Source organism: Barbus barbus (genome assembly GCF_936440315.1).
Source record: "Barbus barbus genome assembly, chromosome: 43".
In the NCBI taxonomy this organism is placed as follows: domain Eukaryota; kingdom Metazoa; phylum Chordata; class Actinopteri; order Cypriniformes; family Cyprinidae; genus Barbus; species Barbus barbus.
The window spans coordinates 23,812,264-23,884,352 of NC_136721.1; the positions used below are offsets into that span (position 1 = coordinate 23,812,264).

Below are 72,089 nucleotides of genomic sequence, written 5' to 3' on the forward strand. Positions count from 1 at the left end.
TTTCCCGCTGAGGTCATCTGAGAGGTCACACAGGCCCTGATTCCCACACCGACGGCAGCTCATCACAATGAAACGATGGAAAAGAGCAAGCATGAGAGAGGAACAGCCACCGTGTGCCCAGCGAACATTATCAGCCAACTCTTTGAAGTTCAACCAAGAAGTCAGAAAGGAAGTCAGCCTTTGGTGATGGTGATAGCCTTAACTCCTGCCTATCCAGTGTAGTATCTATAGAGCACTGAGTCATACACACACTCGCAGGGCACAAGAAAAAATGGAAAGTGTACTTGAAAAAAAACTGAGGTACAAAAAGTCAACAAATATATTTAGAGTAATGTGTGTGTATTTTTGTCAGTCATTTAATATGCATAAAAATTGTAGGCTATATTTCACTTTATATTAAATTATATTATAGTGCAAAAGATTCTTTAAAAATCTTCTTCTGTGTACCATAGCAGAAAGAAAGCCATACGGCTTGTGAACATTATGAGGGTAAATAAATGATGAAATAATGATTTTTGGGTGATGTAAAGCTTTAAGAACTACAGCTTTTTAGATTTTAATCCACTACCAATAAAATATGATCCAGCAATACTGCAAAACAAATGAATTTAAGCTACTTTTCACAATCGGATTTAAATGTTTCCACACCCTTAAGTGCTCACAAATCAGTCCATTTTACAATGCTTTTGTAAAATGTCAAAGGGAAGTGTCATTGTATCTTGGTAAAATCAGGGATAATTTATTTCTTTGTTCTGTAATTTATATGTCTGTTTTTTGTGTTTTCAAACACAACCTCACTACTGAGAAAACAATAATTACACTATTTTTTAGAGTGAAAATGTGGATTCAAAGAAGTGAGGTGGCAAAGCCTTTATATTTATCTTTGCCATGTATGTTGCATATGAGCAAAAGGAAATTGGTTGCAAAGGTCTCCATTTGAGACCACAAATTACAAGCCTGCCTCTCAAAGAAACCAGAGCTCAAAACAAAAACGCAGGACAGTGGTCTCTTTTGAACATTAAAACCTGTTAAAATAAAACTGGCAGCTGCACAGAAGGTCTGAAAAACCATAGCGGTTAAAAAGAGACACAGGAAACCCCCTGTGAGAGGTGTTCCTCCTAAACTCACCAGCTCGGGAACAGGAAGCTATTTTAAAGATTCGCACCGAATGAGATCCTAAATGATCCATAAATCCCAGCCATCCAAGAGGTAGATGAGTTAGAGAAATGTAGCATTCCATCACTTGCTCAGCAATGGATCCTCTGCAGTGAATGGGTGCCATCAGAATGAGAGTCCAAACAGCTGATAAAAACACCAGAATAATCCACAAGTAATCCACACCACTCCAGCCCATCGTTGTGAAGCCAAAAGCTGTGTGTTTGTAAGAAACAAATCCATCATTTAAACTTTAAACGGTCGCTTCTGGTCAAAATATGAATCCATAATATTGCTTTCAGAAAAAGTCATCTGGTTTGAATCAGGAGAGAAATCTGCACAGATCAAGCACCGTTTACAAGCCAAAACAGTCCAAAACAGCTCTAAACAAACATGTGGGTGGATTTTGATGTGAGAGACACTGAAGGAAGCGTTATTAGTGACGTGACAAATGGCCACGTATAGTGGCCCATACTCGGAATTCGTGCTCTGCATTTAACCCATCCAAAGTGCGCACACGCACGCACATACACACACACGGAGCAGTGGGCAGCCATTTATGCTGCGGCGCCCGGGGAGCAGTTGGGGGTTCGGTGCCTTGCTCAAGGGCACCTCAGTCGTGGTATTGAGGGTGGAGAGAGCGCTGGACATTCACTCCCCCCACCTACAATCCCTGCCGGCCCGAGACTCGAACCCACAACCTTTGGATTACGAGTCCGACTCTCTAACCATTAGGCCATGACTAATGTATTAAAGAATCATATTTTAGCCGGAAACAATGGTTTGAAGTTAAAAATGTGTTACTGATAGATTTGTTTCTAGCAAACATGCAGCTTTTCTCTTTACAAGATGTTAACTGATGGACTGGAGTGGTGTGGATTATTGTGATGTTTTTATCAGCTGTTTGGACTCTAATTCTGACGGCACCCATTCACTGCAGATGATCCATTGCTGAGCAAATGATGGAATGCTACATTTCTCCAAATCTGATGAAGAAACAAACTCATCTACATATTGGATGACCTGAGGGTGAGGAAATGTTAGCAAATTTTCATAACTATTCTGAATGTCATTAACTAAAATGTTATTTTTCATTAACTGTCAAATAAATATATCCAGTAGATGATCTACTGACAATGTAATTAAAAATGCATTTCCCTTCTCTTGTATTCATGTCAGTTTCAGAAGTTTCTGAAAAACAGCACAGGTCATCTGTGCTGAAGTGCTGCACAAGCTTTTCTCAAAACTAATTTCACTTCTTTGAATCACTTTTGTGGTTTAATGTAAGCAAATTCAAGCACTAGCAAATCTAAACTCTGGGGCATTGATGATTCAGTTTCCTGAGTGCATTAAAACGTCACTGGTCATTGCAAAAGGTCAGGACTGACATACATCTAGACGTTTATCATGCATTTCTGTTACAACTGTCTAAAAGTTTGTCACCATGAATTGCGCACATGTCCTCCGTTTCTGAAGGCTTGAGAATCTGAAGAAGACAACTGTTTTTCAACAGTACACTTTGTCTTCATTTTCAACACTAGATCTTTATCATTGCAAACTTAACAAATTTTTAAATGTAATGCAATGACATTCAAGCATTTTAAAATGTGCCGTAAGTGTTTGAAATACACACTGGCACACTGGGTAACAAGAATTCAGGCCGTTCACATGTATATATTTGCAGGTGAGGTTATCTAAAGAGGTCATCACGCCCTCCGCTCCTCTGGAGGGAGTTTTAGAGGCAGAACCGTGAACCCCAAACCTCTACAGTGAACTGTAAAAGCCGCACACTTGACCCTGATCAAACACTGAACACACAAACTGAAAGAGCAAAGTCTCTTCCAGGACCTCATTGTGGGAAATTCCAGCATGAAATAGTGCACTGTTATAATATTTCTCTCAAGTGAGTAAATAATTGAGGTTCTACTCACCAACCGCCTCTCAAAACAGGAAACACACACTTGTTTACAGGTTCATTCATTTTCCACTGACGTTTTCCTTAATGCAAGACAACAATAGTACAAGTGTTTGTTTTTTTTATCATTGAGATGCTAGTATTTTGAATCAGTTTTTATTTTTATGGTTTGCTTTTATTTTCATTTTAGTTTTTGTCCTTTTTATTATTTTTTTTAAAACCTGTCTATGTAGTTTGTTTTTTCACTTTTAGATTTAGTTTAGTACATCAAGTTAAACTAAATGACAATTAATTTGTTTCTTCATCAGAACAGATTTGGAGAAATGTAGCATTCCATCACTTGCTCAGCAATGGATGCTCTGCAGTGAATGGGTGCCGTCAGAATGAGAGTCCAAACAGCTGATAAAAACATCACAGTAATCCACACCACTCCTGTCCATCAGTTAATGTCTTGAGAAGCCAAAAGCTGCGTGTTTGTCAGAAACAAATCCATAATTAAAAGTTTTTCCTTCAAACCATTAATTCATAAAATACCAATCCTCTATCCATAATAACGCTTCCTCTAGTGAAAAAGTCGTCTCATCTGAATCAGGAGAGAAATCTGCACAAATCAAGCACTGTTTACAAGTCAAAACAGTTCTACACACATATGGGGGTGAATTTTGATTTGAGAGGACAACAGGAGATGGACTTTTTCACTGGAGGAAGCGTTATTATGGACTAGGGGTGGTGATGGCGCAGTGGATAAGACACATGCCTTTGGTGTGAGAGACCTGGGTTCGAATCCACTGTGAGACACCAATGTGTCCCTGAGCATGACACTTAACCCCCTAGTTGCTCCAGAGGCGTGCGACCTCTGACATATATAGCAGTTGTAAGTCGCTTTGGATAAAAGCGTTGAATAAATGTAAATGTAAATGTAGAAGCAATGGTTCAAAGTTAAAACATCTTGATGATGGATTTGTTTCTTACAAACACACAGCTTTTGGCTTCACAATAATTAACTGATGGACTGGAGTGATGTGGATAATTGTGATGCTTTTATTGGCTGTTTAGACTTGAAGAAATAAACTCATCTATATCTCGAATGACCTGCAGGTGAGCAAACTGTCAGCAAATTTTTATTTTGGCAAAACTATTTCTTTAACAAGCACATAGAGGTTTTGTTTAAATGGTGCTATCAAAAAAAAATCGATCAGCCTCTCCTTCCTGACTGTGGTAAAGCAATCTGATACCATCATCTTCAAGCTCTGGTGATGTCTGAAGAACCGGCCCATGTTCCTCTCACAGATATAATCTGACCTGGTTGCCGGGCTGACAGTGATGTCTGCTCCAAACGGCCGGTGATGAAGGGTTAGATGTGACTTCCGTCTCTCCGTGGAGCTCTGTAATGACAGCGTTGAGGCTCTCGCAGGGTTGTGTTTTTACCGTCACTGTCGCTGGGTTCAAAACAAAAGCTCGGACGACAACCTACATTCATTACAACGTCTCCGTTTCCCAGCGTTTCATTAGCCAAATGAAAGCCGAAAAGGCTAAACACTTATTTATTAAGCTTCACTGATTAACTTTAAATTACTACTATTGAACAGAGAAACGATGAGTAGCATGTTGAATTAAACATGACATTTTGAAGCAGAAGACTGGAATAGTCTTCATTTTATTCATAACTTCTTTTTTTTACAGTGTACAGTTTAAAATGAATCCTTACAAATAGCCCAATATCTAACCTTTTTTTTTAAGGATACTTCACTAAAAATGACAATTCTGTCCTATTTACTCACCTTCATGTCATTCCAAACATGCAAGACTTATTTTTTCTTCTGTGAAAAAATGTGTCAGTGTTTTATTGTCCATTTTATTTCATTTGTGTTCTGCAGAAGAAAGTAAGTCAGGTTTGGAATGATATGAAATTTCATTTTTGGGGCGAACTGTCCCTTTAAGGGTTCCAAATAAGAAGCGGGTATTAAAAAACATTGATTGTAAGGGTGTAGTTTTTTTTAGAAAAACATCCAAGAAGTTATAATGTACCTATTCCACTAGCATTCCCATACATCCCAGAGAAAGTTGCATGGCTGTCAGTGTCCCTAGATGTCTATGTCGCTTTATGGAAACTATGTGGTCTATATAAGGACAAGCACAATCTTGGTTAAGTGGCCTGAAAGATTAAAAAACAACCACTTGCAAAAACATCACTATAATATGGATTTTTGTTTTATGTTGTGCTTTAAAAGAAGTACAATATTTGGTAAGAATGCACAAGTTCTTTCCAATGGCTTTCCAATATTGTAGTTAGAGCATCTACCAGTAGGGGCTAACTGATGCATGCTAACCACACTAACTATGAACCCCTAAATGCTCAATACTAGTATGTGAAAGAATCCAGAAAGCAAAAATCAGATGTAATACAAAGAACCATATTGCAACTCTATAAAGAAGATCGCTCTATATGAACAACATGCACCGATGAATCACGCACACACTTGTGAAAAATAGCGTGCTTAACTGTATTCACTGTGCACTTGTAGTGTACTTCAAATCTTGAGTGCATTTTCAATAAGCTATACTTGTAGAGAATATTATATTAGTAAAAATAGAATAGTTTCTAAACACACTTTAGTACACCTTTAAAAAGTGCACTTTTGAATCATGTAAAATTAAGCATTTTACTTTAATGTACATTTTAAATGATTGTTTTACTTGATGTTAACTGTACTGTTGTGCGAATCTACTGTATATATTATATAGTACCGTGTAGATAAATTTTAAATGCACTAAATAACTGGCCAAAACAGCACTCTTAAGGTTAACTAACTGCATTTCATATAAATTTAAACTATAATGCATTTTCATTAAACTGCAAATAACATGCAATTAAGTGTCAGTAAACATTACATTCAGTATATTCCTTTAAAATATATTATTTCCATAATAAGCACTCTTTTTAAAAGCATGCTAAAGTTCTTTTTCAGAAGTGCAATAAACCAGAAACGCATTAAACAGGGCCAATTCTGACTTTAGGAGTACAAGAGAAACAGCACTAGTTGTGATGACATGAGTGTAGTTTTATATTGGTTCATGGCCTGTGCGTTCCTGAGTGACCGCAGATAAACAAGCTCATGCCATTGGTCATTATTGGCTTAGTAACAATAGAGACAGAGACTGAGAGAGAGCCAGCCGGAGACAGAAAGAGAAATGAAATGATATTGGTGGTCCCAGAGCACACAGTTTGCCTTTGGGCAGAGCAGACATGCCCTCAAACCCGAGCTGATTAGAGACTGTCACCGCAGCAGGACACACTAAACACACCTCTCTCTTCATCACTTACAACACACACCGTCGCCGGCTCACAATCACGCCGAGAAACACTGTGCAGGATTTCATGATTATAAACACAATGGGCCTCGTTCACGGAAGACGTATAGAATGAATTTCCAGCAAATCATTCAGAAATCCTTTCATATGCAGATCGCCGTAGTGAATTAAATGCAACGTTTATACAAGAATGATTTTATGCATGTACGATTTACATAGAAATTAAATCATTTTGGTTTTTTTTATGTCTATAGGAAAATAAAGAATTTAAAACATTCATATAAAATTCTTGAATATACTCTTAATACTGTTGCTAAGACACTGTTTAAGTGTCAAATTTGTCTCATATGTGTCTCCTGTCAGTCTTTAGGAAATAAAACAACACTCAAAAGACTCACTAGTTGTCGTCCAGTAAGACTAGAGCGTTTATATTGAGATCTCTGACTAGTGATTTCAGACTTTGATTCAAAATTACATTAAAACATTTATTTACAATCAAAAAGCTATTTAATGTTCTTGAAAATACTTACATGTGTATTTGTAATGCCACAGTTAATGTTATTGCTCCGATGTTGCTCACAAATCATAACTGACTTCTCATGTGTGCATCAACTTCATCTCAGATGCTTCTCCTAAAACTCCTTCAGAGTAATGCAAAGAAAAACAGACACAATAGTTGTCATACAGTAAGAGTATAGACATAAAATTAAGAATTTAATGAGAAATTATTGAATTCGAGACCTCTGACATTTGATGGCAATATTTGGAAAAATTACATTCAAACATTAATGTAATATTTTTGAAAATACGTACGTTTATTAATAATGCTTTAGGTAATGTTATTGCTCAGATTTTGCTCTTTTGTAGCTCACAACACGTCTACTTCATTTCAGATGTTCTTCTCCTAAAACTTCTTCAGAAATGTAAAACAAAAACAGACGTAAATGATCCAATATTTGTCATACAGTAAGAGTATAGAGATATAACATGGATAATTTAATGAGAAAGGTTTGACTTCATATTTAAATCCCTGACTCCTGATTGAACACTTGATTGAAAAATTCCTTTAATGTTCTTAATAATACTTACATGTGTATTTATAATGTCTCAGGTAACATTAATGGTGGGATGTTGCTCTTTTGTTGTTTACAAGACTTCTCATTTATACTTCATCTCCAATGCTTCACCTAAAAAAACAGACACAAATGAGTCAATAGTTGTCAAAGAGAAAGAGAAAGAGATGTAAAATGGAGAATCTGATGAGAAAACTTCAGAAGGGTTCATATTGACATTTCTTTGACTTTTGATTGCAAATGCTTCATTTAAATATCACCTTCATCTCAGACGATGAGTCTCCTTCAGAGACATAAAACCAAAATAGACACAAATGAGTCAAAAGTTGTCATAAAATATAAAAATATATAGAAACTCTAGAGGACACATATATGTGATTATGTGGGTAATCAGTTATTTCAGGAGAAACATCTCAGGAGCAGGAGACATCTGCTAAAAAACTAGAAGAAACAACTGAGATGTTACAAAGATCTGACTGTTCTTTCTTGCAGGTGTGTTTTGTGAATGATAGAGCAGTATCAGTGCGTGAGGATAGTCAGATGCATTAGCTGCTCATTACTGACTGAAGACCATCAGGCATCTCACCTCCACAAGCTAATCAGAGAGGATCTCAGGCCTCAGGTTTCATGCATATGTGCGGCTCAATTCACATGATGTTTTATCCGAGAGATGCATGCAAATGATACCCTAAATACACAGGGGTCATAAACATCCTACTCCTCTCTCTCTCTCACACACACACACACACACACACACACACACACACACACACCAAAACAATATCCCCTCAATATATTTAAAGTATAGAAATTGAAGGAGAAATCTGTAGTAGAAGTAGTTTGGAGTCAGGAGGATGGTTTGAAAAGAAATCTCTTCTGCTCACCAAAGCTGCATTTATTTGACCGAAAATACAGTAAAAATTGTGAAATATTATTACAATTTCAAATAAATGTTTTCTATTTGAATATATGTTAAAATGTAATTTATTCCTGTGATCAAAGCTGAATTTTCACGTGATCCGTCAGAAATCATTCTGATATGCTGATTTGCTGCTCAAGAAACATTTCTGAATATTATCAATGTTGAAAACATTTGTGCTGCCCGATATTTTTGTGGAAACCATGGTCCATTTTATTTTTCAGGATTTTTTGATGAATAGAAAGTTCAAAAGAACAGCGTTTATTTGAAATAGAAATATTTTGTAACATTGTCTTTTCTGTCACATTTAAACAAGCTAATGCATCCTTGCTGAATAAAAACACAAATTTCTCTTCCTTTTTATTAATATTTTGAACTAATGCTTAGTTTTATATATTTTATATTTATAGTTTTAGTAATTTTGTTGTGTTTTTTATTCTTTTTTTTTACATGTCTCTATAGTTTTTGTTTTTTTTTTACTTATTTTTATTTCAGTTTAAATTTGATTTATTTTAGTACATCAAGTTAAACTAAATATAAATAAGAAAGTTGCTGAGATAAAATAAGTTTGAGTTTTTTATCATTTGTTTTATTGCAATTAATGGTTATTTTATTTCAGGTAACAAAATAAGGTTTTGATTTAATGGTTCTAATTAACCCTGCTCTGGATATGATACAGGCAGCTTTCAGGTGATGTTATAAATGTCATATTTACCAGTGTGAAAAATGCTGAATTCTTAACAATACACGAGTTGGATATTGCATGTCCAGAGGAAAGCTGGAGCAAAGCAAGTCTTCAGTCAATACTGTGAACGTCCATGTTGTAAAGTTTCCATTTCAGTGCTGTACGGCAATAATATAGATGCCAAAACCTCTCAGGGTGCAACTGAAGGCAGCAACATTTTCACGAGATCTGGAAAACCTGGGAAAGAGAGTAAGAGAAAGAGAATTAGACTCAAAATAATTCATTTCAATCAATACAGGAAAGCTGCGAGCAAACATGAGGGACAGGAGAGGTAGAGAGTGAGGTGTGAGGGCATCAGTGGGTGGATGTGTGCTGGTCAACAGCCGTTACACTAATCAAACACTCACTAACGCTCTATTAAAAACACTAATCGACATCAGAAAACCCACAGCTCACCCAAGATCTCAGCAGAAGTGTGAAAACACTTCATCCAGCCAATATATCAACAGATGAATCCAAACATCTGAACTTCATTTGGACAACTTCAAAGGCGATGTTCTCAATATTTTGATTGTTTTGCACCCTCAGATTCCAGATTTTCAAACAGTTGTATCTCAGCCAAATATTGTCCTATCCTAACAAACCTACAACAGTTTATTTATTCAGCTTTTACATATATATATATATATATATATATATATATATATATAATACAAATTATATATAATAATAAAAAAATATATATTATATGATATACATATTAATATTAAATACCTAACATTTGATTTTTTTTTAAAGTCGTGACGTATTGTCAAGTATGGTGACCCATACTCGAAATTGGTGCTCTGCGTTTAACCCATCCAAGTGCACACACACAGCAGTGAGTAGTGAACAAATGCACACACACACACACACACACACACACCGTGAACACACACCCGAGCAGTGGGCAGCCATTCTGCAGCGCCCAGGGAGCAATTGGGGGTTCGGTGCCTTGCTCAAGGGCACCTCAGTCGTGGTATTGAGGGTGGAGAGAGCGCTGGACATTCACTCCCCCCACCTACAATCCCTGCCGGCCGGGGACTCGAACCCACAACCTTTCGATTACGAGTCCAATTCTCTAACCATTAGGCCCCTGATTTAAAGGTAATAAAATGTTTTGTCTCCTACAGGATCTCCACTGAAGTTAAAAGTCTACTAGCACTGTCACAGTCAGAGGGACAGACGGACCGGCCGTGTGTATTGTGTATTGTGTGAGTGAGCGCTCCTCGGATGTGGCTGTGCATGGGGCGGCTGCTGTGGGAGGGTCCAGTTGTGTGTGTTGTATATTTAAGTGAATCGTGCCGTGGGTTGGCGTGTTGTGGGAGGGTCTGATGGAGTAGCCCATCTGCAGCGCTGAATTGTAGGTTGCGTCTGAGCGCGGGGACTCGAACTAAGATAAATAATGAGAGTGAAGCCGACTGAAATAGCCTCCCCCGTCGCCTCTGCGGTTCCGTCCTGCTCAGAGCCCATCCAGGCCCGACTGCCTCTGCCTCCTCCTCTCTGGTTAGCATCCTGGCTAAATTTGCTCGCTGTGCTCCTGTAATTAAGCGTGTGTGTGTGTGTGTGTGCCAGAGTCTCTGATACACGCTGGCAGCTGGCTTCACTTCACTACTTGTTTCTTCCCCTCAGGAGATTCACATCCGTCACGTCTGATCACTGACGAGGTGCTGCTTTACAGCATGTGGTTTCATGTGTGTGTGTGTGTTCGCCAGCTAAATCATTTGTTTTACAATTAACTGTTTTGTCATTCAGACAGACAGGCAGACATCTGTACAATATGTACAATCGCACAAAGATGTTTGAAAATCTAGGGAACTTCCCAAATGAAATAGATCATGTGAGATTTGGAGTTCCTGTAGTACGTATGTGCATAATAATTATATATTAATGAGCAAAATGAGCTGTAAAATAGTTTTAGATAAAGTATAACATCACATCACTGCACAAAAGTATTTTTTTTATTATATTTATACACTTAATTTATTTTTATATTGAATTTAATTTATTTGTGCTATTTATATGCATATTTTATTATACTCGATTTATTTATAATACTTATTTTACATGCATATTTTTACTCTATATATTTTATTTATGCTATTTATTTTACATGGATATTTTTACTCTATATATTTTATTTATGCTATTTATTTTATATGCATATTTGTTTAAACTCTTTATTTATGCTGTTTATTTTATATGCATATTTGTTTACACTCTTTATTTATATTTTTATATTCATATTTGTTTATACTATTTATTTATACTGCTTATTTTACATGCATATTTATAGTCTTTCTACATTATATTTATTTATGCTGTTTATACTCTTTATTTATAATACTTATTTTTCTTGCAAATTTGTACTCTTTTTATATTATACTTAATTTTATTTATGCTATTTATTTTATATGTAGATTTATTTATTTAATGTACTTATTTTATATGCATATTATACTCTATATTATATTTGTTTATACTCTTTATTTATTTATGCTATTTATTTTACATGCATATTTATTTATACAAGATTAATCAAAACAAAACCAAAATCACACAAAGGCTTTTATTTAATTAAATAAATATATGCCCTTCTTGTTTTAGCATTAAGAAGGGCACTGTGTTCATTTGCACCCGAGCATCTCATGACCGTGTGAAGTTCATGAAATTGTGAACCTATACAAACAAGAAAAAAATAAATAAATTGCAATTTCATCAGAAGAAAACCGCAATTCAATTTTTTCCCCAAATCACGAAACCCCTGGTTTATAATCATTACAATTATATTACTGTATATAAACGAACAGAAGTCTATGGTTGTCCTGTCAGATAGCTAAGTAAATGTGTGTGTGTGGGCGGCTTTTAAAGATGCACTAAGAGAGAGAGAGAGAGAGAGAGAGAGAGAGAGAGGAGTGAGTGAGTGAGTGATTGATTGATTGAGTGAGTGAGTGAGTGAGTGAGTGAGTGAGTGAGTGAGTGAGTGAGCGAGCGAGCGATCACCACTCCCCTCCGTCCGCCCTGGAGAGGGGCAAATCATAGCAACCACCCAAACTCCAGCGGCCTGCTCACACTTCTGATTCATGCATTACATAAGGTAACATAACACAAACACACACACACAGTCACCCATGACACAGAGATCAGACGTGCATCTACAGACCTCCACTAATGCTCCTCATCTGAAGATCACAGAGGACGACGTTCTGTCACCTGTTTGAGCTTCACAGGACACAAAGATCAGCCGTTCTTCAGTGGTCCTTGGGTTCAGCACAGAAACCTCTTGTGGTTGTAAAGCCCCTATGAAGAAAAGTCATTTAAAATGATCTCATGAAATGGTACTTTTCCATCCTGCTACTTGTTATTGCTAGTCAGCGCTATAAATTAAAGGGGTCTTTCGACAAAAAATAACCTTTACCATCATTTACTCACCCTCATATCGACGTATTTCTCAACACTCTTATGACTCATGTTTCTTTTTCTCTGTGAAACAAAAAGGAAGACATTTTGAATAATGTTTTTTCACATATTTTGTCAGTCAATGATTTTAAGCTCAAAAAAGGACATACTGTTTCTTTAAAGGAAGGGACATTCTCAGACAGCATTTCATTAGACAAAAAACTGCTTATTTCCTTGTAAACAAGATGAGTCACAAATAATTTGAGTCCATTTTCCTGGGAGACAATGATTGTACTCTTTAAACGCATTTATCTGAACTTTTACTACACTTGAATTAGGATTATCAGACATAAATTAAAACTCCAATTTTGACCTAAGAGATTACAAAATATATGTATACATAATACATGTATTGTTTGTATGGTGTGGTGTATATTATCTCTTAAAGGGACAGGCTGCCAAAATAGTCTGCATTTATTTACTTGCCATCATGTTATTCCAATCCTGTAAGACTTCCTTTCTTCAATTGAACATAAAAGCAGATATTTTAAGAAATGTCTCAATGTTTTTTCTTGTCCATACAATGGAAGTCAGTGGGTTCCAATATTGTTTGGATCCCATCAAAATATCTTCTTTTGTGAGTAAATAAAGACAGAACTTTCATTTTTGGATGGACTGGCTATCTGTAGTCAGACGCACATTTAAAACTGCAATCTAATCTAATTTCAGTCACTTATATGTGTTTCATAAACACATAATTCTTTCTGGATTACAATCCGCCAAAAAGATCAATTGAATTATTCTAGCTGCTGTGAGAAAAGGCTATAAACGATCCTAATATGTTTTACAGACGTGGCGTAATGACGCGGCAGCATGCTTGAATTTCCAGCGAATTCCTACCAGTACCAATTAGAAAACATTATTATAAGCTTACTGTTGTTTATCAGGCTAAGGTAAGGACATAGTTTTGGATATTGGCTGGTTATGTACTTGCTCAAAAATTTATTTTTTGGATCATTTTAACCAAAAAAAGTTACAGCCTGCAGCTTTAAATTTCCATTTAGGTATTTACCATACCTAAGTGTATATTATCTCTTAAAGGGACAGGTTACCCAAATATTCTCTCATTATATACTCATCATCATATCATTCCAAACCTGCATGAATTTCTTTCTTCAGATGAACATTAAAAAAAAATCCCTGTCGTTCTTCAAAATATCTTCGTTTGTGAGTAAATAAAGACTTTTCATTTATAAGTGGACTATCGCTTTAAATTTCAGCACAGTATTCAAAGCATGCATTGCACAGATGCTATTTGTCAGGAGGACAATGACTGTACGTTTTAAATGCATTTATCTCAACTTTTAGTTCACTTGAATTAGGATTATCAGACTTGAACTAAAACTCCACATTTGGCCTAATAGGGCCGTTAAAAGCTAAAAACGTTATTGTGATCAAAATATATTCTTTTGTAAGTAAATAAAGACAGATATTTCATTGTTGGACAGACTATCTCTTTAAATTTTCAGCACAGTATTCACAATACACATGCACGGATGGTATTTTTAATACCTTTGCTTTGAAAGCAGCAGACTATAATATGCTGAGAAAACTTGTAAACCGGAGGAGAAATGTGGATTATGAACATGCAATTTCCCTCCAGACACACACACACACACACACACACGGGGTCTCCCGTCACACTGTGACCCGATCGTTCATTGTGCTTCTGCAGGACGGCGGTCAGTTAAACGAGCGCTGCCAACGGCGAGGCCAGTGAACAGCCACCCCACCTCGCACCACACTGAAACAGGCTATTTTAGCATCTCACCGCCAAAAACAGCCTTACCCATCATCCCTCAGTGAGCAGACACGCCCTCCCGGCCCGCCAGGGTTCTGATAGCTAGCCGGAGTGATTACTAGTTTAAATTCCTCTGAACAGCATGTGGTCACTGGTGGAAGACGGCTCGCCCACAGTCCGCTCGCTGACCGTCTGATGCTGAACCGGACCGCACCTGCCACAATCTCTGCATCCAATCGACTCAACCTGCAGGAGTCAGATGCTCAGCTTTACTCAGCTCAGCTGTTTGTTAGTTTACTTGTATTTTCCAATTCTATACTTGCTTTTATTCCTTCACTACTACGGTTATGCCACGCTTGCACATAATCACGGCCTATCTGTTTGTATTGCTTGGCTTAACAAGGAAAAAAAAGCTGAGAAAATCATTTTTTTTAAAAGACACTACAGGTGAATAGGGTAAAATTAATATAATTAATAAATAGATATCACCATGCTTTCCAAAGTGATTAAGCACACCATTGTTTATTGCGTATTGCACGATTTATGAAATGTTTAAATATGCAAAGAAGGCATTATCTAATTAAATATGGACTAATATATCTGAAAAAAAATCTGAACAATGGACAAAGCCATTTTTAATGTACATATATAATATTTTTGGAAAAATAATATAGCATATATTTTTTATTTTATTTGTATTTGAATTAATAGTTTTATTAATAGTTTGAATAATGTTTTATTCTATACACACACACATACACACACACACACAAAACAGTAAATAATATGTTCAAACTAATTAATTATGCAGTAATTGACATACATTTTCCAGAACCAAAATCTGAACTTTGAATAAAGCCAGGTTCAAAATTCATTGAAATTCAGTATGTTTCATGTTGTTCACATCTGATAGTTTTTACTGAGGGGATTTTGGATTTCTCTTTTTATCACTCCATAAATCAGAAAATACTGTCAACAGACTGCATTTTCAGATCCATTTCAAGAGTAAAAAGTGAATATAAACCAGGCAAATGATTTATGAACAAACCCCTCCATAAGTGCTGTTAAAGTCTAAAGACACAAATAGATAAAGTGTAATAAACACTTAAATGTGTATTCTGGTTTCTTTTTACTAGTCTGAAAGAAGTCATGTTATGGAAGCAAAACAGCCCAAAAATCTCAAAACTGGTCAGTGATGATAAATCAAAACTCCTCCTCTGTATGACGAGAGGATGCTGTTATGGATGAACTCCAGAGTCAGTCTGGGTAAAAACAGTCTGAACTTCCTGCTGAACAGACCACATCAAGAGGAGAAGGGTATAAAGAAGATGGTAACCTTTATAAAACGACATCACATATCCTGTCGCATAAATAACAGAAGCTCAGATGCTTGTCGAAATGACAGGAGGAAATGGTTTTATGTTCACTGCAGGAATAAAAACTCTTTGCATTCGACTGTGTTTTGCAGAATCAGGTGTGGATTTGATTCCAGCGAGTGGCACCAATATGAACACCAAATACAAGTAAAAAAACAGGATTGGGAAGTAAATAGATATAGCATCTACTACAGAACAGATCAGTCACGACTCGCACATCTTCTAACAACATTTCCTCAATTAATTTTTCTTTCTTCATGTGGCAGCCTTTCCAAAACTGTTTATTTGTGGCAAACTGTTGTTTGCCAGAAGTTTGAGGCTCTTCATCAGGAAGGCCGAAGTTGCGGCAGTGACAATGAACAGCAAACCCATGATGCCAACAGATAGTTACTTGCTTTTCATTATTCATTTCAAATATTTCAATCTATGTTTTGAAAGGGGGGATAATAAAACTTTTAAGTCAAGTTGATGCAAATAAAAACTTAAATTAACCAAAACCTTCTTCAATACCTGCCACATTTTTCATTTATACACAATAACACTCCAGCAAAACAAGTGCTGCAAGTGAGATTAACACAAAAACCCGTGCAGTTTATCACTGTTATGTGCATTATGTGCAGTTTTTCTCGTATATGTGATATGTAAGATGAAAAAGAAAAGTTTTTGGTTATTTTGACAAAAATGTTTAAAAAAAAATTACAATCTGGTCAAAATATATATTTAAAATTATATATAATTTACTAAATATTTTTTTATTAATAAATATAATATAAATAAATGTAATTTAATATAAAAAATAGATTAATAATATTATATAATAATACACAGACAGACACACATATACAGTCCCCTCCATAAGTAATGGAACAGTAAAGTCAAAATTGCTCTGTTGGCTGTGGAGTCAAGACATTTACAAATATGATTAAAAGATGAATATGAGACAAAACTACAGAATGCTCCAATACTTATGGAGGGGACTGTATATATATAACATAACATATATAACCGAAAAAACTAATATATATATATATAAATATATATGTATTTAAAAAACAATCATTCCAACCCCAAACTCACCAGTTTCCATGAAAATATTGGGCAGCACAACTGTTTTCAGCATTGATAATAATCAGAAATGTTTCTTGAGCAGCAAATCAGCATATTAGAATGATTTCTGAAGGATCATGGGACACTGAGGACTTTAATTTAAAACAATCTGATCAAAATATACATTTCAGGGCCTGCAACAAATACTTTTGCCCTGTAAGTCTCACCCACCAGTGGGAGGTGTGGCAAAAATGTGATTTTTGTACTGTACCCAAACACACGAGTAAGAACAGCAGCAGCTCCAGCGGGCAGGTTTAGACATGAGAGAGTGTGAGATCACAGTGAGGGGGTTTAGCTCAGTACAGCTCTACTAGACCAGACCCACCCACCCCGAGAGAGAGAGAGAGAGAGAGAGAGAGAGAGAGAGAGAGAGAGAGATGGGACAGGAGGTAGAATGGAGAGGAGAGGGCCGTGTGTGTGTGTGTGTTTGTGTGTGAAAGTGTGTAGGAGAGGCTAAGAAAAACATTCCGACCTGGCAGCAATATCACGGGAGAGGGTGAGCGAGAGAGAGAGAGGATTGGAGGAGGGTGAGGTAATCTATGAGTGTGTGGTTGGATTACATTCCTTGCCTTGTCCTCTCATGCAGTGGGTTGTGGGACCAGAAAGAGAGAGGGAGAGAGGGATAGCTGGTGTGAACCAGTCGGATCACTCTAGGGGTGTAGTCGGCACTGACAACCACTAACAGTACAGTCTATTCCTCTAGTGTACACACATTTCTCTGTTACTAGCACTATTTGTTAAATGATGTATGGATGTATATTGCACAAAACATTACGAAAGAATATAAATGCATAATAATTACATTATAATACACTATATTATTGTATTTTATATATATATATAGTATATTATTATTATTAATAAAAAGAGTATTTTAAAATATGTTGTTGTTATTAATTACAAAATTTTCATATACATTTCAAAATCATATGGAATGTTTTGAAAAAACTTTAAATGATAATGCATATAAATATATATATGTGTGTGTGTGTGTGTGTGTGAATATATACACAAACATACTTACTGCACATACACATATATATACAGTATATATATATATATATATATATATATATACACACACATCTATATATTTACACATGTATATTCACACACAAGTGTATATAAGTGTATACACACACACACGCACAGTATGTACACAGTATGTATGTGTGTGCACATGCTTTCATAGCCGTATTTAACACCATTTTATAGATTAAAACCACAATACATACATTTTATCATACGTTTTAACCTTGGGAGAATACAAATCCATCACATCTGCATATTTAGTTGTACATTTCCACCAACAACTTTGCTGTTATAAATGTATAGCATGCTTGTGATTGATTTCTACTGTGTATCATTTCCAATCATCCGTAATTTTGTCATATTATACAAAAATAATGAAATACTTTATTAGTAAGTAGTATTAAAATAATGTGTTTCCACCACATAATGGGTTCAAACCCAATACATCATTCAAGATGTGGTTGAAAAGATGAGCTTAGTTCATACAAGTATAAAAATGAGTTTCAAGTAAGTCTACAGGGTCAAAAGGACCCAAAGTTGAAGAAACACCCTTGTGTGTGTTATTAGGAGGAAGATGTTTGTTACTGCTCAGGGAAACACACACACACACACACACACAGGCACTGCAGGAAAGGAAGTGGTTGATTTTTTTGCAGTTTCAGCTAAAGAGTGAGTCCTCATTTATGGGTTTGTCTCATCTCAAACAACCAGTGATCACAAAACAGAAAGAGAAAGAGGCAGAAAAAAATAGATGGAGCCATTCATCTTTCTGAAAAACAATAATCAATGAAAGATTCAGACGATGCGCAAAAATCAAATTTACACCTAATCCTACATCTAATGACATGAATAGTATTTTTGGCAATTGTTTACATTGAGATGAAGACTCTTGTCATATTAATGGTCTAGAACTGGAAATCGAGCATTTCTACAATGGCATCATGGTTCTGTGTGATTCTGCATCCACACTGATGTGTGTCAGACCACAGTTTCATCAGACAACAAAACAAATAAATGCAACAGCTTGATTCTATGCTTCTGATGATCCAATAGGAGATGTTGATGTGAATGTGGGCGGCCAGGCATTAACATATTCATGACGAGTTGCGGAAGTTCACAACGAGTCATTTTAGTATCTTTGTTTTAATGAAGCTTTGAGTTCTGAAAGATACAGTATGTTTTCATTGTCAAAAATCAAACTTTCATCTCAAAAGATCAAGAAAGATTTGAATCCTCGTCATATGAGTCCTTTAAGAGAAAAAAAAAAAAAAAAAAAAAAACACTTTCATTTTGGTCTTATTTTGGCAATCATGTAGCCTATGGAAGCTGGTTTCCACCATGGCATAAAAAAAATAATAAAGGTAATTGTTTTCATCTCACAATTCAAACAATTACCTTTTTTATTTTTTTATACCATGGCAGGAAAAAAAGTCAGCATTGACTTTTACAGGGCAAAAGTATTCTGAGGGTAAAAGTTTGAACTGCAAGATATAAACTCAAAATTGCGAGAAAAAATGCAGAATTGTGAGATAAAAAGCATTTAACGTTTTGCAATTAACGTTTTCATTTTTTGGCAGAAACAAAGAAGCAGAATTGCGAGATGTGCAGTCTAAATGCGAAAAACAAAAGAATTCTGAGAAAAAAGTTGCAATTGTCAGAAAAAAGTCAGAATTGTAAATTCGAGTTAGAATTCAGGCTTTTTTAGTCGGAGTTTATCTCACAGTTTTAAGATTTCTGAGATAAAGTCACAAATACTTTTTTTATTCCGCAGCGGAAATGGGCTTCCATAATCATGTGACATCCATTGATCACACTTTTTTTTGAGACCGATAGGAAATGCACCACATACTCATCAGATCATGACATCGCATGATTAATGATACGTCGCCGAATTAAAGTCCTCCTCCAGGTATCAAAGTGCTCAAGAGTGATTTGAGCCGGGTAAACACGAATTAATCTTGATCTTTAAATGATGCCGTTTGCACAGCGTGAATGACACAGTAATGCGTTTAGCGCCACACGCTTGATGCAATGTGTAATTATGTGTGTGGTGCACACCTGCATTCACAAACGCCTTACTCATGAGCCTCAGAAACATGCCCGCTCCCTTCTTTAGGTGGGTATTAATGGAGCTCCAACCCCTCCCTGACTTTAATACATTAAGAGTGCAGACATTGAATGCTGGGAACGCAGCCATGAGAAGAATCAACACATATTTACACATCACACCCATATACACATCTTCCACAGGGGCTGTAATCAATATATGCACAATAAATATGCAGCCTACTTAACCAGATGAGTATTCACTTACAAATAAGTACTGTGGTATTAATCTTTACCTTTCCAATATAATAATCACACAGCACCATGCTATAAATAATAAAACAGTAAGAGCATTAAATATAAATATTGAATATTGAAATATATTAATTATAAATTCAAAATCATTTATGTTTACTGTATTGACAAACAAACTAGCAGTAAATAAAAAGTAAAAAAAAAAAAAAAATTAAATAAAATTTCTGGACATGTCTGCTTGGCTTGTGTGAAGTCTTAATTAATATTTACAAAACTATTTATTATTATTATTATTTATTTTTTAATATTTCTAAATATTATATTTATATCAATATATTGTTATATAACTATCCTCACTAACTACATATGAAATTCACTAAATTTTCAGACTGTATGATATATAACTCCCCCACATGTGTTTCTCTGATTTAAGCACAATAAAATTCATGTATAATTCATCTGCAACGCCATTAGCATAAAGTGTGGCGAATACAGTGTGTATTTTCTGCATTTATTTAGAATGTAAATGTGTAAAATGTGGTCAGGCAACTTACAAATAGGGTGAATTCAGGTAAATTGGGCCTCTTTTTGCCACTGAAATAACTGAGAAGAAAAATGGCCCAGTTATCCTGAATTAAACCTACATTCGTATCAGGGTTTATTCCAGTCACAAATATCATTTAATCTGAAAAAATAACATGATTACATTGGATTGCACAACCAAAAGTCATTTCTTGGTGTCAGATCATGTCCAAACCGATTTTTACATTAACATTTTATATTCAAAATAATAATAATAAAAAAAAAAAAAATGCTGTATCAAAACTGCTACCATCACTTGACTAACAATATGTAGGGGCTATATTACATGTAATTATAATATACTCACATATCGATGGAACCTTCCTTTAAGGTGACTGCAACTTTTTATCTCACAATTCTGACTTAATTTCTTGCAATTCTGAGTACATATATCTCACAATAAACGCGAGATATAAACTCAGAACTGTGTGACATAAACATGCAATTCACGCAAAAAAAAAAGGTCAGAACTGTGAAATAAAAAGTTGCAATTAATGTTTTATAAAAAATGGGGGTCTGAAGTCTGAGATTATATCTCGCAATTTATATCCCACAATTCTGACTTTTTCTTCTCAAAATTGCGAGTTTACCTCTCAATTCTGAGAAAAAAATGTAATTAATTGTACTGAATTTAATAAACTTGGAACTGCAAGAAAAAAGCAATTTCAGAGAAAAATTCAAGAAAATAATTGGAGAAAAAAAGGTCTCAACTGTGAGATAAAAAAAAACTTTTTTTCCTTTGCAATTACAATTTTCTCAGGATTATGAGAAAAAAAGTCCAAATTGTGAGATAAAAAGTTGATATATATATTTTTAATCCCATGACAACAACAGGCTTCCATACAAACGAACCATATTTTTAATTAATAAAACTTTAAATCTGTTCTCTTATCTTAAAGAAAAATCCAGTAAAATTCATTACATTTGTTAAAAACCTTCAACAACACAGAACACTTTCCGAATCAATGCAGAAAACATATCTGACTATGTGTGTGTGCATTTATTCTGAATGTAAACGTGCTGATGATCATGTTGCTATCAGTGTATGACAGGCTGCCAGGGTCTGCAGGTAAACCGGGAGTGTGTGTGTGTGTGTGTGTGTGTGTGTGTGTGTGTTTCTCTCCTCCCATAGCGAGGTGCATGTCAGGTGGACACGTGCGGCTGACTGCCAATATACTTTTGGTTTGGAGGGAGGGCTGGGTGGGTGTGAACTTTTGTTTAGTGTCTCTCTCGCTCTCTCTCTTTCTCTCTCCCTGATTCACGACACACCTTCTGTGCAAAACACAACTCCTCTGCTTATCTCTCTCCCCCCTCTCTCTCTCTCGTCTGTGTTCACTTTCACATGTTTGAGTCGGAGGATAGCAGTCTGTTTCCTGACACGCAGAGACTTCTCTCCAAGACGCAACTCCGCCAGCAACACCTAAAGGTCAGCAAACCACTACTGTCTCTCCCTCTCTCTCTCTCTCTCTCTCTTTCAGTAAGTTTGTTTCTATCGCTGCCTGTCTGACTGCTCCATCACTGTCTGTGGTGAAATGTAAAGGGTTGGCATTTGATGACATTTGTTCACTCGTCTTGTCACTTCTCAGAGTGCATGTAAAGTGCACTAGATAGCGTGGGACCCCCCCACCCTCTCGTTCTCACCGTCGCTTTAATTAGAAAGTCTAATACAGTAAAATGAGCTGACAGGTCAGGGACAGGGGTCTGCTGCTATCGCAGCATCACTCAGTGCTTTAGACCAATCGGGCTTTGGCGAATCCCACCACAAACATTTGCGATTATGCCATTATAGCAACTACACACAAAATGTGTGAGAACAAAAATAAAACGGAAAGGTTAAGTTTAAATAAGTCAAAAAATTTCGAGAGTTTCAAATTTAATGTTTAAAACTTCCATATATAAGCATATAAGTCAATAAATAAGTAAAAAAAATCACAACTACAAAAGTAGTAAAAAATGTATGGTATTAACACAGTACTGTTTCGTAAAGGGACATATTATTGCATATTTATAAGGGAAAATATAAACATACATCAAAAACTGACTATGGCACATTTAACAAAGTCTGTAATTAACTTTCAAGTCAGTTTCTGACATTTTCAAACTGTAACGATGCCTATATATATGTGTGTGTGTGTGTGTGTGTGTGTGTGTGTGTGTGTATATATAAATATATATATATAAGTTACAGTAACTATAAAAAGCTTTATATCAATATAAAAAAAGAATCAATAAATATACGAATCAATATAAATTCAAAATTATTTCTGTTTACTAAATAGAAAATAAATAAATAAATACATAAATGTTCCTGTTTGACCTGCAAATTAATTTAAATATAATAATCTATTATTTACATTATATAATAAATATAATGTTTACATATTTTAATGGTGCAATTATCTTTAGTATTTTCTACCTAAAATCAATCAATTTTAGGCAACTGGTTTACATTTGACCATAATATGATTCAGAAACATTATTTGTGATGCTTTATGGCATATTAGAATGACTTGCACTGTTTCAGAAATGAAAAGGTTCTTCAGAAAATCTGATACATTTCAGATGAATTCCAAAAATTCTAATTTAAAGTGAACGTGAAAAAAATATCGATTTTTTTTTTACTGCTTTGAAGCCTGATCAGCATGTTTTCACTATCTGCTGTGACTTTTATTTTGCGTGAATTTCACATTCGGTGAGACTATGAGCAGCGCCGGTCATGTCTAAGACAGAATACAGGAAACATCATTCATCTGCTCTCTTTGTGAACATAAGCCGAGACTCTATCACTTCAGCTAAACGCAGATTGAATCCGAGGGCTTAAAGACTGAAATATTCAAGCATGTGCATTCAGTGCACTCGGGTAAACTGTGTGAATACAGTATAGACTTCTCATTAAAACAACACAGAGGGAGAGCTTTGTTCGGTGTGGTCAGGGACACAGTATATCAGGTGAATGGGCAGATGACCGCCGGTCTCAATTATTCATTGATTTTAATTGTGGCTGTGACGGGTACCAGATTTCCTTTCAATGCCAAGCAGCTGCTTTCAGATCCATCACAGTGTGTTGGAGCAGCACTGATTAACCCCACGCCAACAGCCCGTGATTACATAAAAACTCCTGCGTCCAAAACTCACCGTCACTCTTACACACTCGACAGAGCGAGAGAGCGGGAAGGAGCGGAGTGCAGAGCGAGGGAATGAGGTTATGCCGGGATACGCACCACGCCTTTGTCTGTCGAGTCACTAGGACAAGGTTTATCAAAGTTGAACCTGATCCGAAGAGATCTTTTGTTACACGCCGGATACTTTTACACTGGCGTGTTCTCAAACACTGGAGAGTGCGCTGTGCTCCATGCGCTCTCACCACGGGAGGGTGTGGGAACGAGGGAACCAGAACAATGATCTGGATCTCAGAGTGGTTCTAGATCACTGCTGGGTACGTTACCGTATGTCCTGCACACACACACACACACACACACACACACACAGAGACTCCTCCTACAGACACACACACACACACACACACACACAGCTCAGAACAACATTTAGTGTTTAAATTACCCATTTCCATAACAGTTGAACACTTAAAAGGTCAACATTCACACACAGTGATGAGAAGGTATGTACACTACTGTTCAAAGAGTACGAGTTTTTTATGTTCATGTTCTCTGCTCACTGAGGCTGCATTTATTCAATTAAAAATATGGTAAAATCAGCAATATCTGGAAATAGTTTAAGTCTTTAAAACAACCGTTTTCTATTTGAATACATTTTAAAATGTGTGATCAAATCTGTATTTCCAGCATCATTACTCCAGTCTTCAGTGTCACATGATCCTTCAGAAATCATTCTAATATACTGATTTCTGCTCAAGAAACATAATGTTTTTGCTTAATATTTTTGTTTAAACTTTTTTCAGGATTCTTTGATAAATAGAAAATTCATCATTAAAACATTACTAATTACTTTACTGACACTTTTGATAAATTTAATGAATCCTTGCTGAATAAAATATAATTTATAATATGTAAGACGATAGAAATAGAGACTCTTTTCATCTTTAGCAGTTAATATTTTCATAAAGTAATCTTTTGATTATTTTATTATTATATACAAAAGTTATTTGGACCCAAAGAAAACAAGTACTAATACTGATCAGAATGGTCAAGTAAAGAGAAAAACTGTTCAAAAGAAACTGAATGACTATGTGAGGTAAAAAAAAAAAAAGAAATACAAAAACATTTATCTGGCTTGCAAGATATCAGAACTAAAATGTCAAAAAGAACAAATAATTGTATTTTTTTTAAAATCTAGATTATTAATGAATCATGACCTAACAATTCCCTTCTTCTTTTGATATGCATTTCATATTTCACATTTAATTGTAGCTCTCTGGAGTGCCTGATCATGACATTCTGCAGTCAAATATGTTCTCACACGATGCTAGACTGTATAATTTATCGCTGACCCAGGCAATTGATGTCCTACATATATGTGCTAGTTTCATTATTGCAAAAAAAAGAGCCCCAAAAGTGTGATTATTTAATCATATCTATGCACCATCTCTATCGGTGCTAGTTTCGTTATCACAAAATAACCCCCTCCGGCAGATATAAACCCTCACATCCGGGTCTGGGTTAATTTTGTGATAATGACCAGCTGATTACCACTCACAAAAGAGAAGTATTTTAGTTCTGATAGACAAATCAGTTAATTTAATTCAGTCAGTGAGAGAAAAACAAATGTGTGGTTTGTTACTAAATAATTTCACTTTCAGAAGTATAACTTGGAGACACGCATACCCAGCCTCTTCTATATAATGTGTGCATGTACGTGTGTTAATAAGCAGCGAAGCAACCTAATAAGAAGCGTTTGACCAGTTCACAACCCAAAGAGAAAATTAGGGGATTCACATCCGCTCACACAACATGTTTCTGATGACACAGCTGCCCGACACACTCAAACAGAGAATCAAATACTGCCTGTCTATATGTCATTTTCCTTCCTCTCTCTTCATCTTCAAAAAAGCCTGTGAGGTGATTTGGGTAAAGCTCAGCTTTCAAAGCGTGACTAATGACCTGACCTCACCTTTAACACTCATTCTGACAAGAAAAAACAGCTATTAACACCTCACATCTGATGAATTCTACAGTTAACAATGGATATTCACAGCCACCCGCCAAATTACCAGATGCTGATGTCATAGCATGCTAATTTTAATAGCAATTCAGCAGGTCACATGGTCATGTCATTTCTAAAGTCCATCACTATGGTCATGGCAAGTGAGCCGAGCCGCTATTTATAAACTCTGAGCTCTGCGATTATATGAAGTTTCTTTAAGAATTCAACAGGTGTTTTTCTTTAGCTGCTCCTACACATCACATGACTAATCGCCCACCACAAACAGGAAATTAACCACAAATTTGGGTCAAAGGCTTCAGAAAGGAGAAAACGTTTTATGCTCATACAGCGACTCCATACAGCTCATCCGTTCCATATAAACAAAACTGATGATCGGTTCGTCAGAATCATAATCTGAACTACAATTACTGTTTAACTAAACTTTACTGTTCTATCACAAGACTTTACTTTACAAAACATAACCAGACGTATTTAATCTTCTATCATTAGACCGTTAAAATGATTCTTTACTGTAACCATTTTGACTACATCCAAGTTTTATTAGACTTACTAGAACTATACTTTACTTTATCACTAGACTACTATACTAGATCTATAACCAAACCTAATAAGACTACACTATACTATATAATAACTAGAATAATCTATAATAGACCGCACTATAATCAAACTTTATTAGATTTAATATTTACAGTTTTATAGACTAAACTAGAACTATTCTATAACCAAACCTGATTAGACTTTACTATAATCAGTTTGATATCTAGACAAAACTATAACTAGACTATACCATAACCAAGTTTATTAGACTATTACTAACGTTTATTGTCCTATCACTATACTACACTATAACCAAATGTTATCATACTTTACAAACTGTTCTATATCTAGACTAATCAATAACTAATTATACTATAATCAATGTTATTAGACATTATTGAACTGTACTGTTCTAGAACTAGACTGTACTTTATTATAACCAAGCTTGATTAGACGGCGAGTGACTTGATTAGACTTACCAATAACTAGACCAATAACTATCAAACTTTATTAGATTATGACTAAACATTACTAGATTATACAAGAACCATACTGTGCTGTCTAGACTTACTATAACCAAATTTACTGCTCTATCACTAGATTAGACTGCTATATAGCTATATTATACTTTGACCAAATTGGATTATACTTCAAGTTAATATACAACTGTGCTATAACTACTTCCATAACTACATTACACCATCCTATACTCAAACTTTATTCGATTCTATTATACTAAACTTTACTTTACTATACTAAATTGAACTTTAGTATAACTATGCAACTCTTTATTTTAGATGGTAGCACTCTATTTTACAGTCCTGTTCCGCATGTGCATACTATGTACTTGATATAGTAATAACTAGGTACTAACCATCAACCTAATCCTAAACCTAACCCATATAGTTAGCATATATTATCCAGTACTTTCTTACAGTATAGGTAAGTGCACAACACTATAAAGTGCAACCTTTTATACTTTATCATACTATACAATACTATATTCTTCATACGCTTCACACGCTCTAACAAAACGTTACTGTTCTATAGTTAGACTACACACCTAAGCATTACTATCCTGTACTGTCAAGTCTATCCTAAACTATAGCTACACTTTACTATGACTGTACATCTTTGTACAGTAACATAGTTTATTTTCTTTTATCTGATGCGTCTTTCTTTTCATTTAAGCCTGATCTGATGTGATTTCATCTGAATGCTTTGGGCCTGCGTGTGCGTGTGTGTTTGAGTGATTTCCTCTGGTCTTCTATGAAAAGTGAGAGCAGCTTATTGGGGAGCATCTAAACTCCTGTAGGTGTTTCCTGTGTGAGAAGAGTCACTGTAACCCGTGGCAACTCCCAGACTCTCCTCCTCTCTCTGTTGTTCTGGGTAAATTACAGAAACACACACACACACATTTGACATGAGCACATACACAGTATTGAGGACGATGCACCACAACATACGTTTACGTAGAGAGACCGAGCTCAGCTCAGTCAACCACACACACACACACACACACACACACACAGACAGAAGGAAAGCGGGCCGTTTTGTAATGTTGCTGTAAGATTTTGGTTTTGAAACTGGGTCCACCCACTGGTGTGAGAAAAGAGGAGAGGCACAGAGGAAGGGTGTAGGGAGAGAAAGACAGAGAGAGAGAAATGAGTGTGTGGGCTATCACTCACTCACTCTCTCAGTTTAAAATAAGGACACATTGATCCACCCACCCAAACATCACACACACACACACACACACACACACTCAGACTGGAGCAGATACCTCAGCAGAAGAGTTTAGGTATCACAGCGGCCTGATGGACTGACAGTGTGGTTGTAATGTGTGACAGCAGGAAGTGCACATGATTGAGGAATCATCTCAGAGTTTGCTAGCTGCTGGTTACAGTGTTGTGTCTGGATATTGTTCACGAAAAATGACGTCCAATGGCTGATACGATAGCTTTAGAGAAGTTACACAGCTAATAGACAATGACAAACGTTAATATTAAATATATTAAAATTAAATAAGCACATTTTACACAATATTTATTCCAAAACAGAAGGAAATGTCTTGGCCTGATGGATAGCACACAGGCTGAGCAACCCAAATTAGTTCCAGCTTGGGCAATTTTTCAATACTATTCCCCATTTTTGACAATTTCTGTCTTATTTAATTCTGTCTGTCACCATCAATCAAATTAAATTTATTAATGCATGTATAAATGATAAAATATTAAAATTATATATGTGTATATATATATATATATATATATATACACACACACACACACATTTATTTTTACAAACAAATAGATAATTCTATAAATTTATAATTTATAGAATTATCAATTTATAGAATTATATTTATAGCTTTTATAAATATAAAAAAAAAATTAAAACTGTTAAAAAAAAAAAAGTTAAATAACTGTCCTGTTAAATATATTAATTGTCCTGTTATTCGACCGGTAAGAACATTAATCAGACAACATTTTGATATTTTTACATTTTATGATTTGGTAATCATAAAAATCATAAAATGTAATGGTACAGTTAATGGTACTTTGGTAACAGTTTTCCTCCTTAAGTCTGTTCCAAAATCCCCTACATTGCTATCTTTTTAGTTAAAAAAACAAAAATGTATATAACTACATATAACATGGTTCTGTGAGTCGGACAGAAAGCTAAATATTCAGTGCCGTCATCAATATAGACTTCTATGAACCATGTGTGAGAACACGTCTATGATATGCGCTTGCATTTTTTGCATGAAGTGACATATGTGCATACAGTGTGTGACTGATCACTATGAAAGCTTGTGTGTGTGTGTGTGTGTGCGTGTGTGTGTGTGAGTGCACTTTGACAGACATCTGTCTCCTGTGCCCTGCAGCCTGGTTGGTTTTAATTAGGTAGAGCCAGAGGGCCCGAGGGCAGACAGGGGCTAGTCATAATCACTCACACACACACACACACAGGCCAGCCTCCCCCTCACAATCCTCCACAAAAAATGGCCTTTCAGAAGGAGCATCTCAAAAAACACAAAACACACACACTCATACACACTCCATCTGTCTCAAACACAAGTGTGAGATGTGTGTTTTACATGCATGATTAGTTTGATTAATGACATGTACATTTCGGTCAATTTGAGTGCTTAACTGCCTTCAATACCTGTATTCACACATGAACGCCAGCACAATGCCATAACAATGAGTCCGTTGAAGGTGTCCGTTGAAGGTGTGTCAATTACTGAATCACTGTGGAAGTTAATTGGTTTCAATGATAATAATTTGTCAGACAGCAGAGCATGGGTTTGATTTCCAGGGAATGCGTGAAGTAATAAAATGTTTACCTTGAATGCAATGGATAAATGCATCTGCTGAACTGCACAAATGTACATTTTAATTGTACAATTGCATTTTGAGAGGTTTGCAGAATGAAACTACATTTCCCATCATGCTCTGAGGAATGATAAAGTGTGTCTGTTTTATACTAATTATGTAATTATGACTTGTAAATAATTTAATTTTGAACTGTGTAAACTTTTAAACATCAACTGAACTATTGTACATTACTTGTGCTTCTTTTTGTTGCACTAGCACAAAAAAAATCACAAATCTTGTTTGAGATGAAAAAGAGCAAGATATTGTATTTTCTTAAAAAATATTAACAAAATAGTTCAACTTTTGAATATGTATATGTTGAATATGCACATTGTGCTTCCTTTTGAAGCACAAAAATGTCAAATCTTTGAGATTTGAATTAGAAAAATAAAATAGCATGCTTATTTTATTTTAATTATGTAATTAATATTCTTAAATATGAACAAAATAGTTCAACTTTTAAATATGCAAGCTTTAAACATGTGTACATCCCACAATTCTCTCTTTAAGCTGCTGCTAAATCACTAACAAATCACACAAATAAAAATAAGGTGGCATTTTAACACATTGGTGTTTTTTTTGGGACTTTGATCGGCATGAAATGTAAAAAAAAAGTTGAAGTCATTATCGATATGCAGTCTACACACAGACTCACCGAATCAAAATCATAGACAAAGCACCTTTTTCAAAAATGTCCACTATATATATGTGTGTGTGTGTGTGTGTGTGTAGAAGATAGCAGATAACACAGATGAAACTGTCCAAAAGACACAACACTTCCAGTAAAAACAGGAGTTGGAGTGTGGAGGGGTTCACTGATGACCTTGTTGCATATTTTGTGCTCTCTATGTGTGTGTGTCGTCCTTGGACGACTGTTTCCCACCCTAGTTGGTGGGTTTGTCTGTAAGTGGGCAGAGATGACTAATTTTTCCCACAAGCCCACACCCTGGAGCACCAAAGCCCCCACTCCCAGAATACATCTGTGCACGGCATCCCACACTGCAGATCCTAAGGCTAAGAAAAGGGAATGTATGCATCGATTTGATCACAGTATCAAGAGTTCAAAGGAATTCAAGTTTTTGGTGCTTGACTATGCTAAACGCTATGGAGTTGTGAGTGTTGCTATGCAGTTGATAGGATGTTTGTGTAGCTGCAAGGTGAAATATCTCTTAATCATTTATTTAGTACAAAGCACGTCTCTCCTCAACAATCATTGATGTCTGGAGCACAAACGCTGCAGCACTTTGTGATAGAGCTTTGAATTCATCTGTACATCTATGAGCAACAGTGCTAGAGATGCTTGATTTGGTAAACTAGAAAGAAAGAAAGAAAGAAAGAAAGAAAGAAAGAAAGAAAGAAAGAAAGAAATTATCTTACCTGAAATGAGACATCACAAGGTCACCAAATACAAAAGAAAATATCAGTCGAGGCTCTGAATGTGTCTCGTCTTCATCTGGATGCTGCTGTAAAATAAATACATAAATAAATCATTCTTAATGCATTTTAAGTGCAACAGATTTCTGCGGACAACAACTTAACAACTTAAACTTATTTTAGCAAACTAAAACTGAAAAAAAAAAACTAATGAAAACTTTATAGACACAAATAAAAATGACAAAAACTACAATTAAATGGAACCAGAAGATAAAAATAAAAACAAAATATGAATAACTTGTCAACTCAATTATATTAAAATATAAAACACAAAAAACAAAAACATAAAATAACAAAATGTTTGTAAAAATAATCATTAAAAATAATAAAAAATATTATATTATCAAAATTACAAATATACTAAATCATTTTTAATTTGTAGTTTTTTTAGAAAATGATCAGTTTACTACTGTTTTAGAGATCCCACATACCAAAACACCTCAACACATCAACAACTTTATTAGTCCAAAGCTAAAAATGGTTCTCTAACCCTAAATCCGACTGTGTCATATTTGATATGCGAGTTTCTAAACGATCAAAACTTCTACAATCTACCCCATTCTTTCTGTTGTCTGTCGTTTTGACTTTTTTTTCTCAAGTAAAAGCTCTTTCCTTCACGTGTTTCACGTGTCTTTTTGCTTTCAAATCTTTACTGATTTTTATCAAGTAAACATAAGAATAACTTTAATATTGTTAGTAACACTTACAGGTCAAAAGTTGATTATTCATACATCATTTTCAGACAAATCAGCTTCAAATGCAACGAATATGATCATCAGGCTTTTGAATATCTATTTGTTCATCTTTCAATCAGCATTGGATTGCATTGTATTATATGTTTTGATCATTTAAATCTCATCTTACTAAGACATATTATTGGAGATATAGAGCATCTCATTCATTTACATCACAATTAGAATTTCAGCACTTTTTGGCCAATTTGCATATTTTTGCTTGAGTCTGTGCTCCATATTCTCACTATATCAGACTATATGAGCCATAAAAGCCTTATGTTTCAAATACGATACTCAACATAAAACACACGTGCAAACTTTTGTCCGAAGGTTCATTAAAGTGTTCCATTTTAACAAATGAGATTTTTTGGACATATTTCAGGCTTTATAGGATTAAAAGAAGGTTCTTACCTGAAGCACTGAAGAACATTTATTAAGAATATTTCGGTTTGGTCTGAAAACACTTAAAGTGTGTCTAATACAGGAATACATGCAGAATCACCTGTCTGAGGTTTCTATGACAACTAACTGAGAATACCTACAAATAATGTTGCATGTGTGTGTTTTTAACTTAATAATAGACACGCGTCTAGCTAATTCTCCATCTTTTAAATCGAAATCACATTTTACCCAGAATCCCACAGTAAAACGCTGGGGTTGGTATTAAATAACTGTGCTGGTTGAAAAGCAGGTCATGATGAATCTGTCATAAATTACATAACTAGGTGGATTCTTGATGTCATTTAGGAAATCCTGTCCATGTTAAAGCGTCAAGTCATGATTTAAAGAGACAGACACGGAGGAAAAATGTCACAGTGCCAAAAAACTCAAACGAGGCATGCGAGAGACTGTAATAGTTTTATGGATTCTGAAACAATAGAGTTGAAGGAAACACACTCCCTCTCTCTTTTTTCACATAAAGACGAACTGTATTTGTGAAAAGGTACCGTGGTCTGCCATTTCTGAGAGTAAAATCTCTCTGTCTGCTTACAGACATGCAGACAACATTTGTAGTGAATTGATTGGCTGAATGAACTTTTTGATTTCGATTGTGGCATAATTTGAAAAATCTTTGATTATTAACATCGTTTGGAATTTATAGTTCATTTTTGAGCAGACGCAAGTAGCAAATCAGACGCATTTACTGTTATTATTCAAATAAAATGGTCTCGTTTCAAGAAATCTACAAATATAAACTAAATGAAACATGTTGAGAAGTGAGTGTATTATAGGATACAGTAAACATAAGATAGTAAACATTCATTAGTAGGATAAATGCATGACAAATGCCAACTTTTGTGTCAAAAACTACAGCACTGTCAAATCACACCAATCACCAAAAAAATTTAAATTAATTATATACTGCTTTCTTTTAATTGCATCTTTCTGGTTCTTTTTAAAAGTATAAAAATTATTTGTTTTACCTAGACATAATTACTGTTATAATTGTGCTTTAATTTTTAGCTTTCATGACTTTCAATACAATTTTTATTTATATTTTAATATAATATATAAATTACTATAATGTTATACATATATATATATATATATATATTACAATATTTAAATTATAGTCAGGATAATATTTTACCCCCCAGTCACTGGAAATTGAAGCGTCTCAAATGGGAAAAAAAAAGAAAAAGTCCAAATTTACCTGTATTCACCCAATAAATTGTTTGTGGCTTTCTATATATAGCAGGTGCATTAAACACAAATATAGCATGTAGAAAACCACATTAAACAATAATCTTTCCCTTTTACCGCATTAAATGGCATGTATAAAAAAGTGTGAGTCAGATGAACAAATGTACTCGTCACACAACTGAGTATAAGTTTACATGTTAACTAACTGATTAGCCGTCAACCTCTGGTTTCAGTTTCAACGAAGGGAAATTGAACAGCCCTTTCAGGAACACACTGTCTGAGCTGCAATATGGGTCAAACCGCACGTATAAAACAACCAACTTCTAATTAACTAGAAAGTTATAACGGCTCCATTCTGGCATTATATAACATATCGTTTAATTAAACTTACACACATGCAAAATATAAGCAGCAAATCTGCACTGTGTGCCACATAGGAAACCATTCAAAAGAGTATATACTGCATAGTACTCTTACTCAAGCATATATGCTTTTGCACTGCAGTGTTATTTTAGTATCATTGATGTACTATTACAGCTTTTGTTAAGATTTTAGCTTTATATTTTCTGTTTTAATTTTAGTGAAAGTTTCAGTAATTTTGTGGCGTTTTTGTCATTTATCATTTTGTTTTTAATGTCTTTTTAAATATGTTTTCAATATTAGTTGCGACTGTTTTTGTTACTTTAGTGTCTACATATATGATATGATCTATTATATGATCAGAATGCCACATGCATACATGAATATAAAATAAGTTATTGTATTTTTTGTAAAAATTCAGTTTAAGATTAATTAACTGAATTAAATGCATTAAAATTACGTGAACATGCTTTTTTTATGTGTACCATGTACTTTTTGTCATGTAGTATTCAGTAATAATTTTCAATATATACATTATTTACATTTTCTAGATATTAAAATATATATTTTTTTTTGAAGTTCTAAAAAGATTATTAGAGCACATTTGACAAGAAAACACTACTTCAGTCTTTCTACTTCAATATTTCATGTTTAATTTCAAGAGTTTCTTGCAGTTGCTGTGTAGTTCATTGTGAAACTGACTGGTTTCTACAGTAAATTCTGAACTTCAGGGCTTCCACCTTGTTCCTTCGTCTAATTCATCTTCTGAAGTCACAGCACACGCATATATAGAACTGGTACTTTTCTCTCTCTTCCTTCATTTGTGCCCAAGTTTGAGTTGCAAATCCTTCACGAATAAAACTAAAAATTCATTTTGTCTGACCCCAAATCAGAGGGTTTGTGCACCATGGGCTTTATTACATACTGAGCTTAAACTGTGTTGTGGAGGAGGATGGGTATTATTATCCTGAGCTTCCCACCCAGCTATAAAAACTACATCGCTGCTCTAGAGTAGATCCACCTCCTCTCTCTCTCTCTCTCTCTCTCTCCTCCTTCCTGTCAGCGTCCACACAAACCTCTCCGTCTGTCCGCGTGTGCCGTTGTTTGGGGCTTGTAGTTGGATGCTCAGCTGTGTCTTTTGTGAATGGAGAGGAGACGCTGGGGCAGACGGGATGGACAGACGTCTTTGCGTCCCTCAGAGACGGAGATGAGACAGGCTCGGATCTGAAACGACACTTAGACCTGGAATAAATCACACGTACAGTAACACACACCTGAGGATCTGGACGGGTGAGTGCGTTACAGCCCAGTTCACCTGTTTTCAAGAGTTGTGCATGCGGGAAAGTGTGCGTTTGAGTGGGAATACGCAGGACGTTTGCGTCCGAGGTCTGTTTATGTTTGTTTGTGTGCATCTCAGGTATAGAGCAGCAAGTCTGTGGGCAGCAATTTGATGACTCACGTAATTATTTGGGCCATTCTTTAGATATCGTCTCCTGAAAATGAGCGTGTGGAGTTTTGGCCCGCTGTAAACGCAAAGTAACACAAACAAGTAATGACACAACAAATCGACAATTACACCAGACGCCGCTGGCTCTGATGTGTGTGAAAGCAAAGTGTTATCGAAAGAGTTTCTAAAAAACAATTCGACGCTCACACTCTGCAAGAAAGTGGCAATTCATTTTTTGAGAGGTTGCTCTCATGACCTTTTTAATGCGGCCCACTGATCTAAAGAGGCGATTGACCCACATAGTCACACATAGTCATCTTCACAAACAATTTTCATAATACCATTACATATATCATCACATTTTTATGTTTTATGATATATATATATATATATATATATATATATACAATTTTATTCTATTAAATAAAAAATAGAATAAAATTGTATATATATATATATATATATATATATACAATTTTATTCTATTTTTTATTTAATATAGTGTTATTTATAAATTATGATTTATGAAAAGTGTAAATCGATTATGATCATTTTTGGGTTGGAAGTTAAAAAAAATCCACATTGACGTCACATCGCAAAAATCAGATACGTATCAGATTTATTTCCAAACAAATGTGGCCCATATCAGATATGAAAATGTCAGACTGTGATTTTTATTATCAAAAACAGATCTGTGTCACAACTGTGATGGGAACCTCACCTTTATCTAAATCCACCAAAAACACAAAAGCAATTCATTAGAATTGTTCATTTTTAGAAAGTCATTATATTACCCTTATGTTTTTAAAAGTTTTAAAGGGTGTCATAAGGTGACAGGTGAATGTGTGTGTGTGTGTGTGTGTGTGTGTGTGAAAAGGGCTGAATGCAGATTAAAAAAATTACTGTTTGTAGCAGCTGAAGTGCGTGATGCAGGTGTCTGTAGAGTCTTGCTTCATATATTTACCAAACAGATGAATTACAGCAGACGTAACACAACAGCTGTGTGTAATCCTAACGAGACTCTTTAAGTGTCATTTATGTTCGTTCTGATCTGTCGCTGGGTTAATCAGACTATGGGTAAAATGCAGCTCAGAACTCGGGCCAAGACACGAGGCCAAACCTACACGCCACACTTTATTATGTTTTCTTTAACTTTGTTGAACAAGGTCCTGGTTTAAGTCTGTGGTCTGTCCTCAATTTATATTAGAGTACTTGACAACTAACTTGAACATAAAGTTTTTTTTCTTCTCTGAAATCATAAATATACATACAGACACATAGATAAATGCATATAGAATAAATGTAAAATAGATATAAAAGATAGTAAAAACACAAAAATAGATAAAGAATATGTAAAATATATTTTACATAATAAAAAATAAGGTTTTATGGCATTATAATAAAATAATATATCATTATAATTATAAATATAATATATAATAAATAATATCAAATCAATACTAAGATAGATGATGGATAGATATAAAATATATATTATATAAATACAAAATAATATTTTATGATATGATATTATAATAAAATAATATATAATTATAATTATATATTATATTATAATTATAAATATAATATATAATATAAAATCAATACTACGATTGATGATGGTTAGATATAAAATATATATAATATATTTTATATAAATACAAAATAACATTTTATGATATGATATTATAATAAAATAATAATAGAAAATTAAATATTAAATATTTCTATTATATATATATATAATAGAATTAGAAAAGTGAATATATAAATTGTTGCATATATCTATGTATACATTTTATTTCTGTGTGGGGTTTTTTCGTAAATGTTTTTTGTTTTATGTATATATATATTGTTCAAATATTTCATTTACAAAAAAAACCTAAATAAATCAGAAAAATTTAATTGTTAAAACTATTAACATGACAAAATGCTTGCTGTGTCACTTCAGCTACCAGTTAACAAATCAACTAAATTTATAATATTTCAAAACTTGTTACAGTTTAATGCAAGTGTTTAAACCTGATGCCAGAACCTCAAACTTTATAAATCAAGACTGTCAAAACAACACGTGTATGTCTGAAAAATTCTAAACTGAAACGGAAATCACATTCACAGTAACTAAAACCACCATTAAACCGTTTGCTGTGTGTTATATGCAAATCAGGCCTTCAGCTGTTCACATGCAGAGCGTTTATCATCTACAGCCCCGAGAAGAACCGTATTCAAATCCGCAGCCTCCTATTGGCTGATGGCTCGAGCGCACGGGCAGGAGGCACTTCTGTCTGTAAACAGGGCTGTGAGTCTCAGCGAAGCGCTAATAGACTAAAACCTACAGGTGCCCCTGCAGGTGAGGCCCCTAAATGATCTCCCTCAGGACCCACGAACCCACGGCTGGATTTAGCCAATTTAGCAGCAGTCTGAGTCGCCGTGAGTCTAAGCAGCGTGACACGTGCTCGCTCCTGTCTGAGACTCCAGCCCTGCCTCCCTGAAGAGGCCATGATGAAATATCTCTCACAAATGTGAACTGTTTTAACTTTTTGGAGAAGATGTTGTAACTTTACCCTATCAAGAGTTGGTCATCTTTGCATCACAAAGTCAGACAAGGCATCCGGTGTGCACCACATGCATGCATTTAACCTGCAAAACACAGAGTCAGTGCGCTCTGACTTCACGTTAACGAACAATCACTATTAATTGTCGAGACTTAAAGTCTTTGTCCCACTTAAGACGATCATCAAAGCTTGCGTGTGTACGCATTTAGTTCAAACATCAAACACAGGTGTGTTATTTTGAATGATCAAAGGACTGAGGGGGTAGTTTGGGTTTTTACTCACAGCGTCATTTAAGTTTTAAGTTATGACACATTATGATTGATGTTGAACTCTGAATTAGTAATGCAAAGAAGAAAATAGGAAAAAAAGCGTATTATTCATGGCACTTAAATAACACCGCATGCATTCATATCTGAAAGCTGCTCAATTCAGTGCGATTCGCAAATAGGTTCAACTGATTCATTTAAATCAATCGAGTTGAGTAATTTTGTGAATCAAAACGTGTCAATTTTTGCATGCCGGCAATGAAGACGACGCAATATCAAAGCAACACATTTAGCTGACTTCTTGTTGTCTGTTGCAGTGCTGCTCCTGAATAGCGGAAACACTGATACGCACGCACACATCTTTTTCAAATGCGTCTCTGTGCTGAAATGAGTGTGTGGCACTTTTCGGGGCTAAAGGGGGTATTTTCTTCACCCCTTTACACAAACTGTAGACACCAGAACAAACGCTAAGCATCATTTTCAGATCCTCAGATTATCTCTAAACATCCTTTACAATCAAACATGACATTTGATACGGCCGACAATAAGCTGGCATGAAGCAAAATGCAGCTGATAAGCATCTGAAAATGCAAATTTTCTTATTAAGCAACTTTTATTAATTTTATCAATTATTTTCATGAAATGCTTTACTTTTATATAGAATTTAATGTCCTTAAAATAATAATTGGTTTATTTCAAATTGTTTAGAGAATTTTCAGGACATTTACTGAACAAAATAAAATGAGAATAATTTTTATTTAAAAAAAAAAAAAATGTAAACTAAATTTAACAGGTGTTCTTAGGCTACATGAATCTGTGCTTGTAAAAAAATCTGGATTTGATTCTTCATGTCATTAACAGTCAAACTAATCGGATTTACGGAAACAATAATGAATGTCTGACTGCCAAAATTCAGCAGCACGTCAACATTACGATTAAATATTTCTCAATGGAAAATGACGTCTTACTATCAATACAAACAACAAGCAGACCACAAAAACAACCTAATACACATCTGCAGAAAAATCTACTGCACTCCAACTGATTATCAAATCACTTCACATAGAAAAGTGCAAACACGGACATTCCGTCTAGCGATGGACAAACTGAGCTGTGGCCCAGCCGAAGATACCCATCTGAAGCATTACTGCTTTACTAGCAGAGCCACATCAACAGTTTAGACAGGATTTCAGATAGCATCTATCACTGAGGTGTGTGTGAGTCAGTTTTTGCCTATATACTGGGAACAACAGCTTAATAATTTCAATGAAAAATTGAATAAAAGTTGCACAGCAAAAACTGATCTAAAAATTCTTAAATCAAGATACATTTACTTGACTTTAGATATTAAGTCGCTTCCAAAATTATCAAAATTAAGTATGTTTTTGCTTGAAACAAGAAATTCTTGTTCTAAGAATGTTAAGTCTTGTTCAAAAAAAAAAAAAGTTTATGCTTAATTCAAAGGGAAAACAATATTTTTTTAAAGATATTTGTACTGGAAAATAAGACAAAAAATGCTTCAGATATTAACTCTTGTTTTCTGAAAAATCATTCAAATTAAGAGATTTTATGCTTAAAACAAGAACACATATCTGTCAATGAGATCATAAAAGTACACTTACTTCAAAGGAAAACAAGATTATTTTTCTGACCTAATTAATAGATATTTTTCTGGTATTAAGAATGAACTTCATTTAGATTTTTTTTAACAAGACTTATTATCTTAAGTCATTTTGCTTCTCAAGTAAATTAAATCTTGATTTTTTTTATATTTTCAATGGAAAAGAAGACAAAAAAATAAGGTCTGAAGGAATTATTCAGTGTTAAGCGAGCGTGGAGGGGCCAGTGGGCCCTCAAACACACACACACTGTAATTATGGGAGCGAGTGAGGAGGTGTGGGGGCCGGCCGGAGAAACGCATGCGCTCCCAGGGTGGGTGGGAGACCTCACTGTGTCTCTCTTCCTTCTTTTTCACTCCCTCCCTAATGTTGTTTTTAGCTCTGAAAGCCTATTTAACTTGGCTGGATTTTCCAGGGTGGGGCACCGCTTTTTTTTTTTTTTTTTTAGTTTTGCCCAACCTGTCAGGGAAATTCTGGGGACATGAGATCTCATCCTTCCCTCTTCAAGTTCAAGTTCAAGTTCAAGTTTATTTGTATAGCGCTTTTTGCGATACAAATCGTTGCAAAGCAGCTCTACAGGAAATTAAGTTTCCACAATATATTTATATATTGCAGAACCTTAATATATTTAACGTATGGCAAAATTTGGTAATTCTGTATGTTGTCTGAGCATTGGCATCCTCTGAGGGGTTGGCATTATCTTTTCTCAGGTGTTCGGTCATCTCAGATCATTTAAGGGTTGGATACAGACTGAAGCTTCTGTCATTCCTAGTTTCCATGGGATGTTAATCCCGTGGCAGAAACAGAGAAACAAATAGAGACATAATTAGTGTAGCTGCTGTTCCATCTAAGCAAAAATGATTTGTTCAACCCAAGCTAAAGAATAATAATAATGTACATTTGATCAGATATAACTGCAGTACAAGATTATAAGATGCATTATGTGAATGCTTGGCTAAAGAGATGTGTCTTTAATCTAGATTTAAACAGAGAGAGTGTGTCTGAACACCGAACGTTATCAGGAAGGCTATTCCAGAGTTTGGGAGCCAAATGTGAAAAAGCTCTACCTCCTTTAGTGGACTTTGCCATCCTAGGTACTACCAAAAGTCCAGAGTTTTGCGACCTTAGAGAGCGGGTTGGATTGTAGCGTGGTAGAAGACAAGTTAGGTACGCAGGAGCTAAACCATTTAGTGCCTTATAGGCAAGTAATAATATTTTGTAAATGATACAGAACTGAATAGGTAGCCAGTGCAGAGACTGTAAAATTGGGGAAATATGATCATATATTCTTGACCTGGTAAGAACTCTAGCCGCTGCATTTTGGACTATCTGTAGCTTGTTTATTGAAGATGCAGGACAACCAGCTAGCAGTGCATTACAATAGTCCAGTCTAGAGGTCATGAATGCATGAACTAGCTTTTCTGCATCAGAAACAGGAAGCATGTTTCGAAGCTTAGCAATGTTTCTAAGATGGAAGAATGCTGTTTTTGTAACATGGGAAATATGGTTTCCAAAGGACAAGTTGCTGTCTAATATAACACCCAGATTTTTGACTTTAGAGGACGTGACAGTGCATCCGTCTAGTTGCTAATTTTTAATCCAAGAGATTTTGTGTACTGTTTTTTGGTCCAATAAGTAATATCTCTGTCTTATCTGAATTTAATAGGAGGAAATTATTGGTCATCCAATCTTTTACATTTTTTACACAATATATTAGCTTAGATGGTTTAGAAGTTTCATCTGGTCTTGTTGAGATATATAGTTGAGTATCATCAGCATAACAATGAAAACTAATCCCGTATTTTCTAATAATATTACCAAGGGGCAACATGTATATTGAAAATAGCAGAGGACCTAGGACAGATCCTTGTGGTACTCCATACTTTACTGGTGATAATTGAGATGACTCCCCATTTAAATGAACAAAGTGGTAGCGATCGGTCAGGTAGGATCTAAACCATCTTAAAGCCTGCCCTTGAATACCAGTATAGTTTTGTAGTCGATCTATAAGTATGTCATGGTCTATAGTGTCGAACGCAGCACTAAGATCAAGTAATACTAGCAATGAGATTTTCTTGGTCTGAAGCAAGAAGCAAGTCATTTGTAGTTTTAACAAGTGCAGTTTCTGTACTATGGTGAGGCCTGAAACCTGACTGAAATTCTTCATAGAGATCATTTTTTTGCAAGAAGGAGCACAATTGAGCAGACACAACTTTTTCTAAAATTTTAGACATAAACGGAAGATTTGAAATGGGTCTGTATTTTGCCAGTTCATTAGAATCTAGTTGTGGTTTCTTAATAAGAGGCTTAATAACCGACAGCTTGAATGGTTTTGGGACATGACCTAAAGATAACGATGAGTTAATAATATTGAGAAGCGGTTCTTCTGCTACAGGTAACAACTCTTTCAGTAATTTAGTGGGTACAGGATCTAATAAACACGTTGTTGGTTTAGATGCACTAATAAGTTTATTTAGCTCTTCATGTCCTATAGTTGTAAAGCACTGCAGTTTTTCTTTGGATGTGATGAATGAAGCTGAAATACTAGACGCAGTAGAATCTACATTTGTTATTGTATTTCTGATGTTATCTATTTTATCAGTAAAGAAATTCATGAAGTCATTACTATTAAACTGTGAGTTTTACTATTAAACTCTTCCTCTGTCTTTCTCTTTTTTTTCAAAGTTTGCAATTAAATTGAAGTGTTTGTGTTGTTTATACACATTAAAAAAGAATAAAATATCACACATACCAGTGTTTAGTATTATTGAGATACTATTATAGTTTTTTGTAGTATTACAACATTTTGAATCTGAATTTTTTTTCTTATATTTTGTGATCATCTTAATTTTAGTTAAACGTGTATGTTTTTGTCATTTTTATTAGTTTTCGATTTTCTCTCTCTATAGTTTTATACATGCCTATTTAGTTTTATTAATAATATAATACATTTTCTGCTACTTCTGTGTAATATAATCTTTAAAAACTCTTTATCTCTCTCTATATTATTTTTTATTCATTTTTGTTTTAGTTATTTTAATACAAGTTATTCTAATTTAAAATGAGAAATGTTGCTTTAGCAACTAGCTGAAATAATTTTTTTTTTTAAATATTCTATTTAATTTCAAAGAAAGTTTTCTAATGGTTTTTAATATTAGTCTCAGTTTTAATTAACTATAATAACCCTGTGTATATACAATATCTTACTATTCCAAGTTTCCATTTCCAATCTCATGTTGGTTCATTCAGGGCAAATGTAATCCATTATTTCTGTTGCATCAATATATATATATTTTATAAGTGTCACATTGTTTGATAAACAAGGTTCTTAATTTAAAAGATACGTTCCTTGTTAGTGGACTATATGTTCAAGCTGTAATTATAGCAACCGTCTCCTAGCAACAGTGGAAGGGACATTCAAATGTTGATTGGTAAGCGCTGAGCTCAATATTATAGAGAATAAAGACAGAAAATGGACAAGAAGTAAAACCCGAAAACAGCAGTAGCTCATTTACTTTGGCGCACAGGCCGTTTTTGGACCACTGAACGGCAGTCAACAGCTCCGGTGGCGGCGGGACGTATGAAAGCATCTATCCACATGCCTGCAGTGACCACGGGGACGAGACACACTGAGATTAAACTCTATTCATAGCCATGAATGAAGGACAAAGCTGCCAAAACGCCTCTTAAAAAGTCACTGTAAACATTTCAGGGAATCCGCAGGTACAATTCAGGCTCCATTCATGTAGGCCTGTAGTTTAAGAGCATCTGAACGGAGATCTGCAAAATACAGCTTTTCCAATCCTTTATTATTTTTGGACAGTGTTCTGTAGAAGTACACTTCTAAACTAGACTTCAGTAAATTATAACAATAAGAAAAAAAAAGGATTTGTCAATGTCAATTAAAGTAGCTGCAATTAAACCGCATCGGCCTCTCATGAAACACGAGTAAATCTGGGGGCGATGGGTGACGTTTACTCATGCCCTGACACTTTTTTCCCGTGGAAAGCAGAAACTAGAGCCTGACCCCTTTTGTCTTCCTGTGCTGTGCTTTTCTCTGAACGTGACAAAGATAAGTGTCAGCTTTTCTCACAATGTAAACCATCAGATTTAATTCGCTATCTTTTGAGGCCTTCACGACAAAATAGCCTCTGCTATCAATGTATATGGTGTGAAAAGCAGAAGCCAGTGGAGCTGTTGTTTGATCGCAATCAGAGAGAACCAGAAACACAAGTTTGCTCCTCAGACGCTCGACGGGAGCTAATTAATTATCTGATTGTGCGACGCGTCCTCTTTAACCGCAAAGTGCACAGAGTAACACACTTTTGCAGAAACGAGCATCTTTAACTCAAATCTCACTTTCAGTCAATTATTGTGGGGCTGGCCAAAAAAATTTTTTTTCCATATCTTTTGCTTTCAATAGTTATCATGATATTCATTTTAATGGGAAAGGAAATGCATTCCACATGTCTGTTAGAGATTGAAAGTGAATGAATATACCATGTGTTTGTTTAGAAGGAAACTTCATAGAGTAAAATCAATCCTTTATACTGTGTTTTCTATTTTATTTTTTTCTGGATTCTGTGTTTTATGATTTCATATAAATTATTATCAAAAATGTTTCTAATTAGATTCAATTACTCAGTCTTTTAACATGCAATCAAATGAAAATATAATTAAACATCATAGAGTAAAATCGTTTTTATTTTTTCAGTTTTCCGTATTTTTATGTTTTATGATTTATTACAAAGGTATAATCAAAAATGGTGTCTAATGGAATGAATTCAATCTATTTTTTAACATGCAATCAAATGAAAATATAATTAATTTAAAACAAACTTTTTTTAACTTTTGAAAAAAAAATTTTTTTTTCAACTTTTAAAAATATCTTGGTTGCATGATATCCCTTAAATAATAATAATAATAATTGGAGAAGTACACTGTAAAAAAATATTTTTCAGAGTTGTAAATAAAACATTATTGAAGTATGTTTTACAAAAACATACTATTTCAGTTTTTCTATTTCAAAATTTCACGTTCATCGTTGTAATTATTTGTGAAATGCACTAGCAAGTGAAACTTGTTTTAAACAATTTTTTTCAGTATACATTTTACAATAGTAATACATTTAAACTTATTTATTCAGCGTTCAGATGATGTATGTATCTCATTTTCAAAAAATTGACCCTTATCTCTGGTTTTGTGGTCCATGGTCACAAATATCTATTTATGGCCCAGCCTTATTTTAATGCATGACAGCTCTGACCGATTTCACTTTTTTTTTACCTGCACACAGATTCCTCGGAGAGGATGGCGCACACAGATGAGGACCTGATTGGAATCCCCTTCCCGAACCACAGCAATGATGTCCTGTGCAGTCTTAATGAGCAGCGGCGGGCTGGCCTGCTTTGCGACGTCATCTTAGTGGTCCGGGACCAGGAGTATCACACCCATCGCTCCGTCCTGGCCGCCTGCAGCCAGTACTTCAAAAAACTCTTCACGGTGGCCACCGGCTCCAGCCAGGACTCCAACACGCACGCCATCTACGAGCTGGACTTCGTGGCACCGGAATCGCTGACGGCAATTCTGGAGTTCGCGTACACGTCAACGCTGACGGTCACGGCATCCAATGTCAAGGAGATCCTGAGCACTGCCAGGCTCCTGGAGATTCCCTGCATTATAAACGTGTGTCTTGAAATCATGGACACGGGAGGAGGTGAAGAACGAGGAGGAGGAGACAGACCTCCGGAAGGAGAGGAGTTTGAGGGGGATGACGAGGAAGACGAGGATGAAGAGGACGAGGAGGAAATGGAGGAGGAGGCCGACTCCAAAGATGGAGAATTTGAGGACAACAATAGTGAGAAATCCACACAAGGGGCTGATAACCAAGAGAAACTCAAAGTTTGGGAGAATGGGAGGACAGTCAGCCCACCTTGTAGCTCCCAACAAGGAGCGCCAAACCCGGATGGCCAAGAATCCCAAAGACGCCAATCGAACACTCCGGAAGCCCAGAAGCCCAGAGGGCCGGAGGGATTGGAGGGCCGGGCGCTGAAGGACTTCTCAATAGAGTCTTTACTTCAAGAGGGACTCTATCCGAAAGTGCCAGGCCTGGAAAGAGGCGCCGGATTCTCGCACCTTCTCCCAGGATTCTATCCTCCCATGTGGGCAGCAGAATTCCCAGGCTACCCTCAGATTCTGGAGCCCCGACGCCCTTCCCACCCTTTCCCCAATGCTTCGCTAGAAAATGGCCCTTTGGACCTTGCGGTCAAGAAAGAAGTCATCAAAGAAGAGATGAAGGATGAGCCCACAAACCCTATCCTGCACAGAGACTTCCTCAAAGACTTCATGAGTCCAGGGTTGGGAATAACCTCTGAGCCCAGCCTCGGTCCGATCAAAGAGGGAGCGGAGCTGCGGTCCTACCTGAGTTTTCTTTCCGCCTCGCATCTCGGGACGCTGTTTCCTCCGTGGCAGCTGGAGGAGGAGAGGAAGATGAAGCCCAAGGCGTCACAGCAGTGCCCCATCTGCAACAAAGTGATTCAAGGAGCGGGAAAGCTGCCACGGCACATGCGAACACACACCGGAGAGAAGCCCTACATGTGCACCATCTGCGAGGTCCGCTTCACCAGGTGAGTCGGGTTAAGGTGACACAAACTTAAGCCCTCGATCCTAGGTAAAGAGCACAAATGAAAGAAGATGAAGTGACACTAGTTAAGTATACTTTACTACTTTAGTATAGTATCAGTATTAATTGATTATTTTTAGTATATTAATTAAAAAAGTATTATTAAATTACAATTAAAACAATGATTGTATTATTACAACAATTAAATTAGTAATTACTCAACATATAAATGTATTATTTACAATTTTGTTTTATTATTTATAATTTTATTTCATTTAAATTCTTATTAAATGACTATTCAAACGTTTGCCACTTTTCTTTATAGTGATAGTTGATATTTTTATATACTTTTACTTTACTTTTAGTCATTTAGCAGACGCTTTTAAAAAGCGACTTAGAAATAAGAAAAAGTAACTAAAACTAAAAGTCAACACTCTGTAAATACTCTATACACACCCATTTAAGAAAATACAGAAATTAAATACAATTGACAAATGCATACAACAACAACATTTCAATAGTAAACATATAAAGGAAAAAATGAAATAAATAAAATAAAAATAAAAAGCGATACTTATATCCTTTGCCGGTGTCCTAGCCCGGTGGAGTCGATGGTCTTTACACTCTTTACTTTTTACTTTTAGTCATTTAGCAGACTTATATACTTTTATTTAATTTATTTACTTTTTAATATTTTATTTTTATTACATTTTATTAAAATTAATACAAAGTTCCTATTTATTTATTTTTGCCATTTTTTATTACAGTGATAGTTAAATGTAATGTATTTTTCTATACGCATCTAATGGTTAAATTATTATTTAACATTTAATTTTATTATTTAATACTTTTATAGTTTATATTTATTTTTGCCACTTTTAATTATAGTTGACGGGAATGATGTCGGCTATATTTTATATCTTTCTATACACTTCTAATTATTAAAATTCATGTTTAGCACTTAATTTCACTATTTTTATTATTTACTATTTTTAATTGTATGATTTATTATTTTGTTTCATTATATTTTTATTAAATTACTATTATGAATACTTCTGAACTTTTATTTAAAGTGATAGTTGATGGGATGAAAAGGAGACAAAAGGATCATGAAGTACCACAATCTGGATTTGCATTAAAAATAATGTAAATATTGTCATAATTTACTCACCCTGATGTCGTTCCAAAAACTTTTTCTGTAGAAGACAAAAGCAGATATTTTGAAAACTGTTTTTGTCCGTACAATGGAAGTCAATGGGTTCCAAAGCCACATCAGAATGTTATTTTTTGGGCGAACTCTCCCTTTAACATTTCAGGACTGTTTTTAACATCAATTCAAGCAGATAGAGTACAAGAATAACACTTTACAATGAAGAGTCACTAAAAAGGAGCAGACATACTGAAGAAGGCAAAGAATGACAGATTTACGAGAAAGAATTCTGACTTGCTGTCATGTAAGCCAGCAAACTTTTCCCTTAAACAAATTACACTGACTGTCTACTAGAATAAATAGCCTCTTTGAAGCTGAAGAGCTAAGCTTCAGTATTACAACAATGAAACAGCACATGAAAACTAGAGCAGCATCATAAGGACAAACCTGCTGTGAAACACTTTATGCATCACTGTGGTCGGAGCCGCATGAGGTTTCCACACTGTAATAAAAGCCAAAGCATAGTGATGTTAATATAAGACCTACATTTCACTTTTGGGCTCAAACGCTCTGTAGAGGAATTAAATTTCGATGAGTGAGATCTAGACAGAGAAATAGATCAAACGAAGGCTTCTGAGTTTCTGGATAACTCATCTGGATACCACATAACAGGAACACTAAATCCGGTTTTCGTGTTTTTTGGGTTTTTCTGTCGCTGCTACTGTTGAGCAACTTGCAGCTGTCTGCTTTTCAAGTACGAAGGCGTACACCTGCTTGTGTGTTTTTCTGCATGCATGTACACTTTTCTGCGTGCATGGTGTGCCTTGAGGTTTTGCAGGGATTCTTACAGATATTCAGAATAACCTCAAAACCCAAACTTAGGCAAATAGTTCGCTCTAAAATGAAAATTTGCTGAAAATGTAATCGCAATCAGGTCATCCAAGACGTAGATGAGTTTGTCTCTTCGTCAGATGCGGATAAATTTAGATATCACTTGCTCACCAATGGATGCTCTGCAGTGAATGGGTGCCGTCAGAATGAGAGTTCAAACAGCTGATAAAAACATCACAATAATCCACACCACTCCAGTCAATCAATTAACATCTGGAGAAGCCAAAAGCTGCAGGTTTGTATGAAACAAATCCATCATTAAGATGTTTTAACTTAAAACCATCGCTTCCAGCTAAAATACAAGTCCACAATCCATAACATTGCTTTCCCTATAGTGAGAAAGTCTGAATCAGGAGAGAAATCTGCACAGATCAAGTACCGTTTACAAAACAACCTGTCTTTTAATGTGAGCGACAACAGGAGATGGACTTTTTCCACTGGAGGAAGAGTTATTATGGATTATGGATGCACATTTTGTCCATAAGTGAGGCTTTGAAGTTAAAAACATCTTGATGGATTTGTTTCTTATAAACATACAGATTTTGTCTTCTCAAGATGTTAACTGATGGACTGGAGTGGTGTGGTTTATTGTGATGTTTTTATCAGCTGTTTGAACTCTCATTCTGACGGCACCCATTCACTGCAGAGCATCCATTGGTGAGCAAACATTTAAATTTTTGGGTGAACTGTTCCTTTAATTGCTGTTTTTCTCTTTCTCAGGCAAGACAAACTGAAGATTCACATGCGCAAGCACACCGGTGAGAGGCCGTACATCTGCCTGCACTGCAACTCTAAATTTGTTCACAACTACGACCTGAAAAACCACTTGCGCATCCACACCGGCGTGCGACCGTACCAATGCGAGCACTGCTACAAGAGCTTCACACGCTCTGACCACCTTCACCGGCACATTAAGCGGCAGAGCTGCCGCGTCTCGCGCCCGCGACGGGGCCGAAAGCCCTCCGCCTGGAGGTCCACCAACTTCCTCTTCCCTCCAGATCCCAACGCCCTCCAAGCGGACAGGACCGTGCGGATTCCTGCCGCCGGTGGCGCCCCCTTGATGGCGAAACAGCAGCCTACGGGAGGAAAAACGCTGGAGGACATCGATGGTGACAGCCGAGAAACTAACAGGAAGCTCATCTCAGAGGATGTGAACAGAAAGCGGGGCGTGTTTGCTTTCACAGTGGCTACGGAGGACATTCTGCCACACCGGCCTTTCTATTCGGTGACCTCTGACCCCTGGGCCGTGAGACTGGAACAAGCTCCACCCATTCCCGAGGCCGCAAAGTGACTTGTTAATTCCTTGAAACAGCTGCTCGCTTCGGACGCCACACAGTCTTTACGAACCGGGTTCAGACTCTGTAATATTAAATGAGAATTACATTTTTTTGTTTTGTTTCATAAGTCAGCTTACATATGGGATGACAGGGATTTTAAATGCTTTTTAAATGAGTAGATTTGTTAATATCTTGGATGTGCATTTGTTAAAGCTGTTTTTGATGCTTCAGCGTTTGCTAACAAGGGTGATGCGCTCATAGACTGTTCAGTGCAATGGAGTATGTGAAAATCGAATGCAAAAATTTGACAATCAGGTATAGAGAAAGAAAAAAAAAGTCCTGCTGAATAAGCTAGAAGCTTTGATGTTTGCATTGTATTATCTGACAGGTTTTCTAATTAAACAGTTTTCAGTGAAGCTAAATTTACAAATTTACACATCGTAATCCACTATGCAAAATACAAAAGTGGTTCAGTTTTTTAGAATTGCCACAGAAACCACAGACAAAATTAAGAAGAAATACTCTCAGGATTACAAATCATTTTTTAACAAAAACTATTTTTTACAGCCAAAATATCACGTAAATGTCAAATCAATCTGCAGTTAATCATGCAATTAGACAAAAGAGAAATCCTGCAAGTTTTCTCATAATTATTTATATTGTGCATTTCAAATTGACCCTTGATTAAATTGAATGCTGTTTAAAATAATCATTTGTATAGATGGCTTTCAGGTTCTACAGTGAAATTGTTCATTATTGTAAGTGTTTCTATTGTAAAGCATCCAAAGATGTGTTGTTAAAGAACAAACTTGAAATCCAATCTGTTTGCAAAGCAGTCTTTTTCACATGAAAATGTGAGGTGCTTGTCGTGTACAGGAAAATGAAACGGGGGGGGAAAACGTCCACAACTTTGATACTGTTCCTCATCTGAATGGCTAGAGTAATTCAGCGTTAAAACTGAAACTAAACATATTTTCATGCTATTTATGCATATTTAAACAAGCCTTGGCTATATTTTACTAAGATGTTTTATAAAGACACTAACACATTTGTGTTCCGGTTTATCTGTTTTATTCAAGAGAGAATGTGTCAATGTACGATATTTGACATCAAACCCTCTGAAAACAAAACAATACCATAATAAAAAAAGCATAAAATATCCCCTTCGAGATTTTAACTTCTAAAACACCCACAGTACTCCAAATAAGTTTCTGCACTTCACACAAGACATTTAAGATGTTTTTATCTTGGTGTGCAAAATGCAAAGATGTTTCAATGGCCATGTACAATGAAGGTGCTTAAAGATGTGTGTGTATATATATATATATATGAAGCCCTTCTGTGGCGACTGGTGGGAACTTACTTGCACTATTTGTTTGATGATGTTTTAATATTGGCTACGATATATTGATATTAAAGATTTAAAAACATACAAAAAACTAAAAAAATGACAGAACGTGTCTGAGATATGCACTTTACTCCTCTTTAACACAAGAACAATTTCAGTGAAAGTCATTTTTATAAATGTGTGTGGTATTTGTATATTAGATTAATCCCTGGTAAACAGAATCAAAGAACTGGAATAACAATAAAAAAAGCTTTTTTCAAGAACCCCGTGTCTTTATATTTCTTGGAAATCTGACAAAGGCGACTCTACAGGAGCGGGTCATTTAATGAGGCTTTTATCTACAGTGATGAGGTCATGTGCATTAAAGGTCTCTTTAGAGTATTTTAACGTTAAATGCCGTACTCGAGGGTACAGCGAAGGCAGATTCATTCTCCCTCCTAAACGTCCAGCTTTCTGGATGATGGAGCAGATCTTTAACAGCTAGCTCACCTCAACCTAAAATTACTCTGAAATCATAGCATGTGGTAGTTTGTTATGACACAAGGAGTGAGGATCCAACAGACAGCCCTCTCTGTGAGTAATCTAAACCCACACGCTTCAGTTTGAGCCAGTTTCCCAAACACATACTAATGCTGTTTTGAATTGTGAAGAATGTGTAAAGTAGGATTGCTATTGGACTCATTTAACTTCGTATTAGTCTTTCTGACAATTAGTTTTAATAACTAAAATGATATATACTGCATGTTTACTGCTAGTTTTGGATGAGCATCTCAAGCTGACTGATCAAATGAAACCATTATAAAAATACAAAATGATTTGAATGAGAGCAAACTTAATTTAAACGACAAATTCTCTGAATGTCTTGCATAATTAAAAGATTTTAAAATATTACTAGTTTACATTAGATTACTTCAGCACAACTAGTCTTAATTTGCATCAGTGTTCAAAGGTAAAAAAGTTGAAAATAAAAAAATGAGGCATTAACAATTACAAAAAATACATAAAACTAATCAAATTGTAATTTCCTGTTCATTTAAACAATGTATTTTATATATGCGAGCTCTTTTATTGCTATCTAGCGCCCTCTACTGTAAATCAGGGCAAAATACACATAACAAAAAAGATAAGTTCAAAAGTTTAACACGTTTTCTCACAATGTTCTTCGTTGTATACAAAATATACAATTAAAATGACTTGCTTAAGGAAACTATATATATATATATATAATAAAAAACATTTATCTGTAAACTGCGAAACATTACGTCCTTGTTGAGCTCGTTTCAGGTAAACAAACGTATATAAATCAGTTCTATGCTAGTTAATTGACTTTTTAATGAATATCGCAATTATTTTATTACGACAGTGTATTGAACACGTGATTCTGAACTGTATTTTCCCTTCATCTGTGCATTATTTTAGCTCACCTGCTAATATGGTTCGTTCGTCTCACCTTTCTTTGGCAAAATTGAGTCACACACATCCTAAACCCCCTCTGGGCTCCATCCATAAACTTTCTGCTTATTTTGTAATCCATATTTTTATTTCTCTTCTTGCAACTCAACCGCGTGTTTACTTTCCCCACAAGTCACCTGAATCCAATGCCAAACTGAATCATTCACTTGAACCGATTCTTTAGATGATTCGAGCGAACTGAGTCACATTTCACCCGTACAAGCTTTAAGATTAAAACTGATGTGCATGGTGTACAACGCAACATTTGATGTAACCGAAAACAGTCATTAACAGCAGTATTTAAATATTAAACGTGAATAAATAACACGTAAAATGTAGACTTCTTGGAAGTCGATAACTCAAATGAATCGATTCGCTCAAACGATTCTGACTGTAAAGAATGGAAACTCTTACTATGTACTAAATACGGAATAGTACACTAAAAACATAAGTTGAAAATTACTCTTTCAAACAGCTGACATGCTATATTATGTCGTTTTTTCCAGTGCAAATGTCAGCAAAAGATTTGTTTATTTGAGAATAAAAATAAGAAAAGTCTTGTTTTCTGAAAGAAAAAGTTAAAATAAAGCTTATGATTAAAACAACAAATATCAGCCAACTGGGTCAGAAATCAACTAAAAAAAAAAAAAAAAAAAAAAGTTTTTATATTCCATTGACATTAGCTTTTGTCTCAAGCATAAACTTCTTGGAAAACAAGACTACTCCTCTATGTTCATCAAGTAAAAGTATTATATTTGAACTAAAGATAAAAACAGTAATTTTTTTGCAGTTTATGCAACATACCAGGACTTTATGAATTTAAGACTTTCAGCTCAGATTTAAGAATAAGGCCTTAAAATTGCGAAAGGGCAAGAAATCTTATAGCAGTATGAAACCCTGTTTGTATTGCAAACTGCTATTATACCACTTTAAAATCAAATTAGTTTGTTGCAGTTATACTGTATTTTGCATGTTATTCCCTTGAAGCAGCTAATAAGTCAAAGAACCTATAGCTTACACTTACTTTTGGAAAAAGATTGTTTTCGTGCACAAGTGTAAAGTTAAGACCTTCAAACAATATAAGAATCTGTCGTTTACTATAAAGTAGTTAATGCAAAGCTTTGAGTTTTGAAGTCAAAGGAGTTTTCCCAAAATCACCGTAATAACTCAACTTAAAATTGGTCACAGCAAAAGTCACCATTTAAACCATTAAGATTGACACGTTAACATTAGCCAGTAAACAAGAACACTTCCAAAAACTTACAAATCATTTATTTCTACCAAAAACACTATAGGAATGAGCAACATTGCTGGTCGCTAGCAAATATCCTAATTGACAAAGATTCAACTTAAGCATTATAACGGAGAAAGCAAAAAAAAAAAAAAAAAAAAAAAAAAAAAAAAAGAAAGTTTAAAAATCAAAGCAACAGAAGTAGAAATTTCTAGTCACTATTAGATGCATTACCCAAAACGCTGACATTCGCGGGACTCTGGTGTTTTAAAAGGCTCTCCTACGCTCCGCAACAACAGGAAGCAGAACAAGCATCTGGAAACATTGAGAAAAATTTACTCAAAATTGTTTTATTTCAAAAGCTCTGGCAGCTCCCGAACCTCATGTGGCAAATCCAGTAGACATGTAAAATACAACCATACAATACATTATTCAAAAAAGGTACCAAAAAGTACAGTAAAAATAACACTTCCATCTCTGGAAATGTGGACAAAAGGAAAATAAAATAAAAATAAAAAATGTGGAAGTGTGACATTGCTTCCCCGATTCATCCGTTCTGTACAAATGGGTCATGATCTCATCCGGTAAAAGGAAAGAGCCCGCAGGTGTGTGAACTGCTGTCGTCGTCACGGTCAGACTCCTGGTTTTTGGGAATACTTTAGTCCTGATGAGAAACAGACAGACATGGTCAGTGGCAGGTTGGAAAACGTTCAGAAAGACAAATGCAAAGCAGTTTTGCACGCATTAAACATTAACTGACATTCGGTCAATTGTTCATTTAAATCTTTTAGAAGGATTTGTAAAACAAATCAAAACGTTACAAAAACTCTTGGCAATGCATACCACATTTCATGCCAAGAATATGAATTTAAAACTTTCTACTACAATTTAAAGCTTTAATTAGTAAAAGCTTGAAAAAAGGCTATAAAACTTTCAGAAATCTGCTCTGAATAAAAGTCTCATCAAGCTCAAGTCCTGTTCTCATTTGATAAATATTGATTTGACTGCACTGACACCAAGTAGCGTTTCTTAACCCCAAGAAAGCAAGAATAAGGAAACAAACACGTTTATCCATTGATAGTCACACACTACCTATTCTGCATGATCAGTATGGCTTGTAACTCTGGTGGCCTCCGCGTCTTGGTGTTTTCCCATAGCTTGCACCGCCCTGGTCTGGAGAAAATAAAAAGTGAGAATGAGTGATCATGGAAGTGATACCAGGACGATCATAAGAGTGTCTGGAAGCTGTCGACTTACTGTAGTCATAACCACCACCATAACCATAGTAGCCAGAGGAATAGTCGTAGTTGCCATAGCCTCCGTAACCACCATAGCCCTGCTGGCCACCGTAGCCGTAGCCTTGGTCCCCGTAGCCCTGGTTCCAGTAGCTGTTATAGCCCTGGTTCCAGTTCTGGCCTGGGCCTGAGGAAATGGACGCCATTAGGTCAGTGACTGAGACTGGGGTTTATAATCATGTAATAAGTAACTAAAGCGTGCCGCTTACCCCCGCGACCCCTGCCGCGACCTCCGAAGCCTCCGCGGGCACCATACTGCTGCTGCTGGTAGATTTCCTTGGGCTGGGCGATTTTTATCTCGCACTGAAATCAAATCATTGACAAACAGATGAGAGCAAGGCCAAAGTTTAACAGGCTTAAAAAACAAAAAAAAAAACACAATTATAAATGTAATGACTCCATAACTCATTTTCAATTTAGGGCAGATAAATATTTATAGCTGAATAGTAAAAATTTGTAAATTAATCAATTATGATTTTATAGTTTGGACTTTCTCCTGGCAATCGAGTTTATTTTCCGTCCTATCCTGCAATTGAGGGAAGGTGAACAACAACAAAAACAACCAACAACAACCCCCCCTCAGTTGCAACATGCCCCCCCCACCACAAGATTATAGGTAACTGCATCGCCAACAACTGACTTTTCCTTCATAATTCTGCATTTATATCTTGCAATTCTGAAGAAAGGTCAGAACTTGTGATGCAGCGATTTTAAATCCCATGGCAAAAACAAGCTGCCATAATATATACATACACACACCACACTAACTTTAACCCACAAACCAACCCACCATAACTACGTTTCTATTGCAAAAATATTGAAGAAAAGCACATACAAGGTCATTCGTTACCTTGCTCCCACAAACGTTATGGTATTTCTTCTCCAGGATCTTTTTGACGGCAGATTCATCCTTGAACGTGATGAAAACGAAGCCCCTCCTTTTGCTCGTCTTTGGATCCGTTGGAAGTTCAATCGTTTCGATCTGCAAGCATCATAGTTACAGCATTAATAAAAATCAGAAGACAAAAACAAATGTTTAATGCTCAATGGATTAAAAAAAAAAAAAAAAAAAAAACCTCTCCGAAAGCCCCGAAGTATTCACGGATCTTCTCTTCTGTGGTTTCAGGGTTAAGGCCACCGACGAAGATCTTCTTAACGGGCTCTTTCTTTATGGCCATGGCTCTCTTGGGATCGATCTGTCGGCCGTCTAGCCGGTGTTCCTTTTGCTCTAGCACCTTTCAAAAGAAGAGACGTGAACGTCTGCCACCAAGCAAGCGTTTGGATTGAAGGGAAGTGAAAGCATACGTACCTTGTCCACACTTTCTGCATCTTTGAACAAGATGAACCCAAACCCTCGTGACCGGCCGGTGTTTGAATCCATCTTAATGGTGCAGTCCGTCACCTCGCCGAACTTTGAGAAGTAGTCCTTTAGGTCGTTCTTACTGGTGTCCCAGCTGAGTCCTCCAACAAACATTTTACTGCACAAAAGAATAAAACAAGTTGATGATAGCCTGTATTAAACCACTAACTAAAAGCAATCTCACAACAATCACAGACCAAGACTGCAACAGTTGAATTTGAAGTCAATTGTTTTTAATAGGACCTTAAACAAAAGTGCTGTACCATTTTATAAAAAAAAAAAAATATATAAAAAAAAAAACACATGAAAAAATCCAATCACTTTCTCCATAATGGAATAAATTGCTTATAAACTGTTACAAACAGACCCACAAGGTTGGTAATCAGTGATATGCTTTCATTAAAGCCATCAGCACACATTTCAACTTATTTCATTGAGCAGTCAAAGAATTCCCAGTAGAATAACTACATTACCCATGATTCTGCAGAGATGCCTACCAAACAGAAAATCAGAAGTAAATACTCACATTTTGCAATAAGGCTTGACTATATAAACAAGAATAACCTTCATTACGTCAATTTTATATTTTCCTACTCCTTTTTAACTTATAACAAGTTACCCGATTGCAGTTCTCCCCACCATTAAAGCTGCCAAATAGACATACATTTAATTTTATTTACAATTCAAAGCTGGTTAGTATGATTTATTGCCTGTAAGACTATTCAAAAATCCCTATGGAAAAATAAATGGACAAAAATGATCTTGAACCAGTTGAAATGTGGGCGGGGACTATTGCGCGCTATAGGCAAAATTCTAAAACCTGATTGGACGAGCTCGGGTCTACCTCAGCTATATTAAGATCCAGTAGCTTAGCAACCATAAACAGTCTATCGGCTAATGTTAAAGCAAATTACCATGCGGATGAAAAGGGCTTCCATTGTTGGGTTTAATGAAGCGACTTCAGGCGGCGTGTTTGCGATTTCACCGCTGTAAGGTCAGTTAATGTCGTGTATCGGCAGATCAAACATTCAACCCCAAACAGCACAATCACCGGACAGAAGAACCGAACCAGAAACCCACCCCACCCCCCTCTATTAACAAAGACACGGCGCCAACAGAGACGCCTTAAAACAGAAATAAACGTAATAAAGCGCTCACCCGGCATCTTCCTCGCCCTTGCTGGCGTCGATCTGTCCTCCGTTCTCCTCCTCCGCGAGCTCTGCTCCGTCCAGACTCTCCTCATTCCCGTTCTCAGAGGTCTCCATGAACTGATGCTCTGCGTCGGCCATTTTAGTAGCTTTAGGTCACCTTTGGATCAGAAGTGATTTGATTTAGTTTCACAATGCGAGATACTACGGTTGATGGGAGAATAATAGAGTAACGGCATGGTTACGCCATTGGATTCAACGCAAACGCTCAATTTCAGTCTTAGCGTGCTGCAAGCACAACAATTAAACCAAATCAGGCTCAAAAGTATGCTCGTAAAGTATAAAACGCATGTGCCTTAAAACAAACAAAAATCATTCATGCCGCGTAAAAAAAGCTAAGGTAGCATGCGATGCTAAACTAGCTAAGCGATCGCGTTTGCATTCTTTCAGCTACGCCGAACGCATAAAACAGGCTTTTTCGTCTAAATCGGTGTCTTACAGGTATTCTCGTAAAACATAAACTAGCCCAACACAACTAACCACGCGAATTAAATTCAAATTAACCGGCTTACTGTAAAATACTGGCGCTGAAAAGCCGCTTTCCAAGATGGACTCTCGCTTACAGTAGCAACTCGTGGCCACCTTTATAGTACCAGAGGAGTCCGGTGGAATAAAACAAGCTGTGATTGGACGACACTGTTTGACCAGGCAATGATAGCGTTCTTTGATTGGTCAGAGATGGTGAAGCACCGCCCACTATGGTTTCCTCCTGCGCACTTCTTTTCTGTTGTACGCTCGAGCGGTTTAGCATGAGATGTTCTAGAGCGCGTGCACTATAAAACACGATGGTGAAGGTGTGCTAATAAACAAAACGAATACATGCGTGTATAAAACATGATATCCAATAATGCTTAAAAAAAATAAAACGTGTAATGCTTCCCAATGAGACTGCATTCAGAGGAAATTATAGCAGAGCTGAGGATAACAGCAACACATTACATTCATTTGCGAATATTGCGTGACCTTTAGACAATTTTCATTAATTTAGGCCTTTTTCTGGATTACTGTCTTGTTTTTTGGGGACATCATTACTATAACATAAATACCACCCAAATTTCTGACCAACACCAGTTATTGCTTAATCCTGGATATAATATAAACGCATATTAACAAACATTTTCATGATTCATCCTATGCATGATATACATTTTTATTTACATGCATGATATAAAACTATTTCAGCTTCCCAAGTGAAAAGTACATTATGTAATTATAACAAAACACTCCAAATTGAGGGTGAACTACTGTAGTACTAAACAAAAACAAATCATATTCAACTCAAAATCAGCAATATTTTATGAAACATAATCAGACAGCAGGTATATAAATGTGTCAAAGCTTTGCTCATTTACACACAAACTGATAAATAATTGCTCCAGGATTCACAGAATCCAGCTTTTTCTTTCTACCTAACTGACCCAAACTGATGCAAAACCTCATATACTGTATATACATCAAATAGATTGTGATATTAAATCATGAGTAATATAACGTAAATTAACATAGGGTAGATTTTTATTAAAGAATAACTGTATGGTGAATTGATATTGTACAAATTGGCATCAATACAAGAGAAAAATACTAACAAGGACAAAATCAGTTTAATTTTATTATCTTTTATTATTCAATTTTCCATATTTTGCATTCTGTTCTTGGAAATGTACATCTTTATCGGGTTCCGATGGTCACCTGCCAAACTCTGATCAGGTTGTCTGTGTATCCAGCAAAGAGAGTCTGAGAAAAAAATAAAATGTGTAATTAATACAACTCTTTGTTTGTCCAATTGCTTTATATCTAAGATTATACATGGCACACAATGCCACCGATCACCCAGAGGTCCAGCATCCAAATTGACACTGATTATCTGCAGAATAAGCTCATCTCACACACACACAGGTGACTGTGGCCCGCGGGAAGCTCTCACCTGTCCATCAGCAGACCAGGCCAGAGACGTGCACTGGGGCGGCTCAGCCTTGCTGTTAGTGGTGATGACTTCCTGTCTGAGCTCATCAACGATGATCTTTCCCTCCAGATCCTGTGGAGAGACAGAGAGACACGACAGTAATGAGAGAGAAGAGCGACTGGGGTGCAAATGAACACCAAAGCAAACCCTCCGAAAGCCAAATATTCATATTCATTCAAATAGATTCAAAATGCAAGTAAATAACGAGTTCAAAATCAGTGTTTCCACAGTTATTCACTAAATGATCAAGGCCCAGATATACTTCAATTAAAGCTTGTTTTCGTTCATTTGGGGGGAAAAAGACGTTCGAAAAGGCTGAGCGACGGTATACTGTTTTCGAACAGTCCAACACCCCCGCGCTGCTGGAGGCGACCCTAAACACAACAACGATGCAATGATGAAGTGTATCTAGGCGTGACACAGATACCACTGGTCAGGATATTATAGACAAAAGAATAATGATTAGCTGCAGTTCAGAGTCAAGTATCATGTTTGCAAAACAAAAGAACCAGGCCATTTCCATAATCAGTCCTTTAAGTGTGAATGGCTCATAGTCTGAAAACTTTAGCATGATGTGGAAAAAAAATATTGGCGTCATCTCAATAACACAAACCTGTTGGTTGCTTTCTTTTATTAGTGTTCATTTATTTGATTAAACTGTATAAATTACACCTTTTTATATTTTATGTGGTGTCATGATTTGATAAAAACAAAGGTTTATTATTTCATGTTCTTTTGGCATTTCATTTATTGTATATCTTTTAAATTTGCTTATTGAAAGAACAACAGCAGCATTTATTTGAAACATGTATTTGGTATTTGCTACCTTATATCTTATACCGCGAGTGATCGTACAGGTGCGGATATATTAGTGGCAGTTCAGCTATTCGGCACAGTGCATTTATGTTGCTAGTGACTTGGAGATGTTGTTCTCCTGCCTGACCTCCGCTCAATGAGATACGAACTAAAAAAAAACAAACACACAAAGAGGGTGGAGCTCCAGAACACACCCACCGATTGCGTAATCGCCACAGACCAATGGTAGCTCGAAGGTGTTTAGGAGTCAAAACGAACTCCCCCAGAAAGTTTGCTTTGGTGAGCTGTTTGGTCGAACTGCCAAAACGACCTCAAAACAAACTTCGTTTTGGCCTGATTTTGTTCGAAATTATGCAATATCAGTTCGTTGTTTGATTTCGTTTGAAGCATATCGGGGCCTTTAGTGTATTATATTTCAGAATTTGTATTAAAAATAAAATAACTTTGATATAGGATAATAAACGTCATTAAGTGGTGAGACAAATTAATCAGAGTCAGCTGACGGTTTGAAATGATCCACGTAAGTCAGTTTAACTCAGCAGCTCTAATTCCAACTTAGATTAAAAATCATTGCAATACAAGCTAAATTTAAAATGAACACAATTCAATTAATTTAGGTGAATGGGTTCAAACTGACAGTTGAATGATTTATTTATTCAGCACTTCAACAAATGTCAATTTTGTCTTGTGATTTCAATTAATCACCACTGAAAATGATTGTAAAATATTGATTCACTGAAATCACCAGACAAAAACAACTATTTTAAGTGCTGACAAATGAATCATTAAATTAGTCTTTCTTTTCTTTTAAGACAGTTTGAATCAATTCATGGTTATAAATGAAACTTACCAGATTTAATGCCATCTTTGTTTATTTAAAATGTAATGTAATGATTTTCAATGTTGAAATCACTAGTCAAAAACAATTGATTTACAACAAATAATTTCACCAAAAAGAATTGAACTCACCAACTCTTATGCCACCTTTGGCAATTTTAAATTTAAAATGTATTTGCAATGATTTTCAATGCTGACCAATATGAGTTTTTCCATGCATAATGCAGATATGAAAAATCCAAATACTAGCTGAACGTCCAGTATGACAAAGTTCACAATCTACATATATAATTGAAACATTATACAGAGCATGATCAAACAGACACCCTACAGCCGAGATAAATGCGTAAATCCAGTCATAAATGGTGTGTTTAGGACAGAGAGCTGATGGTACCCAGATCTTGATGCTCGGTCCTGTGGCGGCACACAGCCAGTATCTGTTGGGACTGAAGCTGAGCGCGTTGATGACATCACCGCCGTCCAGCGTGTACAGATGCTTGCCTTCGTTCAGATCCCAGAGCATGGCCTGTCCGTCCTGAACACAGACACACAGAGAACGTCAAACCACCATCCTAACGGTGAAGTCATCTAGCATAACGAGGACACAGAACTGCAGGAAATAATGCAAAAATTCAATATCAGTCATTGGCCTAGATGAAGTTGAACTGCTTCTGTCCTTTATCACTATTCAAACTTTTAGATGCCACAGATCAGTATTATATTAGTATTATTGATATACCATTATAACTTTTGTTAACATTTTGAATTAGATTATATTATAGTTTTACAAATATGATTTGAATGTGTTTTATATTATCTTTTTTTTATTTAAATTTTTTATCATTTGTCGTTTGTGCCATTTTTTTTTCTTTTTTATATACTTCTGTATTGTTTTTTGTAAGTTGTAGTTATAATTTAGTTTTATAAATTAGCTTAGTTTATAAATAAATCAATTTCAATTATATAATATATATTAGTGCTGTCAAACGATTAATGGCGCTTAATCGCATCCATAATAACAGTTTGTTTACATAATATGTGTGCACTGTGTATATTTATTATGTATATATAAAGACACACACGTACAGTATATATTTTGAAAATATTTACACATATTTATATGGAAATATTTATATTTATATTCATATAAATTATATGATATATAAATATATTTAATATATAAACAGCATTTTTCTTAAATATATACATGCATGTGTTTGTATTTATATACATAATAAATAAACAGTACACACGTGTTATGTAAAGAAAGACTTATTTAGGATGCGATTAATCATTTGACAGCACTTCTAATATATATATACAATTATTTTAGTTAATTTTTAAATGAAATATTTTCATTGACTCCATAGTACTCACTTGCAGGCCCCAGCTTGAAAACCTGGGCCCGTATTCACAAAACATCTTAAGGCTAAAAGTAGATCATAACTTGCCGATTTAGGAGAAAATCTTACATTTTAAACGTCAGTCCTAAATTTAGGACTCCTAAGAGTATTTTACAAAGCGTTTTAGCCACAAACTATCCTAAAATAGCTGTTGCAGGCTACATGCCTCTAAACGTAAACATTTTAGAAACATTTGACAATGAGATTTTAAAAAGGTTTGGTTTTGGAGGTTATCCCAACTCCAAATTTCCCTTTGATTACATCCTTGTTTTCATTAACCAGCTGGGCAAGAAGTAACCGCTGTTCTTGTGTCCAGTTTGGTTTTCTTTTACGTTAACATGTCTTACTATCAGCCATGATTATTCTACTAAGTTAATAGATGCATATTCACTAATTGTTTGAGAAGCACACATGTAAGAGGCTGACAATTAGCTGAACATATACTTCTTTAATTAGTGACACTTAGTCTGCATTTTAAAATCTTTATTTGAATGTGGCAATTAACATTATTATTTTTAAACATTTATTTGCAACATAATATTGCACTCTACAATATTTCTATGAATAAATCTCTGACAGAGACTATCAGCCAATCACTTAGTTCTTAGTTACTAAGCATGCTGACATCATCCATAGCAACGAGCTCAACCCCGCCCCCTTACTCTGAGTTTAAGACTTCTCTCTATTCCTTAGTAAAAATTTGTCTCAGCAGCTTTGTGAATAGGTTTTAAGAGAAAAATCTTTTAATGTTATTTAGGAGAACTCTTAGTGGTGTGATAAAATGTCTTGTGAATACGGGCCCTGGTCTATATGATTTTTTGCGAGAAATGCATCCTAGGTTCAGATATTGACCCTAAAACAGTGAAACCGACCTTTCCACCAGAGGCACAGAGGGATCCATCAGGGGAGACGGTGACGGTGTTCAGGAACCCGGTGTGTCCGATGTGATTGGTCTTCAGCTTACAGTTGGCCAGATTCCACACCTGAACGAGACGAAACACTACGAGTGAAAAGACTGTCCATGCTTGCGTTCCTCAAGAACCTATGAAAACATGTTGATTTAAAGGCTGGGAAAAAAAACTAAACTGCATGTATATGTGTGTCCACAGAGCTGTCCTGTCAATCTAGCTTGATTTCAGAACCTAAACACTAGCTGCATTCTGACCAATCAGAGGACAGTTTACTCATGTGACTTGAATACATACATTTTGGAACACTTTGAAATGTTACCAAGAAGAAAACGCAACATTGTAACAATTTAAGTCATGGTTTCAGAACAAAGCAAGAGAAAAAGCCTTTAAAATCCACTCAGCTCTCACCTTGACCATCTTGTCCCAGCCGCAGGAGACGATGATGGGGTTACTGCTGTTGGGAGAGAAACGCACGCAGGAAACCCACTCAGTGTGACTCTCGTCCTGAGGAACAACACAAACATCTCAGACAGCAACTAACAACCCTGTAAAGCCTGACATATCAAATAATACTCTGTCTTTGGAATCATTTATTGAAACTTTAGACAAAATATAAAAAGTTTGCATGCGTGTTCATCATATTTGACCCATCAGGCTTTTATGGCTCGAATAGCAGGATTTAATGAGAATATGGAGCAAAGAACAGCTCAGTTTTATTCAGAGGCCCAAACTGAATTTGTGAAGATGATATTTAAGTAGACAAAGTGTGATGAAATTCTGATGCTTCAGATATTTGCATAAAATGATATAAATATCAGTCACTCTTCAATAATATGTTAAGATGAGATTGAAATGATATAATGCAATGCAATGCTGATTGAGATATGAAGAAATAAACGCTCCTCAGATGATGTTTTGGAGGCTTGTGAAGATCATTCCTCCTCTGAGGAACAGTGAAAATAAAGCTTCTGGAAACAAACGCTCCTCAAAAGATCCTGAGGATCAGATTTGAGATGCACTGATTTTTCTAAAAACGATTGATGGAGAATCAAGTAAAGCCGAGCTGCTTCAGCCCAGTACGTGTTCATCTGGAAAGTTATCCTTACATTTACTTGATAAGTGAAGCAGCAGCTGAAGGTGGACATTTGTCCAATCACACTTAAAGACATTTTACTAAAATAAAATCTAAAATATCAATCAGACGACCGAAGGCATGGAGTAGATTGTGTGCGACAGGTTTAAGAGCAAAGTTTTGATCATTTAGAAACTTACATTTGACAGTAGGATTTATGTGTTTAATTACTTCAGGCCTAAATATCACTGCTAAAACAAGCTCATTTTCAACAAACCCCAGCTCTCACCTGAATGGTGTACTTGCAGACGCCCAGCGTGTTCCACAGCTTGATGGTTTTGTCCCGAGAGCCGGACACGATCTGCCGGTTATCAGCGGAGAAGGCCACGCTCAGCACGTCTTTGGTGTGGCCCACAAACCGACGGGTCGTGGTTCCTCTACAAACGACATTCGAAGAGCAAAGTGAGTTTGAGCTCATAAACCCACAGCATTTAAGTAGTAGATGGCAAAAGTATAACAAAAGCCAGCAAACAAACAAGTTATATTACACAAGATCTTTTACATTAACATATGTGACCCTGGAGCACAAAAGCAGTCTTAAGTCGCTGGGGTATATTTGTAGCAATAGCTAAAAATACATTGTATGGGCCAAAATTATACATTTTTCTTTTATGCCAAAAATCATTATATTAAGATCATGTTCCATGAAGATATTTTGTACATTCCCTACTGTAAATATATCAAAACTTCATTTTTTATTAGTAATACGCACTGCTAAGAACTTCATTTGAACAACTTTAAAGGTGATTTTCTCAATATTTTTTTTGCACCCTCAGATTCCAGATTTTCAAATAGTTGCATCTCGGTCAAATATTGTCCTATCATAACTAACTGAAACAAAATGAATCAAAAAAATTGACGCTTATGACTGGTTTTGTGGTCCAGGGTCACATATGATAAATTCTAAAACTTTTTCTGGCAAAATTATACTAAATAACTCTTTAATTGAGTTCCCACAGCCTCCGTCCCGCACTCACGTGGTGAGGTCCCACAGACGCAGGGTCCCGTCCCACGAGCCCGACAGAGCGAACTGACCGTCCGAAGAGATGACCACGTCGCTCACGAAGTGTGAGTGTCCACGCAGGGCTCGCTGAGGAATGCCGTAGTTGGTCTCGTCGCGGGTGAGTTTCCACATGATGACGGTCTTATCTACACAAACAAGAGCACACTGTAGAGCAAGTGACAAACTACTAGTTAGTGCAGACAGGACTAACATGTTTTATCCACCAAAACATCCCTCAAAATTCAAAAAGCGTCATTAAAAGTCATTTCATAACTAACTAATGCCAGAAAACATGCATTTAAAGTGACACCTGGCTAGGGGTTAATAGTTCATATTAAATAGTAAAGGAAGAACTGAATAGAATAATAGCCGTTTTTGATTTCTCGGTAAATTGAAGAATGAGAAATATTTTAAAATACTTATTTCAAAACATAAAATATACAACATATGAATTCTGCTGCCACATTTTTAAAATAACTATATATATATATGCATATATGTGTGTGTGTGTGTGCGTGTGTTTATATATTTTTGTTTGTAAAGTTGTAAAATATATCTAATTCAAATAATTGTACATATTTTTTATTAAAATTTAAGAATTACTTTTATTTAACAACATAAAACTTTCAACATATGATTGAATTTTGAAGCTGCCATTATTAAAATAATAGTGTGTGTGTGTGTATATATATATATATATAAATATCTTTCCATTAAAAATTAAGATTGTTTTTTTTGCCAACCAAAAAAAAGCTGCCATTTATTAAATAATAATTACACTCATATATGAATAACAAGAATAAGACTATAGTCTCTATATAAAGACTTAAATATTTAAAAAATACTTAAAGGCCCTTAGACTAAACCAGGATTAAATATAAATTAGGAGTTTGAATATAAAGGTTTAAAAAATATTAAACTATATTAATAATATTAAAAAAATAAAGCTTCATTGATTGCAGTTCAAAATCATCCGAAAACATTGTACATTTAGTGAAGAAGGGACTTTATTCTTTGTTAGATTAAAATTGAACTTATTACTAAGAGCATGGTATCACAGCATTAACATGGTATTTCTTAAAGTGCCTTGGACTGCCACGGAAACCCATGGTAAATGATCTGTTTCTCGTGGTGTTATTATGGGATAGCGGCGCCGGACAGCTGCAGTAGCCGCGCGGGATAAACTGTATCATCTGTCACCTCGGGACGCGGACAGAATCATGTCCGGAAACTGCGGCGTGGTGGCGATCTGGGTCACCCAGCCGTTGTGGCCCTTCAGGGTCCCTCTCACGGTCATCTGCTCGGTCATCTCGGCGGTCGGTCCCGATCGATGGCTGTAGATTGAGTCGGATGGGCAGAAGAGCCGATTTACTCAAGTTTACAGCGCAGGAAAAGGATCGGATCCACGCCGGAAGTTCATATTCATGAGTGCGCGACGGCGCAGTGCATTATGGGAGTTGTAGTCCGGATGCAGCCGCTTGACGTCGTTTAAAAAAAAAAAACGATTTTGGATTAGGATTTTAAAATAATAATGATAACAATAACAATAGTATATCAATAAAACATAATACTAAATTATAATAATAGTCATCATGACAATTTTTTCGTTTTTGTTGACCGCGGTCAAAATCATCAGAAAACAAAGTACATGCTTTTCTACTATTATATGACATATAAAACATTTTGGTAATGTTTCGTGTGTGTTCAAATTTTATCGACTCTTATTTTCGGGTTTTCTGCTTAAATCAGAAAAACGGACAGAAAAATATTGTCCGATGTTTCCGCCCGGTTTCGAACCGGGGACCTTTCGCGTGTGAGGCGAACGTGATAACCACTACACTACGGAAACTGAATCAAGTGGTGATTCCAATAAGTACTGATTGGCGTGTCTGACAACGATGGAAAAGTCATTTTTTTAATAATTGTAAAAATAATATTTATAGTTTATTTTATTTATACAGTATAATTTCTGTTTCTTGAAAAGAAAAAAGTCAACAGTGAAATTCACATTTGTAACAAATGTCCACAAGGTGTCGCTCAAGATCAACAGCGGCTCCAAATTTTATTTGGACGCTTTATTTACATAATAAATGTCTGAATGTAATTGGATTAGCTACAAAATGTCATTCATTTTGAGGAAACGAAGCATATGCATATTTTTTTCAAGCATTTTTTGTGATATGTAGTGTTGAAGACATGGAAACCACATCGCTTTCATGTGCTGCTCTCTGCCTCGGAGACCGACCGCGTTTCTAATATACTGCGGCCGCAGCTCAAAGAGATGTTCTCCTCCTCTTCCTGGCTTTCTATTTTGATTCATACCAGAAAAACTCAAAGGAAAGCTGGGCTTTACCTCAAACTCTCAGTGACTGGGACATCTGGGAGCTTGCTGAGTTCTCAACAAACGTTACGCAAAGTTGTAATCATAGATATATATAGAATGTCATTCTATATATATCTATGGTTGTAATGAATAGCATTGATTTAAAATCAAGTTGTTCTGCTGATTTATGCAAAAGGCCTAATATTACCTAATTTGTAAGGTAGGTATGAAAACGTTAATGTCTGCGAACGTTCCATTTTATGGTTTTGCAAACATTATGGGAATGCTACATTCGAATAAACTCCGAACGTTCTAAAACAATACTAACATTCGAAAATATATCGTTGAACATCCAACTAGAATGTTTCCGGCAAAAAAACAAAGAAGAAAAAAAGCCTATAAATAATATTTTTCTGTTAATGTTTTGAGAACATTATAGAGACCAAAGAACTTTGCGTGAACGTTACACTAATGTTACTGGAAGAACTTTTGTTCATAACTGAGAGAATTTGCCAGAACGTTCCTGTTAGCAGGGATACATTAAAAACTTTTCATCATGTATATTTCATGTATATCATGTATCATCGTCATCATAATCATCATATATATATATATATATATATATAATATAATATAAATTTTAATGCACTTAGAAAAATAAAAGTCAAATGTCAAAAGTTTTGGTTTTAATGACAAAAAGTATTCAAAATGTATAATTTAACTTAAAATCTGAGTGGAAATCAGGCATTAAATAATGTCATCCATGAGAAAATGGGCTGAGAATAGAAAAAAATCTTTGGCTCAGATGAGGACAGGAATCGTGTTTGTGCTGTTTTTCTGTTGATTAAGGGAGAATACAAGACTTCTTCACCTTACAAATGGTCTTCAGAAGCAAAAATGCCATCAAATGCAAAATTTTGTGAGAAAGCGTGACTTATTCAAGCAAAACAGACACTATTTTTTAAATCGGCAGCTCAAAATTAGTAAGAAACATGTTGGATTTCATTCAAATAAGATGCAGGGTGGTGTTTTGTCCTTTGATGCATGTCAGAAAGCATTTGAAATCTGGTTAGTTTTTATTTCTGGAACCAAAAGAAACATGAGCGTAGACACTAGCAACAAAATGCATGGATGTTGATTCAGTGGCATGTGTTTTGACATGAAATTAGCTCTCAAAAGCAAAGCCAATGCAGTGACATTCAAAATTCAGAAGTGAAATCTATTGTTGGGTTCAGGTGAGGTTGTTTCTGGAGTTCTAGCCGCTGTGGTCACATAGAGAGTCCCAGTGTTTGTACCACAGTGGAAAACTGCACCGTTTCTCTCCCAGCTGACAGACCTCCACTTCTGCACGACACGTTTTAAGTCCTGCTGAGATGAATGAAATCAAACTAGTGGTTATGTCTGGAAACGAATATGCATGCTGTGCACAGAACTAACACAAAATCACTGTATGCAACATATGCTGCGTTGATTAATATATCCCAGAATACAATGCACTTGACCTTGCATTTCCAATATGATGATGGATAGCAATCTTGATAATGACTCATTATTTCATTTGACTGCAAAAAGACATTTTTAAACATTGGAATAAAACACTTTTTTTTTTTTTTTATGAAATTCTGTTTTAATTATATTTTTCTTTTGGTCCCGTGAAATAATGAGTCAAAAGTTTAAAAGGAGACAACAGCTGATTTTTACTTCTGGTTCATTCATCATGATGGAAATGTAAGGTCAAGTTGAGCTAATAATATTTCTTAATGTCTCTTCAGCTCACCAAGGCTGCATTTATTTGATCAAAAAACAGTAAAAATGATAACATTGTGAAATATTATTACAATTTAAAATAACTGCTTGCTATGTGAATGTTTAGTAAAATGACATTTATTTCTGTGATGCAAAGATGAATTTTCAGCATCATTACTCCAGTCTTCAGTGTCACATTCTGAACCCCTGTCTTCTAAAGTCGACTCACAAGCTGTCCCTCATTATTCATCTCTATTGTGTTAGTGAAACACGCTGAGACAGTGAGCAAAAGTCAAACACGCTCTCTGAAAACATAATGCTTCTGAAACAGCAGGTACAATAGAATTAACGAGCGAGAGGAAACTATAATCTGACTATGAAATCAGCTCAAAAGTCCAAAACCCCCAATCATCACATCAACCTCAAACCCACATAAAACATTGCAACAGAAGGGTGATATTTTGGATGGATGGATACGATAGATAGGTCATAAAAAATGTTATCCAATCACTCGAGCGTGTTCTCTTTTAGATGTTCTTTGGCAGTAGAGCCGCTGTGAAGAGCAGCAACACTTTTGACCAATCAGATTTCTCTAAATAAAAAAAGATTTCCTGAGTTCATCGCTTGCATCCTCTGAGGAAACCAAAGAAACAATGTAGAGCTCTGTGGGCTGCGGCCCATTGTGACATCATCAGTCGGGGACATTGTCGTCATGGGGACGCTGGTCTGAAGAAACCCCACACAGGAAATGTCCTCACAATGGCCTTTGTAATCTTATCAACTCCACCAAATACACTCAGACCTTGAGTCACGAGTCTTTTTAAAGTCTGATCCCGAGCGTTTTCTTATTCTGTTGGGCAGGGAAGGGCTGGAAGAGAAGATCCCTGTGAGGTTAATTATTAGTTTGGAACTGACAGCACATTTCCTGAGTCAACTCAGGATAGAAAATATTCAACACCCTCTATTGTTTCTCAACATAATGATAACAAATCAGCCACAATGCCCCTTACTCAAGAACATAGTCATTCACACACAAGCGTGTTGCTCAAGTGCTGATTGTCAGCGCCACAGACTGCGAATATATATCAGTCACATCCAAATAAAACAAGACACGAGCATCAAAAGTGCTAAGATTTTAAAGGAAGAGAAATACAGAAAAAATGCACAAAAAAAAATGTTTTCACCATGTTTTTGTGATTGTCTGACATTGCACAGCCAAGAACACTGTTCTCGTGTTTGTGGGACAGCCAAAAGACCAGTTTGGGAGGAGCGCAAGTGACACTATATAAGAGCATAAAGTTAAAAGGGCCGACAGAGGGGCCAGGCCATGCAATGCCTTATACGTAAGCATGAGGATTTTAAAATCAGCACGGAAACTTGCCAGAAACCTTGGAGTTATAATTGATGATAAGTTGAATTTCTCAGGCCACATTGCTAAAACTGCCCGGTCCTGCAGATTTGCTTTATACAATATTAAGAAGATCAGGCCCTTTCTCTCAGAACATGCAACACAACTCCTTGTTCAGGCTCTTGTTCTGTCCAGACTTGACTATTGCAATGCTCTCGGCAGGTGTTCCAGCCAATTATATTAAACCTCTACAATTAATCCAAAATGCCGCTGCAAGATTCATCTGTAATGAGCCGAAAAGAACGCACGTCACGCCTCTGTTCATCTATTTGCACTGGCTACCAATAGCTGCTCGCATTAAATTCAAGGCATTAATGTTTGCCTACAGAACCACTTCTGGCTCTGCTCCCCTTTACATAAATTCATTAATTCAGATTTATGTGCCTCTAGAAGCTTGCGTTCTTCAAGTGAACGACGCATTATTGTGCCATCCCAAAGAGGCACTAAATCACTTTCACAGACCTTTTCATTAACTGTTCCCATCTGGTGGAATGACCTGCCCAACTCAATCCGAGCAGCCGAATCCTTACCCATCTTCAAGAAACGGCTAAAAACACATCTCTTCCATCTTTATTTGACCCTCTAACCCTAGCACTCTCTATTCTAATTATATTTTATCTATCTGTCTTCTTTTTATTAAAAAACAAAAACACATTTGACCCTCTATGAATTGCATATTTATTCTCTAACTGCTAGCTAAAAACTAACACTAAGTTTCTTTTTTCTATTCTATCTACTTGTTTCTTATTAAAAAAACACTAGATTTCTTTTTTCTATATTCTATCTACTCGTTCTCTTTAAAAAATAAAAAATAAAAACCTTTCTATATGTACTGCATTAGGCTAACCAAGACTTGTCATAGCACTTGCATGTTATTGCTCTTTTTTTGCGAAATG

The 72,089-nt window shown here is 35.7% G+C and overlaps 3 protein-coding genes across 4 annotated transcripts; 1 reads left to right on the forward strand and 2 right to left on the reverse strand.

Annotated features, from left to right (window-relative positions):
• The first annotated feature begins 21,947 nt into the window (after positions 1 to 21,947).
• zbtb7c (zinc finger and BTB domain containing 7C) lies at positions 21,948 to 51,363 on the forward strand. The gene is made up of 3 exons (XM_079404734.1): positions 21,948 to 22,122; positions 45,114 to 46,443; positions 49,201 to 51,363. Exons 2-3 carry the CDS (start codon positions 45,128 to 45,130, stop codon positions 49,769 to 49,771), a joined length of 1,887 nt encoding a protein of 628 aa, XP_079260860.1. The 5' UTR covers positions 21,948 to 22,122; positions 45,114 to 45,127; the 3' UTR covers positions 49,772 to 51,363.
• A 2,446-nt stretch (positions 51,364 to 53,809) lies between these two features.
• Positions 53,810 to 58,428, reverse strand: hnrnpabb (heterogeneous nuclear ribonucleoprotein A/Bb). 2 transcript variants are annotated; one of them, XM_079405577.1, is made up of 9 exons: positions 58,164 to 58,428; positions 57,602 to 57,751; positions 56,393 to 56,561; positions 56,160 to 56,318; positions 55,934 to 56,065; positions 55,293 to 55,386; positions 55,046 to 55,210; positions 54,881 to 54,961; positions 53,810 to 54,452 (listed from the first exon to the last, which is right to left on the reverse strand). In XM_079405577.1, exons 2-8 carry the CDS (start codon positions 57,730 to 57,732, stop codon positions 54,894 to 54,896), a joined length of 918 nt encoding a protein of 305 aa, XP_079261703.1. In that variant the 5' UTR covers positions 57,733 to 57,751; positions 58,164 to 58,428; the 3' UTR covers positions 53,810 to 54,452; positions 54,881 to 54,893. The 2 variants fall into 2 exon arrangements, with proteins under 2 accessions (XP_079261703.1, XP_079261702.1); XM_079405576.1 differs by having other exon boundaries at positions 55,919 to 56,065; positions 58,164 to 58,382.
• An 823-nt stretch (positions 58,429 to 59,251) lies between these two features.
• Positions 59,252 to 67,161, reverse strand: LOC306862510 (small ribosomal subunit protein RACK1-like). Its single transcript, XM_079405342.1, has 8 exons — positions 66,917 to 67,161; positions 65,691 to 65,862; positions 64,943 to 65,090; positions 63,990 to 64,085; positions 63,543 to 63,653; positions 61,662 to 61,802; positions 59,576 to 59,686; positions 59,252 to 59,385 (listed from the first exon to the last, which is right to left on the reverse strand). The coding sequence occupies exons 1-8, from the start codon at positions 67,023 to 67,025 to the stop codon at positions 59,320 to 59,322; spliced, it is 954 nt and encodes a 317-aa protein (XP_079261468.1). The 5' UTR covers positions 67,026 to 67,161; the 3' UTR covers positions 59,252 to 59,319.
• Positions 67,162 to 72,089: the final 4,928 nt, after the last annotated feature.

Excerpts from the sequence above, each read along its gene's own strand:
- LOC306862510 (XM_079405342.1), bottom strand. The coding sequence starts at position 67,025 with ATGACCGAGCAGATGACCGTGAGAGGGACCCTGAAGGGCCACAACGGC. Across the intron at positions 64,086-64,942 it reads TCTGCAAGTACACCATTCAG|GACGAGAGTCACACTGAGTG; the intron begins GTGAGAGCTGGG and ends GTTGTTCCTCAG. Across the intron at positions 59,687-61,661 it reads GACCGAGCATCAAGATCTGG|GATCTGGAGGGAAAGATCAT; the intron begins GTACCATCAGCT and ends GTCTCTCCACAG.
- zbtb7c (XM_079404734.1), top strand. The coding sequence starts at position 45,128 with ATGGCGCACACAGATGAGGACCTGATTGGAATCCCCTTCCCGAACCAC. Across the intron at positions 46,444-49,200 it reads TGCGAGGTCCGCTTCACCAG|GCAAGACAAACTGAAGATTC; the intron begins GTGAGTCGGGTT and ends TCTCTTTCTCAG.
- hnrnpabb (XM_079405576.1), bottom strand. The coding sequence starts at position 57,732 with ATGGCCGACGCAGAGCATCAGTTCATGGAGACCTCTGAGAACGGGAAT. Across the intron at positions 56,562-57,601 it reads AAGGGCGAGGAAGATGCCGG|TAAAATGTTTGTTGGAGGAC; the intron begins GTGAGCGCTTTA and ends TCTTTTGTGCAG. Across the intron at positions 55,211-55,292 it reads TCGCGGCAGGGGTCGCGGGG|GCCCAGGCCAGAACTGGAAC; the intron begins GTAAGCGGCACG and ends CCATTTCCTCAG.